Source organism: Aethalodelphis obliquidens, unplaced genomic scaffold, assembly GCF_003676395.1.
Source record: "Aethalodelphis obliquidens isolate GAN/ISIS:26980383/991018 unplaced genomic scaffold, ASM367639v1 scaffold67, whole genome shotgun sequence".
Classification (NCBI taxonomy): Eukaryota; Metazoa; Chordata; class Mammalia; order Artiodactyla; family Delphinidae; genus Aethalodelphis; species Aethalodelphis obliquidens.
Window position 1 is genome coordinate 10,329,999 of NW_020838011.1, and position 72,089 is coordinate 10,402,087.

A 72,089-nucleotide genomic window follows, 5' to 3' on the forward strand; every position below is an offset into this window, starting at 1 on the left:
CAGCCAATGCTTTTTCCCATATTGAATGATGGATCTGAAATATGCAGTCATTCGTTTTGGATATATTCTAGCTGAAACCATGTAAGTAATACCCTCAAGAAAGAGAGCAATAGAAAAGTTGGATAAAGAGTACAATAAAGGGACCAAAAAATGTTCAGAAAATAAGAACTAGAAGAGATATCAGGAATTCCCTAGTGGTCCAGTGATTAGGACTCTGCGTTCCCATTGTGGTGGGCATGGGTTTGATCCCTGGTCAGGAAACTAAGATCCTGCAAGCTGTGTGGCATCGCCAAAAAAAAAAAAACTTAAGAGATATCATCCATTTGATGTCTTAAATACATTTTAGAGAAGAGGAAAATGAGGACCTGGGAATTTGTATTATTTTTTCAGGATACTATAGCTATTTAGAGATAGAGCTGTTAACTAAAAACTTCAGTTTCCTAAAAAATATTTGAGGTACTGTTTAATAACTTCTAAAACATGGGGGCAGGGAGAAGGAAAATAAATAGGATTTATATAATAATTTAGACTTAGGAACAACAGAACACAGAATTACTTAATTCTGACAAATTATTAGGTAGGGATATATAGTTTAGCTTAGCATTATTTATATAGTTGGAGTATTTTAATTCTTTCCATTTGATTATCCAAATATAATAAAATAACATCTTGTCTATGTGAAATATAGCTATTAAGATTAATTTATAAAGCTAATCAAGAATCAGGGAATAAGAAATATGTTCTGTGAGCAAGCAGACACCATGAAAGCATAAAACCCAGAACCCTGATTCATAGGACACGCTCTTAATCCTAATTACTCTCCCTTTACATATGAATCACCACTCAAGTTCAAGATACATTTATTGAGCACATACTAGACCAGTATTTTTCAACCTTCATGCTATTGATATTTTGGGCAGGAGAATTCTTTGTTGTGGGGGTTATCCTGTGTGTTGTAGGATGTTTAGCAACTTCCCTGGCCTCTACCCATAAGAAGCCAGTAGCACCAACCACACAGCTATTAGAACCCAAAATGTCTCAAGAAATTTCCAAATGTCTCCCGGGGCAGGACAGTGAAAAATCATCTCACATTTAGAAGCACTGTACTGGATGACTTGAAAAGTCACACAAAGAAAAAAGACAAAGATGGTGTGGTTCCATCCTGTCAGTGTTTCAGTGCCTTTGAATTCCTTATGTCTATATGCCCCTCTTTTCCCACTTTGAATTTCAAGGGAATTGCTATTATCACACTTGTATACAGATATTCAAATCCCCTACTTGTCTCTGATTTTACTATACTGTCTTACCTAAATCATATCCCAGGTTAATCCGAATTCTACCTTCTGCCCCTGTGAATGTAGCTGACAAAACATATTCAACCATGGCAATTGTTCTCACTATAAAATGAAGTGCAGCAGTCACATATTCTCCCCAACTTTCTTAGACTATTTAACATTCAAAGCAACAACACCTCTACATACTGCCTTTAATTGGTTTCCTGACACTCCCAGATTAAAATCCAAAAGTCATTACAATGACCTAAAATACCTTACATCATCAGGCCCCCCTGTTGCCTCTTTGACCTCATGTTCTGTATATTCTCGGTCTAGTTCCTGCTCTGTCCTGCTGGCCTCTTTGCTATTCCTTGAGCACAGTAGGTGAGCTGCCACCTGATAGCTTTCCATTAGTCTTTTCCTCAGTCCGGAATTCTTTCCCCAGGTAAATGCATGGACCACTCCCCACTCTTCTCTTATGTCTCTACTTAATTTTTCTGTGAGGCTTTTCCTGGCCATCTTCCCCAGTACTCCTCCTGACATTTCCTACCCCACTTCCTTTACCTATTTTTCTTCTTTTCATATAATATAATGTAAATACTATACATTTTACTTTTTATCGTGATTTTTTTTTTGCTACTTGTCTTCAATTGTTTGTGTTTCTGTAGCTCTGTACACTTATAAATCTGTTTCCCTTAAAAGAATGTAAGTTTCATGAGGGCTATATCCCAGGAGCCTAGAATAATACATCTAGTTACTTGTAAATAAGTCTAAGTAGCTTATGTAATAAAATTAAATTCATTTATTTACATAGTTTAAATAACTGTTGACTGAGTAAGTGAATTAATTAACATGTGACTAACTAAAATACAGCATCAGTGTAAATACTCTCTTAAAGAACACACCAAATAAGCAAGCACTAGACCTACCCGAGGCTTGGAGGATATTGTCACAGAAATGTTCAAATTTCAACTTTGTCTTGGAAAATACATAGGAGTTTGTAAGTCAGAGAATGTGAAGAGAGAGCATTCTCTGTCAGAAGGAAAGACATGAAGACATGAAATTATGGAATGGAAAAATTGTATATGAGACATAAGGAGAGGCAAGAAGTAAGGCCAGAAATATCTCCCCAGAAAGCTGTGAAATGGTCTTGAATGCTGTGTTAAGACCTTGGATATTATTCCATATATAATATGAAACAATTAAAATAGTTTTTGCAGTAAAATGGCTTCTCACAACAGTTTTTGCAAAATAATTCTGAGAATAATGTGGATAATGACCTAGAAAACTGTTAGGTTAGAAGTGGAAAGACCAATTAGGAAACAAATTACAATTACCTAAGAAAGAACAAAAGATGTGAATGAGGTGAAAGTTGAATGTACAAGTTATGGAGCAAAATCTACAAATGTAAATCTTTTCGGTTGCTCATCTAAGTATTTGATGGTAACTGGTAGGAGAAAACTGGTGATGTAGTTGAAGAAACAGGAAATTATGAGACAGTATTTGTAGAATATAGAATGGGGCAAAACTGATGGTTTGTCTAGGCTAAAGAAAGACCACTGGAAATGAAGCAAAGATGTAAGAGAGAAAAGGGATAAAATAGAATGGTGATGATCATGTAGGAGGTATTAAGAGCCGATCTACCCAAGACAAATGACTGATTCAGAGCTTCTCTGGAGAGTTAGAGAAATGAACAAGCATGGTTGTGAAGCCCCCAAACTAATGGATAGAGATGCAAAAATGATTAAAACAGATCAGATATCTTGCCCTCAGGAAACAAAGCTTTTTAAAATAGATCCATACAAAACATTATGACTGATAAGCAGTCATAAAAATGCATAAGCAAAACAATATGGTTAATAGGAGACATAAAAATCAGAAACAGGAAAAAAAGCAATTTCAGGAAAATAATTTTATGGTGCTGAACTACTTTAAATTTGTCAATGACTGTAAATAACATATATATATATATATATAAATTCATTATATTTAGTGTTTCAGAATGTAGTAAGGTGTGGTAAATTTTAAAAATTCTTCTACATAAAATAATTAGGAAATTAAAAAATATCATTAGGCTTAAAAGTTAATTTTTAAGTTGATTCCACTTAGCTTGCCAGAATGATTCATTCTCCAGTAACACAGAATCACATTTGTGATCTTTTTATTTTAGCAAACCCAGCCCTTCAATGTGTTTTTTTGGCAAAGAATATATTTTAAGGCATGTTTTAAATTTGTTGATAGCCTGTAAATATCAGAAGAATTCACACTTTAAAAACTCCAGACTTCTGATTTATCTCCTAAAATAATTTGCAGAATCTGGTAATACAGAGTAATAATTTTTCCGTGTCAAAAACTGGCTGGAGCTGAATATTAACTGCTTCCTTCGACCCAGGCTCGAACTTTCTAGGAGGCCATAATCCATATTTTATCTTACCTTCTTTTTTTTTTTTTTTTGCACTACGCGGGCCTCTCACTGTTGTGGCCTCTCTCATTGCGGAGCACAGGCTCCAGACGCGCAGGCCCAGCGACCATGGCTCATGGGCCTAGCCGCTCTGCCGCATGTGGGATCTTCTGGACCGGGGCACGAACCCGTGTCCCCTGCACGGACCCCCCCACCACTGTGCCACCAGGGAAGCCCTATCTTACCTTTTTTATGTCTAGTGCTGTTTTATTCATTTAAATCACTTGGTTGGTCTCTATGGTTATTTGAATTTGTAAATATTTTCTGATTTAGCATCTTCCACCTAAAAAATAATATTTTCTATTACATACACTATTGCTAAACTTTGCAATAATACACACACACACATATATTTAATTGACACCATCTTACAGATGAAAAACCTGAAGACAAAACTTATCTACTCAGTTTATAGTGCTAATAAGTAGTGGATACAAGTCATTACATTGTGTGGCTTGTCATTTAGGTAGACCAAGTTTTTATATCTGATAGATGGCTACCAAGCTTCAGTTCTTCATTCATTCAAATAATGAAGCACATTTATTTTTATAATAATGAAATTTTATTACATATCCAAATGTTTTTCAGATACGTGTTCAAAGAAAATAGAAAACAGATCTGCGAAATTCTTTTTGCCTGTAGCCAACTAAATTTATGCAAATGAGAAAATGAGACTAGGAAAGACTTATGAACTTCCTTGAACCAAAAAACTAGACCATGGCAGAGGTGAGGCTACATAAAAACAGAATGTTAATAATCAATGAACGTAATAACGTCTTCATTTCCTCTAATCATGTTCTAAATCATCCTGTATGAAATACTCCTTAGAATATGTGGGTACAAAAATTGGTCAGAAAAACAACATGTGATCATAGTGAGTTCTTCTTAGAATTCAAGTAGGTTACTTGTATTTTAAACCACAGAATTACCACATGATGGAGAAACAAGGTTTAAATAGTTTTAAGATGAACTATCTTAGCACATTCACTGTCTGGACTTCTTTTCTTTGTTTTACAAAACAAGGTAATATTTTCATATATCCTTTCTCTCATACTTCTTACCTATGAAGAATATCTGTACAACAAATACTATTATTTAGAAAAAAATACAAACAGTATTTTAAAAGATAATAAAATGTTTTAAAGAAGGTTTCTTCTGATTAGCCCAAGACTCTTATTTATCATTCTTTACCAGGTTTTTCTTGATGAAACTGACATTTAGACACTAGAAACAGTTTATTGTATTTTTTTTTATTATTATGTGCTCAGACCTTGCTTTTGATGCAGGTAATTCAAAATAAAGATTACAGAAACTCAGGAATATCTTCATCTGTAAAATAGAAAACAAATTATTCACCTTACATTACTCTGGTGCAGAAAATACACATAACATGACTAGCAGAGTGAAAATAGCAGATGCTGAGTGATTAGTAGATCTTTTGTTTTATTTTTTAAACCTACATTTTAAGAAAATTTGTTTCTCATTTAATTTTTTATGATACAATTTATTTCATTAATCTAAAGAAAATTCCTAACTATAACATATTGGGAACAGCTGTGGTGAATAAGCTTATTTCACATCATTAAATGTCACATAATATTAAAGATGTTCTAATGAAAATGTCCTTTGTTATATGAAATTTAACTTTAATGTGCAATGTTAAGGAAAATACAATTTTAATCTGTCTACTTAAATATAAGTAAATTTATTTATTTATATCAAAACTATGCAACAAATATACTATATGAAAAAGAGAAATTATGCAGCTTACTACTTGGAAATTATTTATTAATGCAAATCTTAAGATAGAAAATTGAGGGAAGGAGCTTCAAGATGGCTGAAGAGTAAGACACGGAGATCACCTTCCTCCACACAAGTACATCAGAAATACATCTACGTGTGGAACAACTCCTACAGAACACCTACTGAACGCTGGCAGAAGATCTCAGACCTCCCTAAAGGCAAGAAACTCCCCACGTACCTGGGTAGGGCAAAAGAAAAAAGAAAAGACAAAAGAATAGGCACAGGACCTTGCTCCAGTGGGAGGGAGCTGTGAAGGAGGAAAGGTTTCCACACACTAGAAGCCCCTTCGTGGGGCGGAGACTGTGGGGGGGCGGAGGGGGAAGCTTCAGAGCTATGGAGGAGAGCGCAGCGACAGGGGTGCAGAGGGCAAAGTGGAGAGATTCTCACACAGAACATCGCTGCTGACCAGGACTCACCAGCCCGAGAGGCTTGTCTGCTCACCCGCTGGGACAGGTGGGGGCTGGGAGCTGAGGCACGGCCTTCAGAGGTCGGATCCCAGGGAGAGGACTGGGGTTGGCTGTGTGAACACAGCCTGAAGGGGGCTGGTGCACCACAGCTAGCCGGGAGGGCGTCCAGGAAAAGGTCTGGAGCTGCTGAAGAGGCAAGAGACTTTTTCTTGCCTCTTTGTTTCCTGGTGTGAGAGGAGAGGGGATTCAGAACACCGCTTAAAGGAGCTCCAGAGATGGGTGCGAGCTGCGGCTATCAGCGCGGATCTCAGAGACGAGCATGAGCCGCTAAGGTTGCTGCTGCTGCAGCCACCAAGAACCCTGTGTGCGAGCACAGGTCACTATCCACACCGTCCCTCCCGGGAGCCTGTGCAGCCTGCCACTGCCAGGGTCCTGTGATTCAGGCAGAGGTGAGGCTTACCCAGGAGAACAAACAGCAGGTCTCAGGCTGCTGCAACATCACGCCGGCCTCTGCCACCGCAGGCTCACCCTGAACTCTGTACACCTCCCTCCCCCCAGCCTGAGGGAGCCAGAGCCCACGAACCAGCTACTCCTTTAACCCCATCCTGTCTGAGTGAAAAACAGATGCCCTCAGGCGACCTACATGCAGAGGCGGGTCCAAATCCAAAGCTGAACCCCGGGAGCTGTGAGAAAAAGAAGAGAAAAGGAAATTTCTCCCAGCAGCCTCAGGAGGAGCAGATTAAATCTCCACAGTCAACTCGATGTACCCTGCATCTGTGGAATACCTGAAGAGACAACGAATCATCCAAAATTGAGGAGGTGGACTTTGGGAGCAACGATATACTTTTTTTTTTCTCTCTCTCTCTTTTTCTCTTTTTGTGAGTGTGTACTTGTATGCTTCTGTGTGTGATTTTGTCTGTATAGCTTTGCTTTTACCATTTGTCCCAGGGTTCTTCTGTCCGTTTTTTGTTTTGTTTTGTTTTTTAGTACAGTTCTTAGTACTTGTAATCATTGGTGGATTTGTTTTTTGGTTTGGTTACACTCTTCTTTTGTTCTTTCTTTTTTGTTACTTCTTAAATTTTTTTAATAATTATTTTTTGTTTTAATTATTTTATTTTACTTTATGTCATTTTACATTATTTTATTTTATCTTCTTCTTTCTTTCCTTATTTCCTCCCTTTTATTCTGAGCTGTGGGGATGACAGGTTCCTGGTGCTCCAGCCAGGCATCAGGGCTGTGCCTCTGAGGTGGGAAAGCCAAGTTCAGGACACTGGACCACAAGAGACCTCCCAGCTCCATGTAATATCAAATGGTGAAAACTTCCCAGAGATCTCCATCTCAACGCCAAGACCCAGCTCCACTCAATGACCAGCAAGCTACAGTGCTGGACACCCTATGCCAAACAAGTAGCAAGACAGGAAAAAAACACCATCCATTGGCAGAGAGGCTGACTAAAATCATAATAAGGCCACAGACACCACAAAACACACCACCAGACATGGACCTGCCCATGAGAAAGAAAAGATCTGGCCTCATCCACCAGAACACAGGCACTAGTACCCTCCACCAGGAAGCTTACACAACACACTGAACCAACCTTAGCCACTGCGGACATACAGCCTGCGAAAAGGAGACCCCAAACAGAGTAAGTGAAGCAAAATGAGAAGACAGAGAAACACACCGCAGATGAAGGAGCAAGGCAAAAACTCACCAGACCTGAAAAATGAAGAGGAAATAAACAGTCTACCTGAAAAATAATTCAGAATAATGATAGTAAAGATGATCCAAAATCTTGGAAATAAAATGGAGAACATACATGAAAAGCTTAACAGGAACCTAGAAGAACTAAAGAGCAAACAAACAGTGATGAACAACACAATAAATGAAATTAAAAATTCTCTAGAAGGGATCAATAGCAGAATAACTGAGGCAGAAGAACGGATAAGTGACCTGGAAGATAAAATAGTGGAAATAACTACTGCAGAGCAGAATAAAGAAAAAGGAATGAAAAGAATTGAAGACAGTCTCAGAGACTTCAGAGACAACATTAAACACACCAACAGTCGAATTATATGGGTCCCAGAAGAATAAGAGAAAAAGAAAGGGACTGAGAAAATATTTGAAGATATTATAGTTGAAAACTTCCCTAATATGGGAAAGGAAATAATTAATCAAGTCCAGGAAGCACAGAGAGTCCCATACAGGATAAATCCAAGGAGAAACACACCAAGACACATATTATTCAAGCTATCAAAAATTAAATACAAAGAAAAACTATTAAAAACAACAAGGGAAAAACAACAAGTAACACATAAGGGAATCTCCATAAGATTAACAGCTGATCTTTCAGCAGAAACTCTGCAAGCCAGAAGGGCGTGCCAGGACATATTTAAAGGGATGAAGGAGAAAAACCTACAACCAAGATTACTCTACCCAGCAAGGACCTCATTCAGACTTGATGAAGAAATTTAAAGCTTTACAGACAAGCAAAACATAAGAGAATTCAGCACCACTACACCAGCTTTACAAGTGCAAAGGAACTTCTCTAGGCAGAAAACACAAAAGAAGGAAAAGACTTACAATAATAAACCCAAAACAATTAAGAAAATGGTAATAGGAACACACATATCGATAATTACCTTAAATGTAAATGGATTAAATGTTCCAACCAAAAGACATAGACTGGCTGAATGGATACAAAAATAAGACCTGTGTATATGCTGTCTACAAGAGACCCACTTCAGACCTAGGGACACATACAGACTGAAAGTGAGGGGATGGAAAAAGATATTGCATGCAAAGGGAAATCAAAAGAAAGCTAGAGGGCTTCCCTGGTGGTGCAGTGGTTGAGAGTCTGCCTGCCAATGCAGGGGACACGGGTTCGTGCCCCGGTCCGGGAAGATCCCACATGCCGTGGAGCGGCTGGGCCCGTGAGCCATGGCCGCTGAGCCTGCGCATCTGGAGCCTGTGCTCCACAACGGGAGAGGGCACAACAATGAGGGGCCCGCATACCACCCCCCCAAAATAAAAAGCTATAGTAGCAATTCTCATAACAGACAAAATAGACTTTAAAACAAAGACTATTACAAGAGACAAAGAAGGACACTACATAATGATCAAGGGATCAATCCAAGAAGAAGATATAACAATTGTAAATATTCATGCACCAAACATAGCAGCACCTCAATACATAAGGCAAATACTAACAAGCATAAAACGGGAAATCAACAGTAACACAATCATAGTAGGGGACTTTAACACCACACTTTCACCAATGCACAGATCAACCAAAATGAAAATAAATAAGGAAACACAAGCTTTAAATGATACATTATACAGGATGGAATTCATTGATATTTATAGGACATTCCTTCCAAAAACAATAGAATACACATTCTTCTCAAGTGCTTATGGAACATTCTTCAGGATAGATCATATCTTGGGTCACAAATCAAGCTTTGGTAAATTTAAGAAAATTGAAATCATATCACGTATCTTTTCCAACCACAATGCTATGCAACTAGATATCAATTACAGGAAAAAATTTGTAAGCATTACAAACACATGGAGGCTAAACAACACACTACTTAATAACCAAGAGATCACTGAAGAAATCAAAGAGGAAATCAAAAAATTCTTAGAAAAAAATGACAATGAAAACACAATGACCCAAAACCTATGAGATGCAGCAAAAGCAGTTCTAAGAGGGACTTTTGTAGCAATACAATCCTACCTCAAGAAAGAAGAAACATCTCAAATAAACAACCTAAAGCAAGTAGAGAAAGAAAAACAAAAAAAAAAAACAAGAGTTAGCAGAAGGAAAGAAATCATATAGATCAGATCAGAAATAAATGAAAAAGAAATGAATGAAATGATAGCAAAGATCAATAAAACTGAAAGCTGGTTCTTTGAGAAGATAAACTCAATTGATAAGCCATTAGCCAGACTGATCAAGAAAAAAAGGGAGGGCTTCCCTGGTGATGCAGTGGTTGGGAATCTTCCTGCCAATGCAGGGGACACGGGGTCGAACCCTGGTCTGGGAAGATCCCACATGCCGCGAAGCAACTAGGCCCGTGAGCCACAACTGCTGAGCCTGCGTGTCTGGAGCCTGTGCCCTGCAACAAGAGAGGCTGCGACAGTGAAAGGCCCGTGCACCGTGATGAAGAGTGGCCCCCACTTGCCACAACTAGAAAAAGCCCTCACACAGAAATGAAGACCCAACACAGCCAAAAATAAAAATAAATAAATACAAATTAAAAGAAAAATGTATAGCATTGTCTAGAGTCTGTGCCTGTACTTTATTTCTAAAAAAAGAAAAAAAGGGAGAAGATTAAAATCAGCAGAATTAGAAATGAAAAAGGAAAAGTACCAAATGACACTGCAGAAATACAAAGAATCATGAGAGATTACTATAAGTGACTATATGCCAATAAAATGGACAACCTGGACTAAATGGACAAATTCTTAGAAATGCACAACCTTCAGAGACTTAACCAGGAAGAAATAGAAAATATGAACAGACCAATGACAAGCACTGAAATTGAGATTAAAAATCTTCCAACAAACAAAAGACCAGGACCAGATGGCTTCACAGGGGAATTCTATCAAACATTTAGAGAAGAGATAACACCTATCCTTCTCAAACTCTTCCAAAATATAGCAGAGATAGGAACACTCCCAAACTCATTCTACGAGACCACCATCACCCTGATTCCAAAACCAGACAAAGATGTCACAAAGAAAGAAAACTACAGGCCAATATCACTGATGAACATAGATGCAAAAATACTCAACAAAATACTTGCAAAAAGAATCCAACAGAACATTAAAAGGATCATACACCATGAATAAGTGGGGTTTATCCCAGGAATGCCAGGATTCTTCAATACATGCAAATCAATCAATGTGATACACCATATTAACAAATTGAAGGAGAAAAAACATATGATTATCTCAATAGATGCAGAGAAAACTTTTGACAAAATTCAACACCGATTTATGACAAAAACCCTCCAGAAAGTAGGCATAGAGGGAAATTTCCTCAACATAATAAAGGCTATATATGACAAACCCACAGCCAACATCGTCCTCAATGGTGAAAAAATGAAACAATTTCCACTAAGATCAGGAACAAGACAAGGTTGCCCACTCTCACCACTATTATTCAACATAGTTTTGGAAGCTGTAGCCACAGTAATCAGAGAGGAAAAGAAATAAAAGGAATCCAAATCAGAAAAGAAGAAGTAAAGCTGTCACTGTTTGCAGGTGACTTGATTCTATACATAGAGAATCCTAAAGATGCCACCAGAAAACTACTAGAGCTAATCAATGAATTTAGTAAAGTAACAGGATACAAAATTAATGTACAGATTTCTTGCATTCCTATACATTAATGATGAAAAATCTGAAGGTGAAATAAAGAAAACACTCCCATTTACCATTGCAACAAAAGGAATAAAATATCTAGGAATAAACGTACCTAAGGAGACAAAAGACTATGCAGAAAATTACAAGACACTGATGAAAGAAATTAAAGATGATACAAAGAGATGGAGAGATATACTATGTTCTTGGATTGGAAGAATCAACACACTGAAAATTACTATACTACCCAAAGCAATCAGTAGATTCAATGAAATCCCTATCAAACTACCACTGGCATTTTTCACAGAACCAGAACAAAAATTTTCACAATTTGTATGGAAACATAAAAGACCCTGAAGAGCAAAAGCAATATTGAGAAATTAACACAGAGCTGGAGGAATCAGGCTCCCTGACTTCAGACTATACTACAAAGCTACAGTAATCAAGACAGTATGGTACTGGCACAAAAAAAAAGAAATATAGATCAATGGAACAGGATAGAAAGCCCAGAGATAAACCAACACACCTATGGTCACCTTATATTTGCAAAAGTAGGCAAGAATATACAGTGGAGAAAAGACAGCCTCTTCAATAAGTGGTGCTGGGAAAACTGGACAACATGTAAAAGAATGAAATTAGAACACTCTCTAACACCATACACAAAAATAAACTCAAAATAGATTAAAGACTTAAATGTAAGGCCAGACACCATGAAACTGTTAGAGGAAAACATAGGCAGAACACTCTATGACATAAATCACAGCAAGATCCTTTTTGACCCACCTCCTAGAGAAATGGAAATAAAAACAAAACTAAACAAATGGGACCTAATGAAACAAATGCTTTTGCAAAGCAAAGGAAACCATAAACAAGACCAAAAGACAACCCTCAGAATGGGAGAAAATATTTGCAAATGAAGCAACTGACAAATGATTAATCTCCAAAATTTACAAGTAGATCATGCAGCTCAATATCAAAAAAAAAACAACCCAATCCAAAAATGGGCAGAAGACCTAAATAGACATTTCTCCAAAGAAGATATACAGATTGCCAACAAACACATGAAAGAATGCTCAACATCATTAATCATTAGTGAAATCCAAATCAAAACTACAATGAGATATCATCTCACACCAGTCAGAATGGCCATTATCAAAAAATCTAGAAACAATAAATGCTGGAGAGGGTGTGGAGAAAAGGGAACACTCTTGCACTTTTGGTGGGAATGTAAATTGATACAGCCACTATGGAGAACAGTATGAAAGTTCCTTAAAAAACTAAAAATAGAACTGCCTTACGACCCGGCAATCCCACTACTGGGCATACACACTGAGAAAACCATAATTCAAAAAGAGTCATGTACGAAAATATTCATTGCAGCTCTATTTACAATAGCCAGGACATGGAAACAACCAAAGTGTCCATCAACAGTTGAATGGATAAAGAAGAAGTGGCACATATATACAATGGAATATTACTCAGCCATAAAAAGAAATGAAATTGAGTTATTTGTAGTGAGGTGGATGGACCTAGAGTCTGTCGTACAGAGTGAAGCAAGTCAGAAAGAGATAAACAAATACCATATGCTAACACGTATATATGGAATCTAAAAACAAAAAAAAAAGGTCATGAAGAACCTACGGGCAACACGGGAATAAAGACCCAGACCTACTAGAGAAAGGACTTGAGGATACAGGGAGGGGTAAGAGTAAGCTGGGACAAAGTGAGTGGCATGGACATATATACACTACCAAACGTAAAATAGATAGCTAGTGGGAAGCAGCCGCATAGCACAGGGAGATCAGCTCGGTGCTTTTTGACCACCAGAGGGGTGGGATAGGGAGGGTGGGAGGGAAGGAGACACAAGAGGGAAGAGATTTGGGAACATATGTATATGTATAACTGATTCACTTTGTTATAAAGCAGAAACTAACACACCATTGTAAAGCAATTATAGTCCAATAGAGATGTTAAAATAAATAAATAAATAAAATAAAGATACAGTTTTGTTAAAAAAAAAAAAAGAAAAAGATTGCTCAGTAAAGAAGTGGGGTGACAGAATACTCTTGAATATAAAAATCATTGGAATAAAAGTCAGTGTTTCCTTGCATGAGTCCAACTGTGTCTTTATACTCATCAGAAGACTTCCCTGGACCTCACTTCCACTTCTGGTAAAATTAGAGAACCTTCTACCTCAGGTATTCCTTGTATCTAATTACTGGGAACATCATACACAATTAGTGGCAATACTCCAAATACTAACACATGCTGTATTCTGAGTTTAAAATTACAAATGAGTTATGAAACTATCACTTACTACCACCTCATATGGCATGGAAAAGAAAGGGGGGGAAAACAGAAAAGAAGAAAAATAAGCAGCTTAATGAGCCTATCAGTAAAGCAAATATTTGAATTTAAGAAATTCTTGTTTTTTGAAACTGGGAAACATCTTTATTTTAATATGTCATCACTAGTTATATAATGTCTTTAAATAGAATTTGTTTAATATACAAATTTTCGAATGATCTGTATCAATTCTATGTTTAATCATGATAGTGGCACTGTGGTCATTTTAATTTTACCTTAGGAAATTATTTGACAGTCTATGTAAATATTCAATGTGCATATACCATATGACACAGCCATACCATTCCTCTGCCTTATCAGAGATTAAAAAAAAAGTCTTCAAAAATCCTTGTACAAATAATATTATAATATCTTTATTCATGATAGTCCCAAACTAGAAATAGCCATGGTGTCCTTCTAGAGGAGAGACATAAACAAAGTGCATACATTCTTACAATAGACAACTCAGCAATAATTACCCTGGATAAATCTCAAAAACATTATGTCATGAGACAAAAGCTAGATACCACAAAGTGTATGCTTTATGATTACATACAAAAGATGCTCTAAAACAGAAAAAATGAATTATTGATCAATTCAGATGAGTGATGGTTTCTGAGAGGGGTGATCAAGTGGGAAAGGGTAGGAGGAAACTTCATGGGGTAATAGGAAAGTAACATACTTCGACCATGGTAACTGATCCACCTATACACTTAAAATATGTGCGTTTCATCACTCATAAATAATACTTTATTAAAAGACTAGTTAATGAAAAGAAAATAAATTTTGTCACTACAACTGAAGCTTCATTGTCCCCACTCAATTCCATTCCCATCCCTAGCTCCTCAGAGGTAATCAGGATTTTGAAATTAGTATGTATGTTTCCCAGGCATTATATTATGCCTTTACTACACATGCATATAGCTCTTCCAATAGATAGCAGACATTTCATTTAAAAGGGTTTTTTTCTGTGTAATAAAGTAACATTTTGACATTAAAAATAGAAATAACTGGGCTTCCCTGGTGGCGCGCAGTGGTTGAGAGTCCGCCTGCTGATGCAGAGGACACGGGTTCGTGCCCCGGTCCGGGAAGATCCCACATGCCATGGAGCAGCTTGGCCCGTGAGCCATGGCCACTGAACCTGCGCTCTGGAGCCTGTGTTCCGCAACGGGAGAGGCCACAACAGTGAGAGGCCCGCATAACGCAAAAAAAAAAAAAAAAAAAAAAAGAAAGAACTGTGTATGTTTTAAGTTTTCATAAGACTACATTCATGGATTTCTCAAAGTGTATAAAATATATTGAATTAAACTTCTTTTTAGAAAAAATGGTTAGATACATTTCCCATAAGTCATTCTTCACAGCTTACATAGCTAATGTATTTTTCTGCCAGAGACCATTTCATTTTAGACTTAGAAACTAATGAAAGTTTCCACGTTTTCAATGAACCAATATTCACTAATCAAGTAGTAACATTTTTTAATGATAATTAACATTTATTGAATTATTTCTAGCTCTTATGAACCTGTGTTCAAGTTTCATTTCCATCCTCAGAGGTCTGTTGGCCTTTTTGTTTGCTTATGACCTAACTCTCAATTCCCTCAACTTTGCACAAACTCCCTCCATTCATTATTTTCTTTCTGGACTACCTGATTCTTATACTTACGGACAGTTCTGTATATAAGTAAGTGTCTTGATGAACTATCGATATAGTCATTGTAATGTATTAAACATATGACAAGAGATATATACCCATTGAAATAATATGGGACTTCCTATATTTTAGGATTTCCTTTCTTTCTTTATTTACTTATATCCTACAGAACTTCTCTACTCCAGGCCTTTTATTTCTAACTGGTGGTAAGATTTTCCTTTTCTTTATGTTCTCATATTAGTTGTACATCAGTAGCATCAGAAAAGGCTGAAATCATGATGGTTGGTAACACTGATAAGAGCTTTGCCTGTAGTCTGTTCTTTAATAATTTTCATCAATCCCGTTAGGTAGTTAAGTATTGTTGTACACTGTTTACTCTGTATTCCAACCTAAATTTCTAACTGGAACTTCAAATTTAACTTTTATAAAACTAAGCTCCTAAAAGAATAGATATATGTGTATATATAACTGAATCACTTTGCTGTACACCTGAAATAACACAACATTGTAACTCCCATGTAAAATAAATATTTAAAAATTTAAAATTAAATACATAAATAAGATAAGGGGGGAAAATATCTAAGCTCCTAATAGTTTTCCCCTAAACTAGCTCCTCTCTCAATATTTGTCATATCAGTAGGTAGTAACTACATTATTCCAGGTGATCAGAACAAAAACCTGGAGTAATTGTTGACCTTTTCCTTTCTCTCACACCTCACCTTTAATCTATTAAATTCTATCTTCTTTAAGTTTCAAAGTATATCTAGAATATTACAATTTCTCACCGTCCCCTCTGCTGGCATAAACACATCTAGATTATTACAATAGGCTCCAAATTGATCATATTTCTTCCTTTGACCCTTTCAGTCTACTTTTTAGTAGGTAATCCCAAGTTATCTTCTACTTGACATCACTTTCCAGTCAGTGTAACTGTTTCCTAAAGTCTTTTCAATACCTAAGAACCTTGCCTTATTGGTCCCATTTGCCCCTTTGACTTTGTTTCCACCAAATTCACTATTTTTCAACCATGCTGGTTTATCCAAAATTTTTCAAACTTGCCAAGAATACTCATAAATCAGGGCCTTTGCAGATGAGTTCTTCCCGAACTATCTACAGTACAAGGTTTATTTCCTTTAAGTTTTTACTCTTTTGCTCATGGAGACATTTCCTGGCCACACTATCTAACAGTGACCACCCCATCCCTGCTAATACTTCCTATCCTCTTTCTCCAGTTTTCTCCTTAGCATGCATCATAATCAAACCAAGAATGTCTTACTTATCATGGGTCTATCTCTTTCAGCCAGTTGAAGTATAAGCCCCATGAAAGCAGAGATTTCTCTTTTGTTTATGGCTTTCTCCTAGATGCTTAGAATAATTCCTGGCACATACTCAAGAATTATTCACTGATTATATCTTAACTACATTTCCAACTTCAACAACTGTCCAAATATTTCATTCATAGCATATATTAACAAGTTCAAGTACATCGAAGATTTGGGAAATCTTTTCACAGATGGCTCAAATTTCAGCTGTATCTTCAGGAACACTTGGGCATTTGCAAGGCAGGTAATGTGATAGAAGCGCATTCCCGGTCAGAAGGATCATGGGACATTTCATGGTGCCCTGGAAAGATTGTGAATGAGGAATACAACATGTCAAGAAATGAGGCCAGAAAAATCTCCTGGGAAGATTCTGAATGACCTTGAATTCTATGTTAAATATCTTGAACATTACCCTCCACAGTATAAAAAAAAACATAGAAATGTTTTGATTCAGTAAAATTACTTGTTACATTGATTATAGAAAGAAAATATTTGTGGAATTTATGGAAAATGCATTTTGGAGATAACAGATGAGAGGTTACAAGATCTATTAGAAACTGTAGTTATCTAAACAGTGGAAGATAAATTGGCACAGAAACAATAGATTGAAGAGGTTAGGAGGAATAAGTCACAAGTATGAAGACTTCCAAGAAGTTTGGTGGTGAGTGAAAGGAAAAAAATGGGTGCGGTGTCCAGTTAGTGACAGAATGATGAAATGGTATCTGTAGAATGGAGGCGAATTCAGGATATTGTAAGCTAAGCAAAGGAGCAAGTACAAATGAAGCAAATAAAACTGTAAGAGGAAAAGGGGATAAACGTATAGGTAAGTGCTTAGAGGATGAGAGAGAAGCAGGTGGACCCACATCTCATAGAGAAGCTACTCATAAAACAGTTACTGGAGAGCCACAGAAATGAACAAGCATGGTTGTCTGATTTTCACACTGTCAAAAGTTAAAAGCAATGGAAAACTGTGGCTTCTAAAGGCAAGTAGTCCTGATTGTAAAGGGAAATTAAAGTGTTTACTAAGTATCCACCAAGTGTCAGGCCAACTTAAACAGCAAATATGTAAAGATGAAAAGCCAGATTTCTTCTGCTCCAGAGGACAAAGTGATTTAAATAATTCCATAAAAACAAGATGATTGCTAAGCAGAAGCAAAGGAGACATAGAAATCAGAAACAGATTTCAAAAGGGCAGTTTCATGAAACATAATCCTATGGGGGAAACAGCTTTAAGCTCTTAAATACCATGTGTAATAATTGGTTTTCTTTAGTTTTAAGAATGCAGTCACACTGTAGCAAATTTCACAAAGATTTCTATGGAAACTTAGGAATTTTAATAACTTGATGCCTAAACATTAATGCTTTGGTTAACCAGAATATGTGGTTTTCCAAAATGATTCATTTTTCAATAATTACATGCATCTAGAAACTAACATTCTCTCCAAAGATCTCAAATTGGCAGCACTTGGGCAAAATCTAACTGCGCATGGGTTCTGTCTTCAGACACAATATTTTAAAATAGTTTTAACGTATTGACAATCAATATACAAAAATGTTCTGAATAAATAATAAGACACTTAGACTAGCCTAAAAAGTGGAAGATTTGGCAACAATGGGGCATATATATTACATGTCAAAATTGACTGGAGCTGAGTATTTCCAGGCTTGCACTTTCAGGAAGACCACATTACAGTCCCTGTGATACATTCTTTTTCTTAAACCTAGGCCTACTTCAGGAAATTACGTTACCTGCCTGGTTATTATAGCCATTTCCATTCTGTGATTTCTGAAAAAGTAGGTGCCATGTAGATACCAATTCACTTTACATAAATTATTTCTAATCATTACAATTTTATAAATTGGATTCAATATGAATATTATTATTTTAAAGATTCAGAAAATACTGAGAAAAGTTAAAAAAGTAAATGCTTATGAAAGTTACTGCTAACTAGTTGGAGCGCTGAGTTTTCCAGTATATCACATAGACTTGCATATGGCTAACCATATTTTTAGTGTTGGCAAATGATAAGCAATGAATATGAAAAATGTATTTTTTCACATATTAATGAAATTTTAGTTGAAATATCCAAAATTTCATGTGAGACATTTATTTAAAATGTTTTAGATTAGAAGAGGCACTGAGGTACTTCTAGGAAAACGAACAAACAAAAAGTTTATCCTGAACGACCCAACTAGTACATGGAAGAGGTGAGCTACACAAACATGAAATATAGATAATCACTATACATTATAAACTCCTCCTTACCTGTTATCATGTTCTAAATCAACCTGAGCGGAAGCACCCCTTGGACTATATGGTACAAAAATTGGATGGAAAAACAATTCTAATCTTCATGACTTCTTAGAATTTGAATTCTGTTTAGGAATTTCAAACCACAGAATTACCATGTTATGGAGGAACAAGGTTTATATAGCACTGTGATAACCCGTCATAGATCTCCCACTCTCTGGACTACTTGTCTTCCTTTTAGGAAACAAGGTAATATTTTCATTTATCTTTTCATTATTCTATATAACTTGTAATATTGTAAAACCTAATAACATTGTTCTAAAAAGTATTTTTAAAGAAACCAATGTCAGTGTACCTTAAGATTCTTTGAGAAATTGGTAACTAACTTAGCTACTGATTTATCTCCTTTTCAGTGCTTCTGAATACAACCAACATATAGACACTGGAAACTATTATAGTGTTCTATCTTATGATGAAATGCCACAATCTTATTTTAAGGATGAGCTCATCATAATGAGGTTTTTGGAAATCCACGGTACTGTGTATTTGATGTATGACCTCCTGAATCATTTTCTTCATCTGTTAATCAGACTCATGTACCTAACAAAATTGTTCCAGAGACTAGAGAAAGAATTTACAACATACCTAGCACAATGTCTGGCAATAGCAGTTGCTTAGTAACTACAACTATTTCTATGGTTCTCATTTATCAACATGCTAAAAGCATTTCTTTAACTTTTAGTTAACGTTTGCCCATGTTCCAATTTCTTTCATCCATGGAAAATAAAATCTTAAGTAAAATTGAGGTAAATGGCTATATATAATAAATTTATTTCAGAATTTATATTATAAAATTTAATATATATCTAATCTTATTTTAAAACGTACTCATTATGAAATGCTTCTAAAGTGAGTGTCATATGCCTCACCCTGTAAGAGTAAACAAACATATCTGAGATTCTTTAGTAGGAATGAGAAATTAATAACAAAATCAGGCAATGCAAATCTTAAGATAGAGAATAATTCCCGTGCATACACATTCTCTAGATGTGCATAGGTAGAGATCACCAGTAAATTTAACAGTTTGAGTCAAATAAAATCTTGCCCTTTAAGAATAATTAATTTCATATTTGTAGATCTACAGAGTAAAACACTGTTATATGTCAAAAAGGCATTAGAATAACTTTACTTCACTTTTCAGTTCTCTGTTTATCCACTGGAAAAGTTGAACTGATATGTGGTCAGCAAACCTGGGGGACTTATATGTAGTCACAGTATTAGAGATGGAGCTGGAGGGGGTCTTATTAATCAAATATTTTTAGTTAAACCTCTCTTTGGCTAGATATTCAAAGTGAGGTTCAGTGATGTTCAGTGACTTGCTCAAGGTTCAGCAGCCTGTCCCAGGCTGATCTGGGATCAGCAGGCCTCCTTGTACCCATCACAGTGTTATTTCTACCTGCTAATTCTTCCCCTTATGAGGGAGCCAGGCTCTTTTTGCCTCACCTGAAATCTGATTTCAAAATGATTTTGCATTTCTGATAGTGATTCTCTACAAGATTAAAGAAGAATTGTAAATAATGTGGCCTTATTAGTATAAGCATAACTTATTATTTTCACCACTGTATCTTCATGTCTAGAATGGTACCTGACACAGGGTAGCAAGTATTCATTGAATAAGTGAGTAAATTAATAAATAAATTAACCATTTATACATAGGGTCAATTATTCTACTAACTTGCTAAGCCCCAAAGGAACTTCCACAATTTAGAAACTAAGATTTTTCATTATGTTGTGTTAATTTCTCCTTATAAAAAACTCATCATATTCATATCCATGTGTTTCTCGGTGAATCTGCTTTTATCAGTCTTCATTTCCCTTTCCTAATTAACTGGTACAAAGATAAATAACACATAATTAACAAGGAAATATGTGATTTTAAGGAGAGTAAAACTATTATTGATTAGCTCCCTATCTATTTCACAGGACCAAGTAAACATGAAGTTCTTCCTTTTTACCTGCCTTTTGGCTGTTGCTCTTGCAAAGCATGTAAGTATAATAAGATATTTATGAGTATCTATTACCTGAATATAAGAATAGTGAATCTTTTATGCAGACAACGGCAGGGGTAGGCAGCAAGGAAGTGTGACGTTTAAAACCTATAATCAAAGATGACGTTGGCCTCACCTTACACAAGATATCAAGGTGGACAAAAATACTTTTTATAAAATGTTCTCCTTGTAGGGTTGGAAAGATTTTAGTCTTAGGTTAAAAGGCATACACTTTCTTCCATATCTGTTTGAATTTACTGGGAAACTATTTTCACTCCAAGAACCACTTCCTAAAAGTTAGAAACATATTAAACCATAACACGGACATCGTTCAAAGTTCGGGAGAGCGACAGGTAAAATGTAGATTCCCAAACCATCTCTCAAGCACATGTCAGAATTCCGTCATTCTTGACTACAGTACCTCAGCAGATATGATTCTTAGACAGGAAACAAGCATGTGTTGAAGAGTGCTAACTTTGAAAATTACTTGCCAAATAACCTAACACAAAGTCATCCCTTAACTTCTCAAAGCATCTTATTCTTCTAGTGAGAATGTAATAATAATATTCATATCACATGATGATAAAGAAGGACTAGATTCTTCATGTGAAGTGCTTCGAAGACACAGGCACACAATCTATTAACTTCCTCAGGAGTAACTCAGTTTTTCCCTTACCCTGCAGCCTGTGCTGCCAATCCCTCTCCCATACCCAGTGTCTCACTCCCTACAAATGCACTATATCATCAGGGTAACCAGAGTTCTTTGCCTCCTTTGCATTTCCATATCTCACATATCAATCTTGAAAGGTTTTTGTTATTAAGTTTACAGCCAATCCAAGAGCATAGCCAGAGTAAGAATTCTAGTTAGGCAAACAGAAAAATATAGTAATAATGCTTCAGTGATCAATCTTACACCAAGCTTCATTGTTTCTTTCTTCTGTTTATAATCTCCTAGTCTTAACTACTCTTCTCCCTTTCTCTCTAAATCAGTAATTGTCAGTATTTTCCTTAAGATTAATTAAATCTATCAATTAACATAAATGAAATAAAACAAAATGTGATGGTATTATAATATTTTAAGATTCTGTAGCACATCTGCACATACATCATATTATATTTTAAAATGTGACATGATTAATATCAAATACTGAAAAACCAAGAACCCAACACTTCCTAAAAGCAATAAATACATTAAGCTATAAAAAGGATTCATTTGAAGCACAGAATGATTTGCTTATTAATATTAGAGCATAGAATATTACAATAATAATAAAAAAATCAACTAACCACTACACATTTCCAGAAACAAATTTCTAAAAGTCTCTTGCCATCAAAACAAGAACAATAAAAACAAAACAAAATAAAAATAGTGAGATAGCTTGGCATTTAAAATCTACCATAAAACTGAAACTTGTATTTGTTTTTGTTTCTTTTATAGGAGATGGAACATGTCTCCTCCAGTGAGGTAAGACACTTTGGTGTCAACATAAAATCCTTTCACTTAGTAAAAACATAATATGCCCTAAACTCTTGTCGTTAAAATATTTTTTCACAAGTGAGTCTAGAACTACAGTCAGAGACAATTAGAAGTGAAGCCATAAAAAAAAAGTAGATATGGAGGAGTAAAGACCAAGAAATCTACACATTCAAATCACCAAGATTAGATTTGTGCATCTTTTCTGAAGACCTCTCAATATTAATGATGTTTGTTCACAAGTCGTGATGAACATTTTGTGAGTACAATGACAGGAATCCATTCTATGTTTCTGCAATGAGGACTCAAGCTTTTCTGGAACTATGTTAAATGCTGCTTTCCAAATGACTTCCTGGCCATAACAGATGCCGACAGACAACTTCAAGGTCACCTAAGCATTTTCTTGTTTTCTTGTGATGTATTTAATCTCTTTTAAAAAGACAAAACATGATAACAATAAAAAAAAAAAGAACATTGGAAATTGTACAGAGGAAATATTTTCTTTCTTCCCTGTGGCTGATATTTGGGAGAGATTTTGATTCAGTTATTCATAAACCAAAGCACAATGTGAAATTAGTTAGTTATCTGAAATATAATAATTATGTAGAGGGAGTGAAACTTTGGCTAACTTTGTTGTGTAATTCAGGTAAAAACTAATATGTTATCTACCCAATGGATAATGGTTGTAGATTGATATTGTATTAAGCTAGAATGAATTTAATTTAGGTAAATAAGTAATATTGTCTTTCTCTTTCTAAGGAATCTATCAACATATCCCAGGAAGTAAGTCCTAAATTCTTAAATTAAATATATTTTAACTTTCTTTTTTTAATCAAAGTTATAAAATAAATTTATTTAGTTCGTAGAAATATAAGCAGGGAAAGAATGTGGTCCTTCATCCCAGCAAGGTACATCCTGATTACTTTAGTCTGTTAATCTTCGATTGATGAGACTGCTTTTTCTATCAAACATGGGTCACTTTCTCATTCAGCCAAAAAGATTATTATTTTTAATTATGATTGTGAAAATGGTGATGTTTTCATTGTTTCGCCAAAATGCTATGGACTAATATGAAAAGAATTCCAGGAAAAGACTTGTGAGCCATTTTTGAGCCACAATTTTAAAGCAGAATATCTTAGAAAGAATTTCTTGTTAAAAGTTCATCACCTTTACTTTTCTTCCTTAATTCTGTACCCTTTTGTTCAAAAAATTATATTTTCTTTGCTATCACTTTATGCTCAAGAATATTACCCTGGATTTCAGTAAATGTTATATCCTTTTGGTTTTGTTTTCTTTTAGGAGAACATTTGTTTCACAACCTGTGAGGTATATATTGATTTCACATCAGTAGTACAATGTGAAGTAAAATATAGTATTAGAACCACATTGAAATTAACCTGGATTTGGAAAATATATTTCAAGTCAATCAAATTTGAAAACCAAGATTATCTTTAAAGAATGAGACCAAAAGTATACCATCTTCTCTTAATTCTATGACTAATTCAAATGAAGAAAATATATCTTCCCATGAATCAACTAATACATTTCATTCCCAGATTCTGTGAGGAATGAAGAACTTGTCTTTTAATGGTTTTCATTCTTGAAGTCTCAAACTTATTTTCTTCTTTTTAAAATTATTTTTCTATTGCAATATTTTCTTAAAATTGACTCAATCAATTTGTGTATCACAGAAACAATATATATTTACTTCCAAAGGCATGTTAGTTGGGTTAATGATTTATTTTTCCTAATACATAATAAAATAAGTAAGGACTATTACAATGAGAAAGAAAAGCTTATCCATGCCTTGCCTAAAATTATCTTGTGCATCCATTCATTCCCTTGACAAAGCATTTATTCAACAAGAACTATGTCCCCAACACTACCTTAGCCTCTAGGAGTACAATAATAAATATGATAGTCTCTGGAGATACAACAATAAATGCAATAAACAATGATAAATACCACTGGTTGTATGTTTATCACCAAATAGAAAATTCTACTATAATTCACACAAAACTCTTACAATGTATATTGGTGCTCTTTGACAGACATATCAGGTATCTGACTCCAGAGGAAAGTACATTTTAAATCAAGCCAGTGTCAAATCAAGAACCTATCATTCACCTTCAGTGTAGTTTTAGCCTGAAAAACCTCTCAATATTGCTTAGGGCAGTGTTTCTCAAAGCGCTACCTTTCAACTAGCAGCATCAGCATCACCTGGGCATGCTCATGCACTTTAAAATTTGAGAACCTCTTGTTTAAGCGGGGGTGAAAGAGGGAATGGTCACTAGTATAATAAAGGCATGCTGTGGTAGAAATATCCAAGCAATGAGCACAGTGGGAAAAAGTGTCTGGAAAGGAAGAAGCATAGCCATGGCCCGGAGCTTTGTGTCCTGAGGCATAGCCTGAAGACTTCCTACTTAGTGTCTAGGAAGTCTGCTTTACGGTTTCTCTAAGCTTCAGGTCTGTCTCAAATGGAGAGCCAATGGCGGCCTCTCATAAATAACAATTGTGTCCTGTAGAAAGGGTTTGCAGGATTTAGTTTGTCACACACCTCACTAGTCCTACTTTGTAATATTTTTGTCACCTGTCTACACTCCCTAGGCATCTGATATTGTATGAATAACATAGAATTGATGAAAACTTTAAAATGAAACATACTTTCAGTCATATGTTATTAATTTGACATAGAGTGAGGGCTCTCAGTAATTTATTTAATCTGTAATAAATAACATAATTTCTCAGTAATAGTAGCTTGGGCCATAAATATATTTAAGTAACTGCCCCTTCTACTCTAGTACAACTTTAAGGCTAAATCATGCAAGTTAAGTTAATTCTTCTTTTCTCCCCCTAAGGAACCTGCTGAAGTTCCCAGGGAGGTAAGTAATTTTCATTCAAATAAAATGGAATTCATATCACCCAGCCCTGTTTTCTTTTTGTGTATTTTTATAGCAAGTGCTTTTATTTTCTTAACAGAAAGTTAAGGTTACTGTGGAAGATAAGCAATACCTGAAACAACTGGTAAATTTCTCGTACAAATTATAATTTCAAGTAAACCATGATAGTATTGCTGTTTCTTCTCCCAAATGTTCACACAACTCATTCCATCCCAATGAGTTATTTACCCCCAATTTATAGTAAGTAATATATTTTTTGTTACTTTAATTTCCAGCTATTATCTTATCAAACTTGTGGATTTATAGTTTAAGAAAAATGAGTGTTGAGCAATTATCCAACTGATTTTGAAGGAATTACGAACTTTAGAAAATGTGTTTCAAGTTTAAATGGTGTGAGTGAGATACCAGTGTAGTTGAGGTGTCACATTTTTGTCCACTCAACTTTTCTTTGACAACAGTGTCATAGAAAGACATCGCAAGTGTAAAGGTTTCCAAGCCATATATAGGAGGTCGTGTAACCCATCCTCTGCGGATTAGAGAAGCTTGCTGTGTGCACAAGGAAAGAGCACCTGCTTTGGAGTTAGCAACTTGTATTCCAACCACAACTTCACAAATCATTACTTAACCTCTCCAAGCTACAGTTTCCTCAACTAAAAATGAAGATAGCTATATTGACCCTGAGGAATTACATTAGATGATATGTATTTCAATTATGCAAAAAATTGCTTGGAGCACAGTAGTTAGGTGCATCTAAAAAGAAGGTAACAATTATTGTTATCATATCCCTACACAGAGCAGACATACCTGCTAAAACCTTTAGAACAGAAGCAGTCTTTCTTGGAATACTTAAAAATTGGGACTCCCCAGATAAGACCTCTCTTTTTAGGAAATTCTGACTGCTAGAAAGGCCATTCTTAACTTTATCAAAATGCTTCTAGTAACATTTTCCTTTTGTACCACTCTTTTAAGGTAATTCTGAATTCATCCAATAATTATTCCCAGGCAATTCTAAAGACCAGTTGACATTCTACATGCCCATTTATTTTTAAATCTCTATGAAATTAAAATTCTCCTGAGTGAAGATGCCACTGTGGCTTTATATTTAGTCTCTAAAAAAATCATCAGAGTCAGATCAAAGGCTCTGGAATTTACTAGAATATTTATTGAGCCTGATAGATAGATAGATAGAAGATATATAGATAGATAGACATAGCAGGCACTATGAAAACTGCCATATATTTTAACAAATATAATCCTACATGGTAAATAATGCTCAGATAAATTAAGCAATATGAGCAGGGTCATGGATTCCAACACCCAGGATTAAGGGAATTAAAGTTCAGTTCTATCTGACTCCAAAGACCAGACTTCTTACATACATGGAAAAGAAAATGACAGACACTTACCTTCTAATTCAAGAAATGTTCCTTTCCTTTCTTATACATACCTTTGTTTTTTCCACATAGATATTGTTCTGGAGGCCTTAATAATCAGACAATTTCTTTAATTTTGCAATTTATTATAAATGTAGGAACAGTTACAATAAATGTTATGTTACTAAACTATTCTTGTTAGGTAAATTTGCCACCATTTATAAATTATCTAATTCAATAAAGTTCTAAGTAACTTGGTTCTTCCAAAATCTGCTTTTGACACAAGGAGGAAATTCAGCATTGGAGTAAATATTGATAATTTTCTTTCTCTCTAGAGCAAAATAAGTCAGTTTTATCAGAAGTTCCCCCAATATATCCAGGCTCTATATCAAGGTCCAACTCTTATGAACCCATGGGTTCAAGTTAAGAGAAGTGCTGAGCCCTTTATTCCCACTGTGGTGAGTGCTGCTTTTTTGTTTGTTGTTTGCTTGTTTGTTTTTCTTTTTGTTTTTGGTGAGGGATGAGATCAGGATAAATATATGTAAAATAGCTAGAGACAAAATGTCCCAATGAGTTGTAACTGAGAAAGCAGAACAAATGCAAATAAAATCTTGTAGTTCAGAAATTAAATAGCAAACAAAAAATAGCCCAAATGTAGTAACAAATAACAATAGTAACCATAGTGACAAATAAGAAATTTAATTTGAATTGTTCTAAGTGTATGTTCCTACATCATTTTGCTTGGCTCCTCAAACAAGTCTCTAATATATGAGGGGATAGTAATCATTAATTTCATGTAACAAAAATATTGTATTGTTAAGAAAATATGAGAAAGTGAAGTAACTTGCCCAAGGTCCAAGTACTGTCTACCATTTTGTTTCATAAAACAGTCTGTCTTAAGGAACTTTATCTCATATGAGGAATAAATAACAAAAGTTTTCCTGACCCTTTTTTTGGTTACAAAGCAGACAGCAGCTCTCTACCAGTGAGGTAAGGCATTTTCCTACAAAGTCAATACCCTGGTAACTAGCAAGATATTATACACTAGGGCTTCCCTGGTGGCGCAGCGGTTGAGAGTCCGCCTGCCGATGCAGGGGACGCGGGTCCGTGCCCCGGTCCGGGAAGATCCCACATGCCGTGGAGCAGCTGGGCCCGTGAGCCATGGCCGCTGAGCCTGTGTGTCCGGAGCCTGTGCTCCGCAACGGGAGAGGCCACAACAGTGAGAGGCCCGCATACCAAAAAAAAAAAAAAAGATATTATACACTTATTATACACTGTACTAGACAGTCTTTGGTGTAGTTTTTAAGCAATAAATCTAGATTTACATAATATAGGAAAATCGGATCTTCAGATCTCAAAGAAAAATCTGGGGAAGGCAGAACAAAAGTGTACACATCCAAGGATACAAAGATTAGATCTGTGCTAGTAGACCTTGCCAAAAATGTTAACACTACTTCTTTTTTAAAGGTCACCATTAATATTGCTATCACACCAGAAGACATGGTGTAGATATTACATTTTATAAACAGAGTGGGAGGAATCCAATGTATCATTCTGAAATAAGAACTCTAATTCATCCAGATCCATACAAAGTGCTGTTATCCAAACGTCTTCCAGCATATCACACATGATTAAATACATTTTCACGTTACACAAGAAATTGCCTAGTTTTTTTTTTTTTTCTTTTTTTTTGTGGTACACGGGCCTCTCACTGTTGTGGCCTCTCCCGTTGCGGAGCACAGGCTCCGGACGCGCAGGCTCAGCGGCCATGGCTCACGAGCCCAGCCGCTCCGCGGCATGTGGGATCTCCCCGGACTGGGGCACTAACCCGTGTCCCCTGCATCGGCAGGCGGACTCTCAACCTCTGCGCCTCCAGGGAAGTCCAAGAAATTGCCTAGTTTTATTCCTACTTAATAATGAATGAAAAAGTTCAGAAAAGAGAAATAATTTTACGAGTAAGATTAAATGCATCATTTCAATTTTTTTTAAGGAATCTGTCAGCTCCTCTCAGGAAATAAGTCAAAACCACTTATATTAAATATAGTTAAGAAATTACTTTTTAGTTTGTTATGGTTATAAAGTAAGTATTACTTATTTTGCATAAATATAAGCGGGAAACAATGTGGCTATGCATTCAGTCAGATAAAATATATTTATATATTTATTGGTTCATTGATGAGATATGTCATTCATCACTCACTTAAGAAATATGTATTTAGCAAGTATTATGTCCTTACATGATCTTAGATCTTTGGGATACAACAGCGATTGAAAACACAATAAAAATAAAATTAATTATTCTTCTTTATAAAAGAGGGGTTTTCTGCATATATTCAAGATGAAATTATGTATAACCAATACAGTGAGAATAAAATGTTTAATTCTTTTTAAAAATTTTTTTAAGGAAAATTCAAAGAAGACTGTTGATATGGTAAGGTATTATTTCTATATGAAACTATTTAATTCATATTTTCAAAAACTAATATGAATAGTTAGGTCTATCTGAAATGTTCTGCTTTTAATAAAATAGAGTTATATTTGTAAGTTACTTAAAAATATAATTTCTCTCCACTTTTTAATGTGTTTCTCTCAATTGCCCTGAATTCTTTCAATTAATCCTTCCATGTAAGCCAGACTTTCCACATAAGTTTTATATGGTTCCACTGCCTCTTTCTTTTTTTTAATCAAACTTTTACTATTTTTTGAACTAGAAATTTTACTTTTTCTTTTTTACCTTTCATACTAATATCCTTTTTGTAATATGAGAAATATCTTTAACTCCACAAATATCAAAAATATACTGCTAAGGATTCAATCATCCTGGTCCCCAGATTTTGATTACATTTCTATTTCTCAAGGAATCTTCTAGTAGCTCATATAGTGAGGAGAATGGTACTTTTAATATAAAACAATTAGTTTATTAAGAAATACTGTACTTTTCTGCTGTTAATTATTTTAAGTAAATTAGGTATTGATAATTTTTTAACAGAGCCACATCAAAATAGCCAGTAGACATAAAGAAAAACATGTGTAAGAAATATACACAGAGTCATTTTAGAGGTCTGAAATGACGAAGATACATAGCCAAGAGTAGCTGTTTTACCCCATGCTTTTGATAATGTTCAACTGGACTCTGGTTAATTGGTAATAGTAATTTTTAAAATAAGCCAAAGCCAAATCAACATCCTGTCAATTGCCTTCACCATAGTTCTACCCTGAGTCTCTCTCACTGTTTAAAGGGTTGAATACTGGATTGGGTTATGAGTTGTGTAAATCACAGGTTCAAGAACACTTGCTGTGTTACAATGAGCCAAATGTGTAAGCACAATGGGAAAACTTCCTGGGAGAGGAAGTTTTGGAGAGCATGGATTGTGGCCCACAGTCTTGTGGCCTGAGGCACAACCCAACATCTTCATCTTCACTGAAGGAGGAAGCATTCTTTACCCTTTCTCTCAAATTGGGGGTACCCAGGCACTAAAAAAAAGAAAACAATGATCTTCCCAGAAAGGGCATGCAGGCTCTGCCACATACCTCAACAGCCTGATTAGTTTTAGTTTTTCTCCTTTCTCTCTCTCTCTCTCTCTCCCCACCTTTGCATCTGCATATACTCCATGAGAATTTGACATTATATGAACAATATAGGTAAATGGAAAATTCAAAACATATTTTCAGTCAAATATCATATGGACACAGAGAATGCTCTGATAATGAATATTTAAACTCATTAAATCCATAATACATTCCTATAAAGTAGTACTTTGTTTTTTGGTAACAGTGGTTTTGCCTTGAATTATTAAAATAATTAGCTCTAGTTTTCTACTATAATGTTATAGACAAAATTACTCGTGAGCTATCTAAGTAAAGCTGATCCTCATTTTCTTTCCCTAAGGAATCAACTGAAGTACTCACTAAGGTAAGTAATTTCCATTCAAACAAAACTAATTACATATTATCCCATATTTTCTTTTGTATTTATCGCAGTTTATTTTTATTATTAACAGAAAACTACATTGACTGAAGAAGGAAAGAATTGCCTAAAATTTCTGGTAAATTTTCCATGCAAGCCTTTGTAGCACAACCAGTCTCAGCTTGGACACTGAACTGCGATCCTCTCAAAAACTAAAAAATAAAAACAAAAAAACAGTCTAATTTCTATAAAAGTCTTCCCTATACTTTGTCAAAACTATTACAAAAACATTCTCCCATTGTACTAATTGGATCATTGCCATGTATCCACCCAACCATTATTCCCCAGTTATTCTAAAAACCCATTGATATTTCATTTTGTAAAAACAGGAAATTATCCTGAAGGCAGATGTCACTGTGTTTAATTCCAATTTTAATCTCTATAATAATCTATAGTTGGACCTATATAGATGGTTCAAACTACAACACAGAGGAGAGGGATATTTATTAATAGGTGACAGGCACTATACCAAGTGCTCTCTCTATATTAATTCATTTACTTCTACAAGGTAAGTGACACTCAGAGATTAACAATTGACTCAGTGTCACAGATTCTTCTAAGATAAATCACACATTCTATATGACTCTCAGGACAAGGGTGTTTCCACGAGACATGGAAAAGAAGCCACAATCTGAGACACTTATTTAGTAAATTAAGAAATTATCCCCTTGCCTTCTTACACACACCTTTTTTTTCTTTTCTCTTTTTTTTCTGCTTAAGCATTTTGGCATTGGGGTCTGAAATAACCAAAGAATATTCTTAATCCTACAGTTTATTTTATGAATGTAAGCATAGAGTTAATTTTATATGAATAACCTCTCCTTTGCTTAAGTCTGTTTGGTATCATTTAGAATGTATCCAAATAAATAAAGCTTTAGTTTATTTGGTTATGTCCAAGAGTGCTCTGACGCATTGGATAACGGAAAAATTATATTTTTTTCTAGGACAAAATCAACCAATATTATCAGAAATTAACCTGGCCCCAGTATCTCAAGACTATTTCTCAGTATCAGAAAACTATGAAGCCGTGGAATCACGTTAAGACAAATGTTATCCCCTATCTGGTGAGTTCTCCCTTTTATTTTTAATTTTAAAAACCGAGTTATCTTTTATAGTAAAAATAAGATAGGGAAATTAAATTCCAACAAGCTCTCAAGTAGAAGCTGAAACAAAATTAAGTAAAAATTCTAGGCTGGAAATTAAATTAAATTAATCATATAGTACCAATATAGTTACAATAAGCAGAAATAATTATAATGATAAATTGTGTTTACATTGGATTTAAATTTCTTAAGTGTTTGCTTATAATATTTCAGTTTATTCCTACAGCAATTTTTCAAGGTGGGTCAGCATAGAGAATATGACTTCCATTTCACAAAAGTATCTGAAATTCCAAAAAGTAGCCTGACAAAGCTCTAATTAACATTTCTCCTTTATTTCATTTTTTTAAAAATGTGACTTAGGAAACTTTTTAAGCATTAGGAATAAGTGGGAGAGCAGGAAATTGCACCCAGAGAACTGACAGTTTAACATAAAAATATAGGATTGGAATCAGAAGCCCTGACATAAATAAGCTTTTGACTTTGGTCAAGTCACTTCATTTTTTCAGGATTTTTAAAATATGATTTAATTTATTAGATATACATGTAGCATTTAAAGATATCTGTCCCATGATTAGAGGAAATAAGAATTTAGCATCTGTAGTTTGAATATGAGATGCCAAAATGATGCTCTAAATATTTCCATGGGGTGGTAAATTTTTTTTTTGTTTTTTATTATAAGCACATAGCTAAAATATATTATTCCTTTCTCTTTTAAAGAGATACCTTTAAGATTCTTGAATTAACTGCTTCCACTTGATTATGGTAAGTATCTTTAGGCTTATAATTTAAACAATAAAGAGGATTTTTGTGTGAAGAATGCATAATGTTAATAGAGTTTCAACTTTAATTAAGTCATACTTAGTTTATGAAATATTTTAAATTTTGCTTACACCTTTTTGATTCACAAATGTAAGTGATCTGTGTATTTGCATGCATTTTATAAATATTTTGAAAATAAATTATAGGAAAGTTTCTCTATAGCTGATAACACATTCAGCCAGAAGCAACAGCTCTGGGTGGAAATTGTCACAAGCTTAATGGTCACAGGGATGTTAACTTATCACCTTTGAGTTCAGACTCAGAATTTCAGTTTGGTGGAAGAGAGTTTTCCTACACAAGCTAGTTTAAAACAAATTCTCTGCATTATTTTCTCTGGAAAAATCACCACTGTTTTAAATACACAAAATCTACTTTTCTTAGTGTCTCTTTTTGACATTTTAACCATTGCTTTAAAGCCATGATGAAGGGCCAAGGAAACGAATAAACATCAGTGTTGCTTTTTTGTGCAGTCACCTTTTCTTTTTCTTACGTTGTCCTTGCAGTATATAGGTCATCTCCAATCTTGGAATTCTGTCTCACTCAAGTTATCTTCTTGTTCCTTTTATATGTCCTGCAATGAGACAAAGTAGGTTTCAGAGAAATTAGTAATAACAGTGGTAGTAATTTATTGAGGCCTTACAATGCTAGTCACAATTCTAAGCCCTTTGCCTATATTAAAAAATTTCATATTCACAAAAAACCAAGGAGGTGGTTAATATTATCAGCCAATTTAAGATAAGGAAACTGAGGCCCATGGAAGTTAAAAAAACTTGTTCATAATCACCCTGCAAAAGTGGAAGAGCCAAGACTCTAACACAGATTTCCAGCTCTAGGACTCCAACACACAACTACTGATGCCAAACTACACCTAAAGTCCACCTAGGGGATTTTTTGGCTTTAAGTACATTGTCACAAACATGATTTGCTTTGTCATGTCATTTTGGCTCTCCAAATGATGAAAAGGGATCAGACAACTTCAAAAAATGATTTTATGTGAGAAAAATAATAACTATTGTGAATAAGAGCTGAAATCACAGCTGTATTTTATAAATAGCAATATTTCCATTGCTATAGTTATTTATACATTTATTTTACACTTTTAAAAAGCTGATCACGTATTCTATACTGTGAGAGACATGAGGGAGACAGAAATAAGGTACCAAACTTATCCTCATTAAGCTCTATTCTAGACAAAGATACAGGAATGGCAATATGAGGTGCCAGATGCTAAATTAGAGGCATGAGAAGTAGCTGGTAGTACAAAAAGGTCGTGATGCATCAGACTTAAGTCATAAACTAAGTCTTTCAGATAATTAGAACTAGACTAGGCAAAGCAATGGCAGAGAAAAAACAAAGTCAAAAGGTATTGAATTGGCAGAAAAATTACAAAAGAAATAGAGAAACAAAAAAATGCACATAGATTTTAAAGATTTTAATAATTTTAAGCAATTTCTTAAAGTATCAACCCAAGGTCATTTTGCATAATGATTTTTTTCCCTAAAACCTAGATTTCAATTAGATAAAAGGGTTTTAAATGTAGAAAGCATTTTATGTCTAATAAACTATTTAGAAAATAAGAATAAATTTTCCTTCAAAATTGGCTAAAAATGTAAATATTTACCACTTAATGAATAAATATAAATATTACTTTTATATGCAGGATTGAAGAACCTGGCTATCAATTTTCACTCATTCATTAAATTGCTCCACAAATAGTTATTAAAACCTTACTATGGGGCTTCCCTGGTGGCTCAGTGGTTGACAGTCCACCTGCCGATGCAGGGGACACGGGTTCGTGCCCTGGTCCGGGAAGATCCCACATGTCGCGAAGTGGCTGGGCCCATGAGCCATGGCCGCTGAGCCTGCGCGTCCGGAGCCTGTGCTCCGCAACGGGAGAGGCCACAACAGTGAAAGGCCCGCGTACCGCAAAAACAAACAAACAAACAAACAAACAAAAACCTACTATGTGCTAGGTATCATGTTGGACACTAAAATATATTAACTAATAATCATTATAAATAACAACATTCTGCTAGAATAGGATGGATGGGTGTGTGTTCTGTATACAAGCATACATTGTTTCTTGAATATAAATCTAATAGATAATATAGTATTATCTTTTTCTTTTTAGGCTTGCCTGGAAAATCTATCTTCTACATTTTCTTATCTACCACTTCACTTCATACTACCAACATGTTTGGAGAGGCCCACTAATAAGACAGAAATGTTGAGGGAAAGGATGACTGTGCAGAATATTTCCTGAATTATTTATATTCTTCCTTTAGTTCATGTTGAATATACTGGGTTTGTATGGTGGTTTCATAAAACTTAGCTGATGATTATTTAAAATCCTTTCCCTACTCTTTCTGAGTTGCAGAACTACATTTCTTTTCCTCTGAAAATAAAATTTCAAGTGCATTCTTTGGTGTGTAATCATCATTTCCATTGTTCATACTGGCCCACTAGGCTATGGATGATAATATAAACAGTCCTTTAACAATCACTTTAAACCAGCTTGATTACCACCAAAATAACTGTACACTTTCTGGGTAATGCAATTTTACTTCTCATAATGGATAACCTTGAACACTACAAATTATATTCTCCAAACACAGCTAGGTTTACAGTACTATTCAACCATTGTTTTACCAATTTTTGATTTATTTGTGCTCATAATCTGCCACAGCATTAATCCCAAATCTTCACCAGATCCCTCAATCCTCCTCTCCTGGGTCACATTGTCACACTAAAGTAGGGAGTCAGGCATTGAGAACATAAACCTTCCAAGGCCCCCCATTAATGGTATCAACAAATGGAGAAACAGGAAAAGCAAATAAGTGGATTCATGCATGGAATGTAAGGGAAAACTCTAAGGGGGTGACACGTCCAAGAAGACAAAAGGATAGGGAAAGATAAAAGAAAGTGGATTTAGGAGGAAGGGATAAAGATGAAAATTATTTGAGCTTAGAAATTTGTGTTAAGCATCTGCTTATGATGGGAAGACATTGGAGGAGTTTTCACAGGGGAGTGAAAGTTTTCACAGGGGAGTGAAGGTACATGATATGTACCTTTGGTGAAAAGATTTGAAAATTGGAGACTTTTTCTTAGACACGGTAGAATACTCCAATCCTTTAACCCTCTCATTGTATTCCATTCTGTCCAAGCCCTCTTAGGCTCGCTTCTTATTCAAGCTGAACACTGAAGTGTTTTTCAGAAGGAGGTAACATATGCCATATATTTTGAAAGGGTAAGAGGTAGAAGCTAAGATAATTTTTCTTTGCCTTCGTAGAACACTCCATCCCTTTTATCTTTGTCTTCGTAGAACACTCCATCCCTTAACACTCTTATTACATTCCATTTTCTCTATTTCTTATTCGCCTCACTTCCTTTCTTGCACAGCTCAGAATTCACCCTTGATTTTTTAAAATATCATCTTGATAACTCATGTAACTCTTTGCACCTCTGTACTTAATCCTACTGGAAAACACCCAACCAGGAACTAAATTTCTATTGCCACTCCATGCAAGGAGCTGAGCACTAAAGTAAGTTTGTTTTTTAACACTGTTGGTCACCAAAGACTACTTATCAAACTTTTTCTTGTTGGCATTAGAGTTAGCAGCCTTCTTCAACACTCCCTGGAAAAAATCTCACTGGAAAAATATTTGCCTTTCTACTTTATTGACAAGTATTTTGTCCATCAAGCCTAAACACTATCCACCTCCCTAGTATGACACTTCAATAACTTGATCTAACTCTGAACGTAACTTTAACTGTCTCCTTCAAGTCTCAAAGGATGTGGTGATCTTCCTCTAGTTCAAAGCTAACAGCTCTTTTGGTGCTTTTTAAAATTTACTCTGTGGGCTTTCCTGGTGGCGCAGTGGTTGAGAGTCCACCTGCCGACGCAGGGGACACGGGATCGTGCCCCGGTCCTGGAGGATACCACATGCCACGGAGCGGCTGGGCCCGTGAGCCATGGCCGGTGAGCCTGTGCGTCTAGAGCCTGCGCGTCCAGAGCCTGTGCTCCGAAATGGGAGAGACCACAACAGCGAGAGGCCTGCGTACCACAAAAAAAAAAAAATTTCCTCTGTAATCTATCCTTTTCAATGATGTTCAGTGGGGCAAAGTAATAATGATGATTATCATATCTAAAACCATTTGAACAGCTATGTGCAGGGTAATTTATATATTTGTCTCAATTATCCTTACAATTATTAATATTATTCATATTTCTTTTTTTTTAGAATAGATTAATGTTTATTACATCTGCCATATTAATTTAATATAGGCCACATTTATGATCCAGTAAAGGTTTTTTATGTGTTATGTGCGGCCTTTAGTGTACATATAAGGGTCATTAAAATTATTGTGCTCAATACATTTAAACATATATATATATTTTAACATCTTTATTGGGGTATAATTGCTTTACAATGGTGTGTTAGTTTCTGCTTTATAACAAAGTGAATCAGTTATACATGTACATATGTTCCCATATCTCTTCCCTCTTGCATCTCCCTCCCTCCCACCCTCCCTATCCCACTCCTCCAGGCGGTCACAAAGCACCGAGCTGATCTCCCTGTGCTATGCGGCTGCTTCCCACTAGCTATCTACCTTACCTTTGGTAGTGTATATATGTCCTTTCCTCTCGCTTTGTCGCAGCTCACCCTTCCCCCTCCCCATATACTCAAGTCCGTTCTCTAGTAGGTCTGTGTCTTTATTCCTGTCTTACCCCTAGGTTCTTCATGACATTTTTTTTTCTTAAATTCCATATATATGTGTTAGCATACGGTACTTGTCTTTCTCTTTCTGACTTACTTCACTCTGTATGACAGACTCTAGGTCTATCCACCTCATTACAAATAGCTCAATTTCGTTTCTTTTTATTGCTGAGTAATATTCCATTGTATATATGTGCCACATCTTCTTTATCCATTCATCTGATGATGGGCACTTAGGTTGTTTCCATCTCCGGGTTATTGTAAATAGAGCTGCAATGAACATTTTGGTATATGACTCTTTTTGAATTATGGTTTTCTCAGGGTATATGCCCAGTAGTGAGATTGCTGGGTTATATGGTAGTTCTATTTGTAGTTTTTTAAGGAACCTCCATACTGTTCTCCCACCAGCAGTGTAAGAGGGTTCCCTTTTCTCCACACCCTCTCCAGCATTTATTGTTTCTAGATTTTTTGATGATGGCCATTCTGACTGGTGTGAGATGATATCTCATTGTAGTTTTGATTTGCATTTCTCTGATGATTAATGATGTTGAGCATTCTTTCATATGTTTGTTGGCAGTCTGTATATCTTCTTTGGAGAAATGTCTATTTAGGTCTTCTGCCCATTTTTGGATTGGGTTGTTTGTTTTTTTGTTATTGAGCTACATGAGCTGCTTGTAAATTTTGGAAATTAATCCTTTGTCAGTTGCTTCATTTGCAAATATTTTCTCCCATTCTGAGGGTTGTCTTTTGGTCTTGTTTATGGTTTCCTTTTCTGTGCAAAAGCCTTTAAGTTTCATTAGGTCCCATTTGTTTATTTTTGTTTTTATTTCCATTACTCTAGGAGGTGGGTCAGAAAGGATCTTGCTGTGATTTATGTCATGGAGTGTTCTGCCTATGTTTTCCTCTAAGAGTTTGATAGTTTCTGGCCTTACATCTAGGTCTTTAATCCATTTTTGTGTATGGTGTTAGGGAGTGATCTAATCTCATACTTTTACATGTACCTTTTACATATACATGTCCAGTTTTCCCAGAACCACTTATTGAAGAGCTGTCCTTTTTCCACTGTACATTCCTGCCTCCTTTATCAAAGATAAGGTGACAATATGTGCATGGGTTTATCTCTGGGCTTTCTATCCTGACTTCAGACTATACTACAAAGCTACAGTAATCAAGACAGTATGGTACTGGTACTCTTATATTTCTAATAGCTATTAATATTATAACTTGCAGATGAGGAAATTTTAGTAGAAGAAGAATAAGTTGTCCCTAGGGGCATCATTCTATTTGGACCTGTTGATATTTACTTCCTGGTAATTTTTCCATTGTGGAGCACAGGCTCTGGACACGCAGGCTCAGCGGTCATGGCTCACGGGCCCAGACGCTCTGCGACATGTGGGATCTTCCCAGACGGGGGCACGAACCCGGTGCATCGGCAGGCGGCAGGCATCGGCATTCTCTGCATCGGCAGGCAGACTCTCAACCGCCACCAGGGAAGCCCCCTGGTAATTCTTATAACGGTCTTTATCTAGCTACTTTTTATAGGTATTTTGCAGGACTTCTTTTCTTTCTCCTGCACAAACATTGATGTTCTCTAGGGCTCTGACCTCAGCCACTTCTTTTCAAATTCAACATATTTTTTCCAAAATATGTTATCCACGTTAAACGTTTTAATTGCCACATAACAATCAGCTGATAAAATCAACTCCTAATTATCTAGATAACTTCAGCTCTAAATTTCTGTCCCCCAATATTAGACAGACATACTCAATTGACTTCTGAAACTCTCTCTATATGGTCAGCTTCCTAAGTTAAAATGTAAGCAATATTAGGGGTAACGTGTAAGCAGAGCTTCACTTGAGTCCCCAGTGTTAAAACATTATCTGGTATTTGGATGAATTCCATATATTCCATATATTTCAGACCTAATATTTTATTACAATAGATTAAGCTGGAGCATAGCATTTATCATAGCTCCTAAATTTTTATGTCATAGCACATGGTGAAAACACCTTTAGGACCTGAAATGTTTCCCAGTAGGTGATACCAATCTCCCAGTGAATCTATAAAAAGAAAATCTCAATAAAGCACCCATAGAATGGCTACTTTTAAGCAATTTTATTTCCTGGTAAGCCCTCCAAGACAAATTAATTGCAAAGTGTATCCCTAGGTAAGTAAATGAGGTGACTTCCACTTAAGGAAGTTTAGCCAGAAGCCAATTAGTTGTTGAAAGACATCTGCCAAAAAACATAGTTTGGGCTTTGATGTCATTTATGTTAGGTAATGCTGACAATAGTTAAATAGCAGGACCAGATTTTATGTGAAGGGTCTTCCTAGTCAGACTAATAAAGCCATACATTCTTTTGTCACTCTCTAGAAGAGAAGTACAAAATACATTGTATATTTTCTGAAACAACCAATTTATAATATTAATGTTCGTAGGGTCAATCAAAATGAAGCTCTTATTTTGGACCTGCATTGTGTGTGTCGCTTCTGCAAGGGTGAGCAAATGGACTTTTTAAATTACAGCAATAATATACCCATCAAGTAATTATAGACAGGGATTCGTGTTAATGGTATAAATTATTATAGTGTTGATAATGATGCAGCAGAGAGATATGTTAATGGACATGTGGTTTGCTGTGCCAAACTTTTCAAAAGAAATTTTTAAAAATCTGAATTTAAAAAGTTGTGTAATCTGAAAATGAATAAACAGCAAGGAGAAGAAGTGAATTCAGAAATGCAGTGGGCTGGAGAAAGATAAAATTAAAGGGAACCAGAATTCCATGAAGATGATCTTCACTGGTTATGTCTTCAAATTATAGAAAACTGGATTAGGCTTCCTCTGGCAGTGAAGTCCCACTGCTGGAGGTATTTATGTAGAGTCACAAGGAATACTTGATGGAGTTAAAGTAAATGGACATAATAACTACCAGTGTATTATAAATAGATGAGCCTCTAATGTAAGAAATAGCTGATGGAAAATTCTTAATCCTAGCCAACAAGTGAGCTAAATATCCTCTTTTGGAAAAAGAGAAAATTATGACATCTACTCCATAGGATGGCTTTGAAGATTAAATATGATAATTATGTAAAGTACTTAACAGAGCACCTATGATATAGTAGGAGCTCAAATGCTACTTGATATTATTAACTATTATTATCAGATTATTGACTGATACTACTAATTATCACCCTGTGAAAATTTCAAGATATTTTCCAATCTCCTAAAATAACCTGAATTAAACTCTAATTGTTAAAATAGTAAATGATGAGTTTCCTACACTATCTTGTCATTCTTATCTCATACTCTGTTGTATAATCTGTGAGAAATTCATAAAAGATATTGAAGCTTAACTGGAAAACAACTGGACATATGTTCCTTCTGCAACTGTTAAGAGGTGGCTATGAACCACATACATACAGACAAACACAAACACAAATGCAAACAAAACCTGAAAGGTGAAAGAGAACAGCAAAACAAGATATATGAAAAAGACTGAATGATTTTTCAAATGGTAAGATTTATGTACATGTAGAAAATTACAAACCGAAATCTATCAGCCAATATAAAATTTCCTGAGACAATGGTCTATGTTAAAAAAATATAATGATGATAACAATGATAAACAACTAATTTATACTAGCGATTTATATTTCAAGAAGAAATTAACTATATTAATAATACAGTTGTACAAATTCTTCAGTAATAAAATCTGGGTACAGATGTTTTCAAATGAATAATCATAGTCAATTAATATTTTTCCTTTTGTTTTAGAAGTGTTTCTACTTCATTGATGAGGTAAAACTTTTTTTTCATCTGTGTATAAATGTATTTGTTTTTACCTTAAAGTATATTTTACATTTTAAAACTCTCTGATTTTTTACAAGGCAATTTTGTGACAACTATTGCTGTTAAAATATTAATGCTATTAAACTCTTCTTATTTGATAGAAAAATATTTGTGGAGTATAAATATATTTGTCTTAAACATATTTACTGTAAGGTCTTTATTTCTTTTAAATGAGCAGAAGCATTAAGTAAGTGTACTCCCTTTAGAGTGTGATAAAATTTTTGCTATACCCAGGTTTCCTCCTCATGCCTCTATGAAATTTTATGACAATACTGTACTAAGTTTACTTCAGCAAACTAAGAGATTAATCTGGGAAGGCTTTGCCTGTATTAAAGATTAGAGCAGAAGAAAGCATGACCTAGGAATTACCAGCAGGAGGAGTATGTCCCAAAATGCTAAATGACTTCTGTGCAGCAAATACTCATAAATTATCATGACGCAGGACACTAAAACATTCATCACTTGACATATATTAGAATTTTTTTAGTTCTTTGTCATTTTTGCCTCAATTCTGATGACAGGAGCATGCTAAGAAAATGATACTGGTATCTATCCACAAGCATGCAGTAGATAAACATGACAATCTAGCAAGGAAAGGCCAAGAGATATGATCTGGATGTGTGCAGTTTGAACCAAATACCATTAGATATATGGAGAAGAAGTAGAAAGGTTTTGAAAATAATTTTTTAAATGAAAACAATGAGATACTACTTTGAATTTCTTATAAGAGTTAAGATTTTAATCATAAGAATCTAGGGCTCTCTGGTCACAGTATGAATCGTTGACATTTGTCTCTGTGAACACTCTGGAACATCTATCACTTGTGTATTATGCATCATACCTTCAGGTGACAATATGATCCAGGAGCAAATATTTTATCTCAGTAATTCAGGAAACCAACCTAAAATTGGAAAGAATATGATACACAATATTAAATTTTAATGAAGAAGCTTGATAGCTGGGAAACAGTAACCCAAACACAAGCAAAGAAACCTTGTCTGTTCTTTCCAATACCTAAGATCTAGCATGTGGACAGCACAGAGGAGGCACTCTTTTTCTTTTTTTAATTCTTGAAAATCTATCAAGAAAAACAAAATATCCCAAAGCTACTGAGGAAAAATCTATATTCATTGAGAAGTTATATTGCAAAGCCTTGTTTAGTCCCTAGGGATTTTGTGATAAACCTAAATGATGATCTAATGTAAATATCTGGTGTAAATAAGTCACTAGCCAAAGAATTAATCAAAACACTTGGTTCCCTGTACCTAAGTATTTGTAAACAGTTATGAACAAGAAAATTTAAAGAGAGTGTAGAAACACTGGAACCAGTAGGACATTAAAATCAGTCATTGCCAATCTACTTTGTAATAAGGTATTTAGAATAACAGGACTGGGTCTACACAGTCATAGGTAAGCAAGGTAAACAACTATATTGCTTAAGAAAGAAAATTCTACATTACTCACAGAGTTTTGGCAGTTATAGTCACTCTGAATGCCAGTAGAGATCTAAAGAAAGATTTTTTTCAGGGGTCTGAAACTTAAAACCAACTTTGTTTTCTTTGTTGTTTTAGAATTTTGTCTCATCCAGTGGAGAGGTAAAATATATCTATATTTGTTTATATTTTAAGAAATATAAATATATTTTAAGAAATATATTTTATATTATTAATTTTCTTTTTAAAATAGCATTTTCTGTCTAATAACATTAAATAATTCAGTATTATTAAGTTTTTCCATGAAAAGCTAAATAATTTCATAACATGTTATCTTTTCTTGCTGTGATGGTCTCATTTAAAAATGCATCTATAAGGATGAGCATATTTATATTCACACATATTGTAATTTTTTATTCATATTGATATCCTGCCCAATTTCACTGCCACTTCATTAGGTAAATACTTTTAAATGAAAATTATATAAATAAAGTTTTATATCATAGAAATGTATTGCTGATTAAAAAAAGGCAGTAATTTCCAACAAATATGAAAATTGGGTCTATGTTTATCAATAGTGCATGTTACTGACAGGTTAACTTGGAATACATGAAAAAAAAATAGCTCCATCAACCAGTTACCATTAAAATAAACATATGATAAGAAATATTAAATATGGCTTATTATATTTTAAATGATATTTATGTTATATAAATTTTTACTTTATTGGATTATAATTGGGCTATGCAATGAATCAAAGAATCTAGAGTCTTAATATATAAACAAATGCATACCAAATTTGCTCAGAAAACTGACAAAGTTATAATAGGAAATAAAACTTCATGTGTGTGAGACTAAGAAATGTCTTAATTTTCTATAAATTCTTACATAATGTTGTGACCTTGGAGCTCCCTGACAGTTTTACATACATGTAATAGACAAAGCTAGAGAAATTAAAGGAAAATGAGGAGGTCCTTCTACCAAAAAATAATCATGTGAAATGTAATAGTAAATGCATTAGTAATATTTAGAATTTTCTCATTTAAAACACTATCGGGAAAATTAAATATGAAAAGCCCATAGTACATATTGTGAAATGATCATCACAATTAGTTAACATCCATCACCATGTATAGTTACACTTTTTTCTCATGATGAGAACTTTTAAGATCTGCTCTCTTAGCAACTGTTAAACACACAATATGGTATTGTTAACCATAGCCAATTATATCTCAATTGGAAAAAAAAAAAAGCCAACAGTCATCATCCACATCCAGTATGCTTTCCTTCTTAATAACAATTTAAGATGCCTAGCCTTGAAGGAGTAGAAGCTTTGAGGAAGGGTGGGAGGAATTCAGAAGGACAGCTAGAAAAGGTATAACTAAGTGAATGCACCCTTGGGGGCACTTTAGAGACTCAGCGGGTCCTGAAGGCATCCAGCTAGGCGTGCTGTGCAGATAAAGAGGCTTGGAAGGACTGATCCTACACTGTGCATCTTCTTTTCTTCTATTGTTGTCCTGGCCTAGCTGGCATATTGTTTAGTTTATAACACTCCAGTTCACTGACACACAAAATATTTCCTTTTACATTGAAGTTTATTCCATTTTCTTCAGAAATGATTAGTTCTTATTTTGTAAGTGATGCAAGCACATTAGCCTTGAGAATGAGACTAAATTGGAATTCTTTAAAAAATAACCTTTACTCATTGTACATCATCACAGTCATAACATAAGTAATGTAGCGATAAGATAGAGGTAATAACTTTGACTTCTTTGCTCTCGTTTAGGATTACAGCGGCAATCCTGACAGTCCTTACCCAGTTAACCCAACTCTGAATATTCCTTATCCCATACCAGACAGTGATTTCACTCCTCCTGTCTATCCTACAAGGAATAAGTTCCCCAATTACCCTGGGAATCCTGACCGTGATGCCGGGGTACCCTCATATCCCTGGGTTCTCACTGCTCCTGGAGCCCTCCTCTACCACATTTCTAGTTTTCCCATACCTTCTTGGTTGTCCCATCATCCGCCCACTCCTTGGGCTTTCCGCCTTCTTCCTCCCTCAAAAAGACCTATGGGACCTTATTTCCCACCTGATACAGCTGCACCTACTGCAGCCGATCCATATGTACTTAAGTCTCTTGCCCCACCTACTACAAACCCACCTTCTATCCCAGAGACTGAGCCACCTGCTGTGACAGAGCCTGATGAAGCAGATATTGCAGCAGCTGCCCCAGGACCTCAGTCCTCTATTTCTCTTGACCAGGTGGGTTGCCTCAGTCTTACTTCTGTGATGCATGAGAGGTGTAGGAGCAGGAAAGAAACAGTCTCTCCACAAGCAAATATATACTGTATCAGCTGAAATATTTTGTACAGCTTTACTGAGACACAATGTCATACCAATATTGAAAGTGTATACTTTGGTAAGTTTTGACATATATATACACACCCATGAAAAAAATCACCAGGATAATGAATATATCCACCACAGCCAGAAGGTTCCTCCTGTTTTTTTTTTAATATTCCCACCCTCCCCTTTTTTCCTGTCCTTGATCTATTTTCTGTCAGTACAGATTGGTTTGCATTTTCCAGAATTTTATATAGGTAGAATCATACTGTATATACTTTTTTGTGTCTGGTTTCTTTCACTCAGCACAATTATTTTGAGATTTATCCATGTAGTTATGCATATCAATAGTTCAGTTTTTTTATGTTTTTGGAAAGTAGTATTAGATTATATGGATGTATCATAAATTTTTACCCATTTATTTGCTGATGAACATTTTAATTTCCAAACTTGATGCCATTTATTTATATCCAATTATATATTGAATACTGTACTGGCTTAAATTGCAATATTCAATAAAAAGGATTAGATGGACAGCCCTGCCTTGTTTCTGACATTAGGAGAAAGTTTTATTTTAGGATACCATTAGGTTACTGTGATTTTCACATTTAGTAAACAGGAACAGAGAAACATTTTGATCTAAGGCTAATTTTTCCCATTGCAGAGATCAAGCTATTCTGAGTGCCCTGTGAAATCTGAGCTTTTTTTACTCTGGCTTGTGTGATCAAAAACTTTTTCCTGCTCTGTGCGAGCACTAGATATTGTTCCATTTTGTCCTTTCAGGTGGTTCTTTACCTGACCTGAGGTAGTATCTTCATGTGAATAATATATACTTGGTTGAAAACCTTAGGATAACATATTTATTTATTTATTATTTAATTTATTTATATTAAAGTATAGTTGATTTACGATATATTAGTTTTAGGTATACATCATAGTGATTTGATATTTTTATAGATTATACTCCATATACACTAATATGTATAAAATAGATAACTAATAAGAAAAAAAAGTTGAAAGAAAAAAAGAGTTATTACAAAACAGTGGCTATATTTCCCTGTGCTGTACAATATATTTTTGTTGCTTTTCTATTTTATACATAGGAGTTTATATCTCCTAATCCCATACCCCTATCTTGTCCCTCCTAGCTTCCTTCTCCCCACTGATAACCACTAGTTTGTTCTCTATAATTGTAAGTCTTTTTCTGTTTTGTTATATACATTCGTTTTAATTTTTAGATCTCATATATAAGTGATAACATAGAGTATTTGTCTTTCTCTGTCTGACTTATTTCACTAAGCATAATACTCCTACATCCATTCACATTGTTGCAGATGGGAGAATTTCATTCTTGATTATGCCTGAGTAATATTCAATTGTGTGTGTGTATAGGTATATATATCACATCTTTATCCATTCATCTATTGATGGACATGTGCATTGTTTCCATATCTTGGCTATTGTAAATAATGCTGCTATGGACATAGGCTAACCTTTTTAGATCTTTGTATCTATGTCTTTGTCCCCCGTTTTCCTTCAGATTCTCTGCCCTGTGAATTTCAGCTATCTTGGTCTTCCTGGGCACCCAGGTCCATCTCCCTTCACTAAGTCCTGGAAACAATCCAGGCAGTAAGATAAGACAATCATAGGGTTCATCTCCTTTGCTTCCTGTCTCTTAGGGATTGGTGTCCTTCATAACTTGATGTTTAGATCTTGAGAAACTGTTGCTTCTCATATTTTTGTTATTTTTAAAATTTGTTTCAGGCAGTTTCTCTTACTCATATTGACCTAAAGAATAGTTCTCTGAACTTTTTTAAAACAATGATTTTTTGAAAAATATTTAGAAGCACTTTGTCCCCAAGTTTTAGTAAATGTGCCTATTTTATAAAGGGGAAAGTGGGATTCCAAAGCATTTCAAAGATACTCTGAACCCTGGGCACAGGCTGAAAACAAATGAGAGCTTAAACCCAACAGTGAATAATTTCTAAAGTATATTGTTACTAATTGAATACTCCTAGTAGTTGTTTCCTGGAAGGGGGTACCAACTTTTCTTCTTGTTCCCTTGTTCTGATAGGGATGAGAATCAAGTTAAATGGTTGCTTGGAACTGCTCCAGAGAAGTCTGAAGAGCCATCATTATTCTCCAATACTCCACACATTAACATGTTTCTTCAGTAGGTTTCTTTGACACAAAGCACTCTCCTTCTACCAGTATATACATACTTGTAGTTCTTCATGACTCACACGAAGGTAGAGAGAAATTTAAGAAAGTATGGATAAAAAGAAATTGATAAAAAAAGGCCTTGAAAACACTGCTAAATATCTTAGACTGTTTCCTGTAGCCAAAGGAATTTATAAAGGACCTTCATTGAGTAATTTGACCAGTTCTTTGTTTCCAAAAGCTAAGTCTGATGGCTTAGAGTATTCTAAATATGAGTTATGAAGAAATCACCAGGGCACAACTTCTTAAGGAATAAAGATTACCCAGAAAAGATAGGTCTAATACTAGTAAATGAAGTACATTTTATCATTTTGTTGTTTGTTTTGTTTTGTTTTTTAGGTAAAGAAATGAAATTTTCAAGAGAAAAGAGTACCATGCATTTGTTTCTGTAAGTCATACATGATCATGAGATTTTAAAATGATGAATTATATAGATGTCATCTTCTGAACCCACTTTTGAATATATTTTTACTATATGAAATTCAGAAAGTGGGGTATGGAGAGGTACTGCCAGTCTGTGCCTAAGATCTCTGAAATTAGGAACACATACCCTGTGTAAGAAACTCAGGCAACCTTTGGACAGTTCTTCCTGACATTGATCCATATGGATTATGACTTGAATATCCTAAAATAATAGAGGTCAATATAGGGAAGAAACTTCCATAGGGGGAAAGGGGTTGAGTTATGGGTGAAAGAAACCATTGTTAAAGTTCTCACAGATCATTTTCTATGTTATTTATTCAACTGCCATTCTTACCCCACACTGAGAACCACTGCTTTAGAAAACAAATAAACAAAGAGACAATTTAGATCTCAAATCTCCTGTCCCCACCTCCTCCCCTGCACCAGCCTTGCCCCCCACTTGTCATTACACACTGTCCTGGGAAGAAAGGCACTGGTCAACTAGCTCATTGGTTACACTCATTCCAAGCTCTTATTCCTTTATCCCTTTGTAAAGCTGTTCCAATTTTACTGTTATAAACATTCACTGGACAGGAAAATGGCAAGGCTTTATTTGACTGTCAGCCAAATCAGAATTTCTACTGAGGTGACATCAGTACTTAAAGTAGAATTGAAGACCAAACTTGATAGCCTTTAGTATTGTTGATGATGCCTCTTAACAGCAGCTTTGCCAAGGAAATTAAAAGGCTTAAATGTTGAGTTAAACCCTGTCTACTGCTATATTCTTTGGGTTTTTTATTTGTTTTACTCTTATATAAGATAAAAGGATATTAATTAGGGAATTAGTTCAAGATATTATGTAAATTTAACAATTTTCAATAAGTATTTGCATTTCATTCCTTATTATATTAATTACTTAATTCACAACAGATAAAGGAAAGAGTACTACTTTTCTGGAAAAGCCTCTTAAGGCAGAGAAGGAATTCTACTTCAAGTCATTCAGTATTAGGAGACTGTTGATCTGAACCCAACACTCATACACAAAAAAGTTCTGTATAATATATACATATGTGCAAATAAATCATAGCAATGAATTAACATTGCACTTTTAAATTGTTACAAGAATGCATAATATCTACAAGAAGATAGAGGAAAACAAGCTTGATTCTCTTAAATGTGCCGTTGAATTGTAGCATGAATTTGTACATGACCATTCAATATAGTCCCTTAACATTAAAATCATAAAGCAGCAAAAGAAATTCTCTATAATACAAGTCATTTGGTATGTTTTACACAAAACTAATATGTTTTTTTTTCCCTTTTCAGGAATAACTGGTGGAGAAATCAGTAAAAGCTAGAAAAATTTATTTTCCTTTCCAAAGACTACCATTCTGTTATATTAAAAATATACTTCAATAAAAAAATAAAATTTTAAAAAATCAGTCTGACCATATTGGTTGGTTTGTGATATTTTTTCATTGGACTGAATTCATAGAGAAATGAAGTTTATGGTGTATTATTTTTCCAATTCACAGTTTTAAAAGGTTACTTCCTAAATATCTACATAATAATTGTCAGAGATTTAAACATGTGATGGCAATATGCGCCTTTCTTTTGAACAAACCCCATCTAAAAAATACAACACAGAAGAGCTTCAAGATGGCGGAAGAGTTAGATACGGAGATCACCTTCCTCTCCACAAAAACATCTACACGTGGAACAACTCCTACAGAACACCTACTGAACACTGGCAGAAGATCTCAGACCTCCCCAAAGGCAAGAAACTCCTCACGTACCTGGGTAGGGCAAAAGAAAAAAAGAAAAAACACAGACAAAAGAATAGGGACAGGACCTGCACCAGTGGGAGGGAGCCATGAAGGAGGAAAGGTTTCCACACACTAGGAAGCCCCTTCATGGGCAGAGACTGTGGGTGGCGGAGGGGGAAAGCTTCGGAGCCATGGAGGAGAGCACAGCAACAAGGGTGCGGAGGGCAAAGCGGAGAGATTCCTGCACAGAGGATCGGTGCCGACCACCACTCACCAGCCCGAGAGACTTGTCAGCTCACCCGCCGGGACAGGTGGGGGCTGGGAGCTGAGGCTCAGGCTTCGGAGGTCAGATCCCAGGGAGAGGACTGGGGCTGGCTGCGTGAACACAGCCTGAAGGGGGCTAGTGTGCTACGGTTAGCCAGGAGGGAGTCCGGGGAAAAGTGTGGCGCTGCCGAAGAGGCAAGAGACTTTTTCTTGCCTCGTTGTTTCCTGGTGCGTGAGGAGAGGGGATTAAGAGCACTGCTTAAAGGAGCTCCAGAGAAGGGTGCGAGCCGCGGCTATCAGCGCGGACCCCAGAGACAGGCATGAGACGCTAAAGCTGCTGCCACAGTCACCAAGAAGCCTGTGTGTGAGCATAGGTCACTATACACACCTCCCCTCCCGGAAGCCTGTGCAGCCCGCCACTGCCAGGGTCCTGAGATCCAGGGACAACTTCCCCGGGACAATGCACGGTGCGCCTCAGGCTGGTGCAACGTCACGCCGGCCTCTGCTGCTTCAGGCTCACCCCGCATCCGTACCCCTCCCTCCCCCAGGCCAGAGTGAGCCAGAGCCCCCGAAACAGCTGCTCCTTTAACCCCATCCTGTCTGAGCGAAGAACAGACGCCCTCAGGCAACCTACACGCAGAAGCGGGTCCAGATCCAAAGCTGAACCCCAGGAGCTGTGCAAACAAAGAAGAGAAAGGGAAATCTTGCCCAGCGGCCTCAGGAGCAGCAGATTAAATCTCCACAATCAACTTGATGTACCCTGCATCTGTGGAATACCTGAATAGACAATGAATCATCCCAAATTGAGGAGGTGGGCTTTGGGAGTGACGATATATATATATTTTTCACTTTTTCTCTTTTTGTGAGTGTGTATGTATATGCTTCTGTGTGTGGTTTACTCTGTATAGCTTTGCTTTTATCATTTGTCCTAGGGTTCTGTCTGTCCGTTTTTTTTGTTTGTTTGTTTTTTAATTACTTTAAAAAAATTGTTTTCTTAATAATTATTTTTTATTTTAAAACTTTATTTTGTTTTACTTTATTTTATTTTATCATCTTTCTTTCTTTCTTTCATTCTTTCTTTCTTTCTTTTTCTCCCTTTTATTCTGAGCTGTGTGGAGGACAGGCTCTTGGTTCTCCAGCCAGGCATCAGGGCTGTGCCACTGAGATGGGAGAGCCAAGTTCAGGAAACTGGTCCACAAGAGACCTCCCAGCTCCATGTAATATCAAACGGTGAAAATCTCCCAGACATCTCCACCTCAATGCCAAGACCCTGCTCCACTCAATGACCAGCAAGCTACAATACTGGACACCCTATGCAAAACAACTAGCAAGACAGGAACACAACACCATCCATTAGCACAGAGGCTGCCTAAAATCATAATAAGGCCACAGACACCCCAAAACATACCACAAGATGTGGACTTGCCCAACAGAAAGACAAGATCCAGCCTCATCTACCAAAACACAGGCATTAGTCCCCTCTACCAGGAAGCCTACACAACCCATTGAACGAACCTTAGCCACTGGGGACAGACACCAAAAACAACAGAAACTACGAACCTGCAGCCTGTGAAAAGGAGACACCAAATACAGTAAGTGAAGCAAAATGAGAAACAGAAACACACAGCAGATGAAGGAGCAAGGCAAAAACCCACCAGACATAAAAAATAAAGAGGAAATAGGCAGTCTACCTGAAAGGGATTTCAGAATAATGATAGTAAAGATGATCCAAAATCTTGGAAATAGAATGGGGAAAATACATGAAAAGTTTAACAGGAACCTAGAAGAACTAAAGGGCAAACAAACAGTGATGAACAAAACAATAAATGAAATTAAAAATTCTCTAGAAGGGATCAATAGCAGAATAACTGAGGCAGAAGAACGGATAAGTGACCTGGAAGATAAAATAGTGGAAATAACTACTGCAGAGCAGAATAAAGAAAAAAGAATGAAAGGAATTTGAGGACAGTCTCAGAGACCTCTGGGATGACAGTCAATGCACCAACATTCGAATATAGGAGTCCCAGAAGAAGAGAAAAAGAAAGGGACTGAGAAAATATTTGAAGAGATTATAGCTGAAAACTTCCCTAATATGGGAAAGGAAATAGTTAATCAAGTCCAAGAAGCAGAGAGAGTTCCATACAGGATAGATTCAGGGAGAAACACACCAAGACACATATTAAGCAAACTATCAAAATTTAAATACAAAGAACAAATATTAAAAGCAGCAAGGAAAAAACAACAAGTAACACATAAGGGAATCCCCATAAGGTTAACAGCTGATCTTTCAGCAGAAACTCTGCAAGCCAGAATGGAGTGTCAGGACATATTTAAAGTGATGAAGGAGAAAAACCTACAACCAAGATTACTCTACCCAGCAAAGATCTCATTCAGATTTGACAGAGAGATTAAAAGCTTTACATGCAAGCAAAAGCTAAGAGAATTCAGCACCACAAAACCAGCTTTACAACAAATGCTAAAGGAAGTTCTCTAGGCAGGAAACACAAGAGAAGGAAAAGACCTACAATAATAGCCCCAAAACAATTAAGAAAATGGTAATAGGAACATATATATCGATAATTACCTTAAATGTAAATGGATTAAATGCTCCAACCAAAAGACATAGACTGGTTGAATGGATACAAAAACAAGACCCGTATATATGCTGTCTACAAGAGACCCACTTCAGACCTAGGGACACATACAGACTGAAAGTGAGGGGATGGAAAAAGATATACCATGCAAATGAAAATCAAAAGATGGCTGGAGTAGCAATTCTCTTATCAGAAAAAATACACTTTAAAACAAAGACTATTACAAGAGACAAACAAGGACACTATATAATGATCAAGGGATCAATCCAAGAAGAAGATATAACAATTGTAAATATTCATGCACCCAATATAGCAGCACCTCAATATATAAGGCAAATACTAACAGCCATAAAAGGGGAAATCAACAGTAACACAATCATAGTAGGGGACTTTAACACCACACTTTCACCAATGCACAGATCATCCAAAATGAAAATAAATAAGGAAACACAAGCTTTAATGATACATTAAACAATATGGACTTAATTGATATTTATAGAACATTCCATCCATAAACAACAGAATACACATCCTTCCAAAGTGCTCATGGAATATTCTCCAGGATAGATCATATCTTGGGTCACAAATCAAGCCTTGGTAAATTTAAGAAAATTGAAATTATATCAAGTATCCTTTCAAACACAATGCTATGAGACTAGATTTCAATTACAGGAACAAATTAGTAAGAAATACAAACACATGGAAGCTAAACAACACACTACTTAATAACCAAGAGATCACTGAAGAAATCAAAGAGGAAATCAAAAAATACCTAGAAACAAATGACAATGAAAACACAACGACCCAAAACCTATGGGATGCAGCAAAAGCAGTTCTAAGAAGGTCGTTTATAGCAATACAATCCTACCTCAAGAAACAAGAAACATCTCAAATAAACAACCTAACCTTACACCTAAAGCAAGTAGAGAAAGAAGAACAAAAATACCAAGAGTTAGCAGAAGGAAAGAAGTCATAAAACTCAGATCAGAAATAAATGAAAAATAAATGAATGAAATGATAGCAAAGATCAATAAAACCGAAAGCTGGTTCTTTGAGAAGATAAACTCAATTGATAAACCATTAGCCAGACTCATCAAGAAAAAATGGGAGAAGATTAAAATCAGCAGAATTAGAAATGAAAAAGGAAAAGTACCAAATGACACTGCAGAAATACAAAGGATCATGAGAAATTACTACAAGCAACTGTATGCCAATAAAATGGACAACCTGGAAGAAATGGACAAATTCTTAGAAAAACACATCTTCTGAGACTGAACTGGAAAGAAATAGAAAATATAAACAGACCAATCACAAGCACTGAACTTGAAACAGTGATTTAAAATCTTCCAACAAACAAATAGGTGAATTCTATCAAACATTTAGAGAAGAGCTAACACTTATCCTTCTCAAACTCTTCTCAATGGTGAAAACCTGAAACCATTTCTTCGAAGATCAGGAACAAGACAAGTTTGTCCGCTCACACCACTATTATTCAACATAGTTTTGGAAGTTTTAGCCACAGCAATCAGAGAAGAAAAAGAAATAAAAGGAATCCAAACCAGAAAAGAAGTAAATCGGTCACTGTTTGCAGATGACATGATACTATACATAGAGAATCGTAAAGATGCTACCAGAAAACTACTAGAGCTAATCAGTGAATTTGGTATAGTAGTAGGATACAAAATTAATGCACAGAAATTTCTTGTATTCTTATACACTAATGATGTAAAATATGAAAGAGGAATTAGGGAAACACTCCCATTTACCACTGCAATAATAAAGAATAAGATACCTAGGAATAAACCTACCTATGGAGACAAAAAACCTGTATGCAGAAAACTATAACACACTGATGAAAGAAATTAAAGATGATACAAACAGATGGAGAGATATACCATGTTCTTGGATTGGAAGAATCAACATTGTGAAAGTGACTATACTACTTAAAGCAATCTACAGATTCAATGGAATCCTTATCAAACTCCCAATGACATTTTTCACAGAACTAGAACAAAAAAATTCACAATTTGTTTGGAAACACAAAAGACCCCGAATAGCAGAAGCAATCCTGAGAAAGAAAAACAGAGCTGGAGGAATCAGGCTCCCTGACTTCAGACTATAATACAAAGCTACCGTAATCAAGACAGTATGGTACTGGCACAAAAATAGAAATAGAGATCGATGGAACAGCATAGAAAGCTCATAGATAAACCCACACACATATGGTCACCTTATTTTGGATAAAGGAGGCAAGAATATACAATGGAGAAAAGATAACCTCTTCAATAAGTGGTGCTGGGAAAACTCGACAGCTACATGTAAAAGAATGAAATTAGAACACTCTCTAACACCATACACAAAAATAAACTCAAAATGGATTGAAGACCTAAATGTAAGGCCAGACACCATAAAACCATTAGAGGAAAAAATAGAACACTTTATGACATAAATCACAGCAAGATCCTTTTTGATCCACCTCCTAGAGAAATGGAAATAAAAACAAAAATAAACAAATGGGACCTAATGAAACTTAAAACCTTTTGCACACGAGAGGACGAGAGGAAAGCAGAAACAAGACTAAAAGACAACCCTCAGAATGGGAGAAAGTATTTGCAAATGAAGCAACTGACAAATCTCCAAAATTTACAAGCAGCTCATGCAGCTCAACACCAAAAAAAAAAAAAAAAAAAAAAAAAAAAAAAAAACCAGAAATGGGCAGAAGTCCTAAATAGACATTTCTCCAAAGAGGACATACAGGTGGCCAAGAAGCACATGAAAATCTGCTCAACATCACTAATTATTAGAGAAATGCAAATCAAAACTACAGTGAGGTATCACCTCACACCAGTTAGAATGGGCATCATCAGAAAATCTACAAACCACAAATGCTGGAGAGGGTGTGGAGGAAAGGGAACCCTCTTGCACTGTTGGTGGGAATGTAAATTGATACAGCCACTATGGAGAACACTATGGAAGTTCCTTAAAAAACTAAAAATAGAACTACCATATGATCCAGCAATCCCACTACTGGGCATATACCCTGAGAAAACCATAATTCAAAAATAAACATGTACCAAAATGTTCATTGCAGTACTATTTACAATAGCCAAGACATGAAAGCAACCTAAGTGTCCATGGACAGATGAATGGATAAACAAGATGTGGCACATATATACAATGGAATATTACTCAGCCATGAAAAGAAATGAAATTGAGTTATTTGTAGTGAGGTGTATGTGCCTAGAGTCTGTCATCCAGAGTGAAGTAAGTCAGAAAGAGAAAAACAAATACCGTATGCTAACACATATATATGGAATCTAAAAAAATATCTATCTATCTATCTATCTATATATATATGGTTCTGAAGAACCCATGGGCAGGACAGGAATAAAGACACAGGCATAGAGAATGGACTTGAGGACACGGGGAGGGGGAAGTGTAAGCTAGGCCGAAGTGAGAGAGTGGCATGGACATATATACACTACCAAATGTAAAATAGATAGCTAGTGGGAAGCAGCCGCATAGCACAGGGAGATCAGCTCGGTGCTTTGTGACCACCTAGAGGGGTGGGATAGGGAGAGTGGGAGGGAGATACAAGAGGGAGGAGATTTGGGGATATATGTATACATATTGCTGATTCACTTTGTTATAAAGCGGAAACTAACACACCATTGTAAAGCAATTTTACTCTAATAAAGCTGTTTAAAAAAAAAAGGATACAACGATTATTAATCTTCTTGTTATATTTTAATAATTATATGTGTTTGTGTGTGCCTGTGTGTGTGTGTATTGAATGTACAATTATTTAGATATTAATCAAGAGTCACGGTATTACTTGTAATAGGCTCAGCATGCTGTGGTAATAAATAGTCCCCCAAATATTAGTGTCTTATGTAATAGAAGACTATTTCTTACATGGCATTACATTCTGATACAGGTGTGATATATGACTTTCATGTGCTACCTCTGGACCTCAAGGCATCCAAAGTCCCAGCATCAGGATAAGAGAGAGTAAGGGGACACATGAAACTTCTTGTGGTTAATTGCCATAACCAGATAATGGCACACATGATACTTCTCACTGTCCATTTGTCAGAATTAGACATGTGGCTCCATCCTACCTTCACATAAAGGAGAGAATGGAGACTTTACTCTCTCAGGAACCATAACACTATGTCTAACTGTGATATAGTAGCATTGGTATGTGTGTTTGGGGGGCAGAAAGAGAATTTGGAGAACAGTCAAATGGAATTAATACAACTTTTGGTTTAAATTTTGAGTGACTAGATTCAAATTTTATATCTTCTGGTATGAACCTCTGAAACGTCTTCCTCCTAGAACATTGATTTGTATACGTCTTCAAATGAATCAAAATTTTATTCCATGTTCTTTTACTCAAGTGTTTGGTTCTACTATGAAGGCATCTGTGGATTATATCATGTACACTAAGGAAAATGTATAGCAACAGTAATACCTTTGGAATTTGAATTTCTTTACTTTTCCTATTAAATCTCTTTTACAGGCATATAATTTATTGTTGTATTTTATTTCATTTCCTGAGGCAGTAAAGGCCATTATTTTTTGCTTGCTTTTCCTAACTTTTATGTCTCTGTTTTTACTAGTATCACATATGCTATCACACCCTTTACCACTCATCTAAACATAGCCAATTCTTTCTGTGAAAGACCCAAGAACAGCAAATCATAGACTAAGTAACATAGCTAAAGTAAAAGAACTTACCTTGCTATTGCCTGAACTCTGCTCCAAAGATATTCATTCAAAGAATAGCTTTTTAATCTCCTTTGTGCCAGGAATTGTTCGAGGTACTAGGAACATAGGTGTGAACAAAAATAAAAATAGCAAGAGACCTACTCTCATTGAAATTACATTACAGTGAAACTAGGCAGAAAATAAATAAATGAAAATTTATTTCATTTGAGGAAATTAGGGTAAAACAAGTGCTAGAAAAATAAAACATGGTTCTGTGAGAGAGAGTTTTGAGGGATTTCTAAATAATTTGACACAAAAATTAAGCAACTGCTAATAATATACTTGAGTGTAGGAACACATTTTCTGACTTCTCAATGAATCAGAGAGGAGGCTTTAATTGGATACCTCTTCAGATTTTCTTTCTTATATATGATGTATATTTTAAAAAAATATTAAAGTCATGTGGGTCATTCAGAATGCAAAATGCAGTAAATCTCAATTATTTTTATCCATTGACCAAGAAATTACCTTCACTTCATTCCTTTTATTCAATGAATATTTTTGATTATCTATTACAAGTCATGCATATAATAGAGGTGCTGGGGATAAACATCTATGACAATAAGACCAAGTTCCTCTCCTCGTGCAAATATATTTTAGGGGTGCACTCAGGCAATTAACAAATAATATGCAGTAAAATATAGATATTAAAGAAACTTATAAAGAAAAAAGCTGGCAGAATGACAGAGGGAGAGAAGATACATAATTTAGGGGGTCAAAGAAGTCTTCTTTGAGCAGGTGAGGTTGGTCAGAGAGCTGAATGGTGGGAAGGAGTAAGGCATACAAAGCTCCAGGAGAAGAATACTCCCGGAGGAGTGGCTGAAATTGCAAAAGCTGTGAAGTAGAACAGAACCTGCCAAACTCAGAGAAAAAGCCAGAACACTAGTGTGACTAGAGTGGGTGAACAAGGGAAAGAGAAGTAGAAGATGACCCGCCAAAGAGGTATGCAGGCCCTGTACATTGATAAGGACTTTTGTACTTTGACTTACAACCAGAAAACATCAGACTGTTTTCAGCAGAATACCACCCAATAGCCCATCCTGCTTGGAAATATGTGAGGTTTTCATGCTGAACTTCTTCACTTTCCAACCCAGACAAGGAAATACAATTCTACACAAACACCAAAAATAATTATTAATATTTTGTCTAAAATAAGAGGCTTAGATAAGAATATATAGTCATTTAATAACACAAAAGAGATGCAATAGAGTCTGACATCTTTTCAAAGCATATCCTTGGAAATTCTGCATTTTGTTTTCAAGGACGATTAATAAATGTCTTCATCTCAAAAAGAAAATTACCAGTTTGATATTATCTGACCCACCTGTAAACATACCAGTGTGGTATCAAGTGACTTACCCAATACCCTGAAAGTTACTGGAGATATGTTTGGGGTGTCAGAAGATTTCCCAGGAAGCTTCTCCTCTCTGTCAAAAACTTCTTCTGCACCCACAAACTTCATTAATAGTCTACTTCTAGGAAAGTTTGAGCTGGGAGTTTTATCCTGCCTGCCCGTTATGCATGACAATTGTGTAAAGGTTTCTGAGCCTAAAGCAGAGGTTTAAAAGGTAAACTTAAGCCTTCATAGCAGACAGGACTGACACCAACACTACAGAGTGAGCAAAGACAGAATATATTTGAGGACCCAGAATTAAAATCAGAAAACCATATGGAAGAATATTATTCTATTCATTAGCATAAACATTATATTTCTATTTTTCCTTAGTATTTAAGTGATCATGGACATGATCAAAATGATCATCATATTGACCACCTGACCATAGAACAGACTCTCCCTGATTCCCTGGTGATCAGTATACCTCAGTTTTGAGCACACTGTTAGCAGATGCAAGGTAACTTATGATTTACCCCTGAATGTAACAAATCAACTCTAAATTTCTTTGTTTTTAAGTTTTTAATACACTCAGATTAAATGTGTGTAATAGGTAGCATAGTAAATTGGTTTGGCAGTTACATAATATGGATGCTGGAATCAGATAAAATAGGTTCAAATCCCAGATTCAGTAATTAAAAACAATGTAGCTCAAGGCAAATTATTTAATTTCTCTAATGATGATTTTCTCAACTAGTACTGTAGCAATACTATTGCCTAATGGAGTTGCAAGTATCATGTGAGATTAGGTTGCATATCTGCAAAGTATTAAGTATCCACTAAATTGTTAATGTTGTGACATTTTACGAATCAACAGGATTTTCCCTCCAAAAATTGTCTTTGCTGTATAAATAAAATCAAACAGTTGCATATGGAAAAATATTCATTTGTGGCTTAACCCTCTGACTTGTCTACAATATAAAACAAAACATTTTCAGAAACAGTTTAACATCAAATTACTTCTGCTCTTCCAGAAGAATAGGCCTTTAAAAACAAACATTGGCTTGCCCACTGTTTCCAGGCATTATCTTTGATGTTTTCATATAAAATCTATTTTTTAATAATAAACAGAGGATAAACATTATTCCAATCATCCTTTACTCCTCTGTTTGTCACATGCCACATATGAGATCATCAGTAACTCATAATACCACTACCTTCAAAATATATCCAGAATTCAGTCACTTGTCATGATCTACACTGCAAGTACCTGGGTTACAATCACTATTATTTCTCACCTGAGTTTCACAGTAGCCCCCAACTGAACTGCTTGCTTCTCCTACCCTTTTAGAATCTATTCTCAACACAGTTGCAACAGTAATTCTTTCAGAATAGGAACTATATCTTGTTGCTAAGAGAGCACATATCAAGTTTTCTCACTACATACACACAAATGGTAAATAAATGAGAGGATAGAAATGTTAATTAGTTACATTGTGGTAATCATTTCACCATGTACATGTATATAATATTATCACATTATACACGTTAAATATATGTAATTTTTATTTGTCAATCTTACCTCAATAGAGTTAGGGGAAAAAGTTGCAGTGAAATTAAGTAAAAGTCTTTCTGCAAGTAAATGTCATGCCTGATAGTAAAGGAGGAGAAATTGTGCTTAGTTGGTTGTAATTGTGGCTAAAATCATCAAATAATTATGGAAAGGAGTAGATTCACTCTAATAAATTCAATAGAAAATCAGGACAATGCACATGAAAAGGGAATTCAACTATGATGTCTGCAAATCCTTTCATTTCCCTCCAATCATGTTATTAAATATTCATAGGTACAAATGAATTTTCACATTAAAAATATGAAATACTAGTGGGAAGCAGCCTCATAGCACAGGGAGATCAGCTCCGTGCTTTGTGACCACCTAGAGGGGAGGGATAGGGAGGGTGGGAGGGAGACACAAGAGGGAGTGGATATGGGGATATATGTATATGTATAGCTGATTCACTTTGTTATACAGCAGAAACTAACACACCATTGTAAAGCAATTATACTCAAATAAAGATGTTTAAAAAAATTTGTAATTAAAAAAAACATGAACTGTACTTCTTTGTATTGTCTAATTTCAACCCCTGCTATCTCATTGTAAGCTCTGTTTCTATCACAAATTCTTACTGAAGAAAGAAAACAAAGCCTCCAATGGTGGCTCTAGAAAAATCTCAAAAGCAAATTTCATACTTTAAGTAGGGTGTTATGGGGAAGAGGTACAACCCACCACTTTAACTTTGTGCAATATAATTTCAAATACTTACGGTAATCAGTGGTCCGATTTTACACGAACCCAAAGATCTCAGTGCTTTACCCTATATGCAAAAATCAATTTCCCAGACATTTAATTATTTCAATTGTTTCTCCGTGATGCCCTATAAATCTCCAAACACCTCAAATTACATATCTAGACACAGTAATATAAATAGTTGGCATTTATTTGCCTAATTTAGAATGAAATGATGCTTATTTCAGGATAGTTGTTCTTTAACTCCACCAACCCTAAGGGTCAAGAAAATTACAATACACAAAGGACAATTTTTAATGATGTCATGTTTGGGAATAATTATAAAATAGTCAAATGTCTTTAGTGTCCCCAGGCTCAAAAACCTATTCCCTTCTACCCTAATAAATGTTCACACTCATCCTATTCTATGCCTATCTAAACCTGGTCTTTCAAAGACACCTTAACAAATATGAGTGACCTTTTCCAACCACTTCTCTCTGGGGGCGACCTGCACTTCCATCTCTAACCTTCTGAGATTCTAGGTCCTTAGCATGTACTCATTTAGGTAAATGATTAAGCATTCTTTGTCAAAAAGCAGCATTTAAAAGAGCTCAAAACTTTGATATAAAAAGGCTGCATTTAAAGAGTTCAAAAGTTCTAAAAATGAAATCATACTCTTGGAGAAAATTCTGGCAACAGTGAGTAGCTGATAAGCTCATGGATGAAAAAAAAGAATCTGGCTCTTGAAATTGCCAAGCCACATAAACAAGTGACAAAAACCGAAGTGACAACTATGCCTTTGGGTATGTACACAGGTGACTGGTCTCTGGTCTGTCCTTTTAAGCTTTAGTGAAATCAGTATCAGCACTGTCCACAGGACACTTTGAATAAGCCGCTGAGTTTATCTGAGGTGAATTCAGCTCTCCTGACTTTTCCTCATGACTTTGTTTCCCTTGGCTTTTCACTGGTTGACAAACAGCCTGTCTCTCTTCTTGTTTGTGAATGTCGTTATTGATTCTGTGGTCACATTTATTTTCCTTGTACTAAACTAGTCCCTGGTATATGCCTTGAGTAAATTTGTCCTTTGTTGCCATAAATGACCTTAGTCTATGCCCTTCTTAGTGGAATTCTTACGGAAGTTGGATACACTTCCTAATGTTGTCACAGCCATTGAGGAATCATTTTGTAAGCTTCTGAGTTGGCATTGAATCTCCTCTAGCATTTAACATTCTAAAAGCCTGTCCCTTTAAAATATATATATATATATATATGTCTAGATTTTAACTGATTCTCACTGCAAGGGATACCACTAGGTTGCCTTATCTTTCGAATGGTCCTATATATTGGCATGACTTAATAACCAGTAAAAGTCAAACAAATGGCGCCTGTCCATCACGTATTGGATTTCAACAGATACAGAGCTCTTCTGACAGAAGCAGTCTGAATTTTTTTCTGATTTTTACACCTCCATACTTTACATACAGAAAAATACCAAATACACAGCTACATTTATGATTACCAGTGAGCTCCATAATCACAAATCCATCCAGCAAAATTTGGCCCTTAGCCTTAGCCTCCATAACCTCATATTCATCAATATATCTGGCTGGCTAAAATTAAATTTGAGTTACCTATAGTTATTTGGAATGCATTTTATATGATATGGATCTTGCATGACTCAAAAATATAGGATGTAGCATGATTAATTATATTTTCCCTTAAGAAAGAACGAATTATACAGAAGGAAAAAAATCTGTTGTGTATAGCTGATGAAGAGAGCGCCCTCAAGTGGTGACATGTGGATACTGCAGGCATTAAGACCTGACCTATAAAGACCTAACCTGCTTTATAGCTGACAGGTTTATCAAGTCATGGGTCCATCCTGTGCCCACTGCAGCCATTACTAGTTAAGTTAGCCTTAAAATCTATCTCAGTACAACTTGTTAAGTAGCTATATGCAGTCAGTTGTGACTGGCACTTAAGATATAATTTTTGTTCCTTTAATTAGCCACAGAATCATTTAGATAAAATACCCAAAGGTAATCAGATTCACCAGGAACTTACTAGTAAGACTCATGTGTTCAGGTTTCTGATTTTATATTTCATTCAGTAATTTTCTTTACATTTTAATAATTCTGTATTAATGATTTGAATGTCCGAAAACAAACAGATAGGAAGAAAAACTTAATTCTGCAACTAAACCACATCACCATCATGTGTTTTCTCTCTCCTCTCTCTCTCTCTGTATCACACACACACACACACACCATGTTTCAGCATCATTTCATTTAGGGATCTCTTAGCCTAATAACTGTAGTTTATTCTTAACAAGACAATCTAATGATTTTTATCCTGTCATCACCCATCTATATACAAATAGAGTCATACAATTTGTAGCATTGCTAGTTCTATGCATAGTTCATAGATACTGAGGACTCACATCCTAAAGTAAAATTATTGACAAAAAATATAAAAGTATACATTCGTGAATGGGAACACTTAACTAGCTGTTAGTATTTCAAGAGTGAAGTTGTAACTAGAAATCTTAGAGAACTGAGAACGTCAAGACCATCATTAGATCAGTGGAACTCAAAAATTGCTGAGACATCAATAACAGAATTATAGAACTTAAAGTTCAATGGGAGACTGTGAATGGTCACTAAATTGATTGTCTGTTACAGAAATTGAGCACCAAGAGTTGAGAGGTTGAGATGAGTGAAGTGGAAATATTAGCAACATTAATAATGGTGGTTACAGCATCTATTTAATGAGTAACCATTACATGGGTATCAGACAATGATAAAGTACTTCCTGTTGATGAAGGGCAAGGAGGACCGATGAAAGATGCAGAACACTCCAGATTGGTAGATGGCAGTTTTAATAATAGAGAGAACTTACATACAAGGCTTGTCTTGGGTGCCACAAAACCAGTAATCTCTTCACCTGCCCACCAGAATCTTAAAAGCCTATATAAAGGTCTTTAATTGGGTTCAGTCACGTATACTGTTCAGACTGTCTTGACAACACATTTCTCTCTCAAGGCTGCATCTTTGAAAACAGTTCTGGTTGTGGGGACAGTGAGCAAAAGGTACATTCCAAGGACAGGGGAGGGGACGAGAAGCCTCTGATTGCCTGGGCCCAGCTTGCTGGTCAGTCATCACATCCTTTTGATGACTTCCTCCAACACAATAGCTCCACAAGGCAAATATTATTAGCCTTATTTTACAGATCATAAAACTAAGATCTGGAAAGATTACATAGTTCACTTGAAGTCACTTAGGTAACATATCACAGAGATAGGATGGTCTATGGACAATGGAGTTCACCTGGCAATGAAATAATAAAGACAAGCTAACTTATGCTGCAGTAACAAACAACCCCCAAAACTCGGTGGCTTGAAACTCAAGATTTATTGCTCTCTTACACTACATATTTACTGTGGATCAGTTTAAGTTCTGCTACATATTGTTCTCACTGGGGGAGTCAGGTTGAAGAAACACATATTGACGGAAAAGTTACCATCTATGACATTGCCAGTAGCCACAGCAGAAAAAGAGAGTGCTGAATTATCTAAAAGCTTCCAGCCAGAAGTGACACATGCTATTTCTTGCTCATATTTAATTGGCCAAAGCAAGTCACTAAATTTAAGGGCTGGAAAGTAGAAGTTTACATATGACCAGGAGGAGGAACGGAAATATTTGGTAGACACTACTAATGTCTAACACATGTACACTTTGCTTAATGGATGCCAGATGCCAGATGCCAACAGGATGAAATCCAAGCATGTTTATTTGTCTTAGAAAACCCAGTATGATGTGGCCTCTGATTATCTGCCATACATCATCCCATCAATTTCCCACAGGAATCGTATATTCCAGTGATCTCAAACCAGTAATTATGCCTCCAAACTATCAAGCTATGTCATGCCCCATGCATTTGTACATAAGGTACATTTTGGGATTTTCATTCCACTTATATCTGCCTGATGAATTTCTCTTCTTTCAGGACCCAGCTCAGGGTTTTCTTGTGCTATGAAGGTTTATCAGCACACTCCACCCCTGACCCACATGTGCCAGGGCTGTACCTCTATTCTATCCTCATCAAACAGTATCACACTCATTTGTTTACATGTTATTCTCATCTATTAGACTATAAGTGTTCTGAGTGCTATATCTCTGGATCATTGCTAGTACTCAATAAATAATGTCTGGATGAAGGAATAAAGTCATCTGTATTTTAATAGGGGATACCAAGATTTAGCAAAAAAAGTATATCATAAGTATTAAACTGTCATTAATAAACCAGGGAAGGTTTGAAAAAAATATAGGATGGTAGGAGATAGGCATATCAGCAGTAGCTTTTTATCCTTTACTGTTAAAACTAACAATTTTTTCTAAGTAACCATTTTTTTTAATGCAACCTGGTGATTTCATACTGGAGTGGAAGGTCACATATATATGAGTAGTTTGTGAGGCTTTTTCAAATGATTGTTATCTATTAGAGACTTCTCCCTAGAAAATCAGATGTTTCAAGTTTCCCCTATAATGATTTATTGAGAATTATTACCTTGGTGAGCAATGAATTTTCTCATCTAGTAACATTTATTTTCTGTAGATATGCTGGAGATAAGTATATAATTTGTCCCATTTTACAGAAAAGGGAACAGGTTCAGAGAAGTTAGTTAACTTGCCCAAATTACACGGCTGGTAAATGGCTGAAATGGGGTTCAAACTCAAGATTTTTGATGATGAAGCCATGTTATTAATAATTCCATTTGTATAATAAATGCAGTAGATGTAGTAAATAAATTTATCATACTCATGCATTTATGATGTTCTAATAAATCACCTTATGCTATGTTTTATCAGAGCGTTTTGCTTTCACAGTGTTTTTATCCAAAGAGCATTGATAAGGTATAAACTTCAGGTTTTATCACTTATATAGGTGATAGTTTGGAACTTACAAATTTTTCTGGAATTGTAACAGCTGTGATTTTTGCCAAATTCTAGGGCCTTTTTTGGGTCTGGTGCTGCATGGTGGTTACACATCTAGAAATCTTATGACCATCCTACCTACCCCAGCTGTCACATGTCGTTGGGTAGACTATGCCCTTGAAATCTTTGGTACTTTTGACATTTAAAGGAAAAAAGCAATGCATTTGTTTTCCAAGAACTTCTCCTACCAAGAATTTCCTAATAGCACAATGTGACTGCCAAGGTTTGTAAAACACATTCTCCTAAATGCACACAATTAGCCCCAGGCCAGATTTCCACAGTTATTCATTCATTTGGACTCGAATTGTATCCATCTGTGAACAAAAAAATTTCTATCTGAAGGCACATCTAACCTTTGAATCTAAATCTAAATCTATGAAATATAGAACTAGGAACTTTTTTCTACTATCCAACATAAAGAAATTCTATATTCCTTTACAGAAAAGTTTTTCAAAATTCTACTCAGAGATTACACTTGTTCATTCTAGCTTTCAGTGATTTCCTAGGCTTAGAATTTGCTTGAAGGCCCCGAGCAAATGCAAGTTGCTTATTTCAACAAGTCGTCTTCACTGGGGCAAATAATTAACATGACTGCTCAGTGAATTTTACCTTACAGAGAAATCAGGATGAGCAATTACTGAATGAGCAATTACTGAAGAAGGAGTGTCCAATTCCTGCTGTCTTTGCAACCAACAGACCATGCTGCCTCAAAATTATTTCCCACAAGTCGTTTCATTCACATTGGTTTTTAGGAGAGTCATTTCAACCCAACCTAACACTTATTCAAAGCCCAGGCTTAGACAGCATGAATGTTTCTTGGTAATACTTTTTCATCCATTCATACCTTCAGGGTTAGAACTTATTTTGCAGCATTTTTATTGTAATTACGTGCCTTAAAGACATTATTTTTTAACCTTTGCCTGGTAAGCGACAGCCTAAGAAAATGATACTTTCCACAGTAATGTAAAATAGGCATCACAACAGAAAAGAACACATTAATAATAAATTATCAATGAAGGTTAAATTTCTTCAACTCTTATGTATGCATGGATGTTACAATAGGATACAAAATAAGACAAATACTTTGTGGAAATGTAGGTTCATAATCATCAGACCCATGACAAAACATTATTCAATTCACTGAGATTTTTTTAAATGTGTACATATATGAAACTGTAAACATTAAGGTTATGGAATAAGTCTTTAATAAATTTCCTGCCTTAGTGTAGTATGGTTGTTAACAAGAGTATTTTGGAGTTGCATAGGTCTTAGTTCAGATCTTGACCCTGGAACTCATCAGTCATGTACCCTTGGGAAGATTTCAGAATCTCAGTGATCAATATTTTATCCAACTTTAAATGAGAGTATCAATATCTACAGCTAAAGATTGTGGGATGATTAATACAATTTTGATGTATGTAAATAAAACACTTAGTATAACACCTTGCACAATATATATGTTAGTAAGCAATATTTTTGTTCTAATTAACATCATCATTCAGAAATAGGGGCTGGATGCAATGCTTTACAGGAGTTTGCAAGTAAATGTCTGCATGTATGGTATACATATTTATATATGGCAAAAGAGAGAATACAAGAGGAAGAATATGCTCTGGAAGGTTATAGCACATATGTTCAGAAATTTGATGAGGTATCCAACATAGTAATAAATTTAATTTCAGAAAGAAAGAAGAACTCTATGTAAATAATATTACTAAAACATCCAGTTAAGCAGATACCTTATGAAAATACAATATTTGTGTTTCCACAGAGTTTCTATATTTCTGAAAGCCGTCCTGATGAGGAAAGTTGTCTGTGGCACTGGTTTATTAGTTCTTGGCTTATGCTGCCTTAAATAATTGTTTTTGCAGGTGGAAAATCTTCTTGGAAAAAGAATAGGGAAAATCAAACTTCCTGCACTGAAATGTGACCAGAACAATAAGCAATGTTATTAGGTGACCTTCCCAGTTTGTAATCTCAGCTGAGAGCACTTAAGCTGTATACTGGAACAATAATCTTGGATATATTTCCTCATGTCAGAATGAGTCTCTTAAGACTATTAAGGAAGCAGAAATAAGTTGTCTGACTTAGTATCTCTTTCTTAGAAAACTCCCAAATGATCTAAGGCAAGCCTCTGAAAATTCAGAAATCAAGACATATTAATTATAACAGGATATATGTCAGGGATTATATTATTCAAGACATCTGGGGCATCTTCAACAAATAATGAGAAGGAAATTTTAATCAAGAAAACCGTGATATTTATTGAATGTATCTCAAAAGTACATGGGAAAAAAACTATCCAATGTCTTCATCCTGGACAAACACATAAAGAATGGTATAGAAATAAGTATTTATTTTAGAAAGAGACCTGGGTTCAAATTTAACTCTATCACTAACAAGCTATTCCACCTTGGGCAAATTACTTAATATCTCTGAGTCTCAGTTTCCTTGTAAGTATAATGATGATAATGATACTTTGTAGATTCTTATGAGGGTCAGTTGAAAAAATGTACTCAGAAAACACCGCTGAGAACCTGATGCATGGTACCAAACAAATGTTAGTTTCACATATCTCTAAATACCTGTGTCCTCAGCATAAATTGACAGTTATGTGGGATACATCACGTAAAATACTACTACCAGTGCAACGAAGCTAGATTATTTGGGCGATTCAAGCACTATTCATTATGTGAAGGCATTATTTTGCTGCAGCTGACTCTTACTGCCTCTTGAGATTCAATCTTTAATATTTAGGTATTTTAACAGCCAGCTGTTAAACAGTTGGTAACTTGAAATGGGCCTGGTGGGAGTGTTACACTGTGGAAATTGGGAGATACTAAAAATGAGGGTTTTGTTTTGTTTTGTTTCGTTTTGTTGTCAGAGATTTGGTTAACTGAATTTTAGCACACCACTGTCTAAAAGAAAGGTTAGAATTTGAGAGAAAGAGGAATTGGTAGAACCAAGTGAATTTTTCTTAATAAAATGTTGAAATCAATATTTTGAAATTTTTTCAAAAATATTTTTAATTAACAGACTAATTGATCAATAATATATATCCTTAGTTTTGGTTCAGTGACTTCCCTCTATCCAAGTGCTCTGTGGATCTTCTATTTCTAACATCACACTGGCTATTTGCTGTTCACTTTTGTTCTCCTGCACCAAGTTCCATTCAATTTACCAAGCTGGTGTTTGTAATAAAATATATTTCTGTGTATTATGCTTCATTCTTTCGTTCATTCAACAAAAATTCTGTGTCAGTTTTGTGCCAGGCTCTGGGGATATTCAAGGTCCCTATTGTCTAATGAAGAATCTAACATTGGGTGCTTTTTATATGAATAGAGCATTAATTATCTCAACAACCCTATGATGTCATCCCCATTTTACAGAAAGGTAAACCAACCATAATTCAAAGGCTTGTAGCTGACAGAGTTAGAGCCAGGCAAAATAACTCGAGTCCATGTTCTTAATCTCAATCCTTATATAGCCCCTCTTTGAGATGGAGACAAGTTAAAAATTGGTAACAAATGAATGCAATAAACTGGGAGGTTTTGTAAGGGATTTTGGAAATTAAATTTCTATAGCCCTGGATTATTCTGATACTTCACAATGCTAACCTTTCTGGTGTATGCTCAGCAAAACTGCCAGGTGCTTTTTATCCTAGTGAGATCTCTGTTCCCTCTCTCTCTCTGAAACTTGGTCAGAAATGCATTGCAATGATGTAGTGGGCGGCAAGTTTTATCAACCATTCTATGAAAAGAATAACCAGCAATAATTTTCCAGCGTGGACTCTATATGTAGGGCCTTAGGGTTTTCTTGTTTAGTCATTTTATGACCCATTATATCAGATAATATTGGTTCTTATTCAATATACATCTAATTGCTAACATATATAATAGTAGCAAGTCTAATGAGAAGTTTAGTTCTGGGTATTAGACTATGGCCTAAGGCATAGGAAGAACATTCACAATTCAACACATGATAAATGAGACTAGTGTGTTAGAGGTTATTGCTCAGAAGTAATCTATTCTCTGTAGTGATTCAGAGCTGGCTAACTAATGAGAAATAACACTTGATGAACAGGCAAAGGGAGAAGTCAAGCTGCTGTACAGTCAACAAAGGCTTCAGTCAATCCCATAAAGGATTCTGGAGCTAGGATGGCGAGAGGTCTGGCCACTAGTGGGTTAGTTAGATGGTGTTTGTTGGCCAGGGAAGGGAGAATACCATTGAGGGAGGGAGGTGAGGCAAACCCTGAAGAGGCTGTTGTCTGGCAGCACTGCCAGAAGCTGGGATAAAAAGTCCTTCATTTTAATTGTTATATTAAACAATATAATGTCTTATCATCCCAAGTGGGACTCTGGTTGGGGCATTGAAGCATCCCTAACAGAGACTAATACAGAATTCTGAAAAAGAAGAGTTTGAAACTAAAGATGACTTTTTTTCCATCACTAACGCCAGAGGACAGGCTAATGTGAATATGGGTGACCAAATGACCGACACTAGTAATTTGGACACAGTTATTCCCAAGGTGAAGCAGGAGATAAACTAGAGTCTGTAGCACTTTTACTCATATTTGGCTCCATAATCTAAGCTTGTAATATTGCGTGACCTCCAGAATACAGTTCCCATTCACAGCATTGTTTTTCATAAATTCATACTGATTATTTTTCCTATTTCTGATTATTCTGTCTGCAAATTTATCTCCCATTTCTGACCTTGACTCCATAATCAGATTTGACAGTCAGCCTTATTTTCCAAGCAACAAATATGAGTTCCCCTTTCATTGTTCAAATAGCAAGCAGAAAAAAATAGATATTTCTAAGATTGCTAAGGTGTGGATTAAGATATTACAAATAGAGAAACACATAATTGCAAATGACTACTCCTTTCTACTAAATTCTTCATATATATATACGTCAGTTCACCAGAAATGAGGTAACAGATTCTATCGTACAGAAGTATTTAAACCAAGCTAGATGTATACTTTTTGTTTGGACTATAAAAGGCATTGCATTAACAACTTTGTTGTATCATAATACTCTTATACTACAGAATGAGTTTCTAGAAAGTTTGTTATATTAAACAATATAATATCTTATCACCAAACATGTAAATGACTTTTTTTTAACATCTTTATTGGAGTATAATTGTTTTACAATGGTGTGTTAGTTTCTGCTTTATAACAAAGTGAATCAGTTATACATATACATACGTCCCTATATCTCTTCCCTCTTTCAATGACTTATAATATTTGTTAGTGCTCTAAGAAGCATTAAATCTCTTTATGTTCAAGTGTGTCTTTGGAATTTCTTCAGACCAATCATCATGCAATTGTTCAACAAATATTTGAATATCTGATATGGGCCAAGCACCATTCTAGGCACTGAGGATAAAGAAGTGAACAAAACAAAGATTCTGCTCTAATGAAGTTATACTCTAGTGATGGAAGGTAAAAAATAAAAACAAATGTTTATGAGTAACACTAAAAAGAATGAATAATCAAATAAGTAAATAAATATATCAGTTATGAGACACTGGCATATGCTTTGCAGGGAATTTAAGTAGGGTGATATGACAGAGGTAACTTCTCTAGATTGGGTAAGAGTCTGGGAACATCCTTTTGTGGGGTGATTCCTAAGTTGAATGCCAAGAAGGCATCAGCCTCTCAGTGGTCAGAGAAAGGGCATCCCAGGCTTAAAGAACAAATACAAAGTCCTCAAGGCAGGAATAAATTTAATGTGTTCAATATTCAGAAAGAAAGCTGGCATGGTTGGAGCTTAGCGAACAAGGACCCGAGTGAGAAGCAACAAAGTAAGAGAATAAAACAAGGGTCAGATAATTAAGGGCTTTATAAACCAGGTTAGGTGGAAGAAGAAAAAAGAAATAGAGTAAGAGATAAAAGAAGAAAAAGAGTAAATAGATGGAAGAAGGCAAGGGGAAAAGAGAAGAAAAAAGGAAGACAGGCTAGCAAATATTTTGAGCAATAAAATATTGCTGCTGTCAGAAGACATAAAATCTTGTTGCAGTAAACTTTTAATGTAACAAAATGAAAAACAAGACAATCCACAGAATTTTGAGGGAGACTAAAGCATACTGGCCTAGGCTACTAGGCTCCCTTGACAGGACGTTCATAGGAGAGTGAATGACCACAGCATGGGCTCGGCTCGATGTCTGAAAAGGAGAAAGCAAGAAATCAGCCAAAAACACTAATCTTAAATCAAGTTACTAGAACTACAAGATTTTGATTAAAATGGATGTATTTGTTTCTGGGAGGTTATAGTACAGAAAAGAGGTTGGGGTCAAACTCTGATGACAGGTCCGAAAAGAAGAAACTGATACAGGGTTCTGTATTCATAAAGAGCAAGGGACACAAATAAATAATCTAGAGGTCCAGTAGAAAAAGAAACCAGTTCAGGTCAGGGGACAAAAGAAGTGATTTTCTGAGAAGGCAGATGATGATTATTCCCAGGCTGTATTGGAGGGGTGTGCTTCCACTGCACACTCCACAGGCTGTAATGCATGGCATCACAGGCAGTTGCCATCCTATA

At 35.5% G+C, this 72,089-nt stretch overlaps 1 protein-coding gene across 1 annotated transcript; it reads left to right on the forward strand.

The window, feature by feature from the left end:
- Positions 1-20,874: 20,874 nt before the first annotated feature.
- On the forward strand, positions 20,875-48,865 carry PRR27 (proline rich 27). The gene is made up of 15 exons (XM_027089652.1): positions 20,875-20,925; positions 22,366-22,392; positions 23,161-23,184; positions 23,268-23,309; positions 23,701-23,727; positions 25,260-25,283; positions 25,381-25,425; positions 27,010-27,141; positions 27,647-27,664; positions 29,079-29,105; positions 30,564-30,587; positions 30,676-30,720; positions 31,586-31,705; positions 44,351-44,830; positions 48,860-48,865. The coding sequence occupies exons 1-15, from the start codon at positions 20,875-20,877 to the stop codon at positions 48,863-48,865; spliced, it is 1,092 nt and encodes a 363-aa protein (XP_026945453.1).
- Positions 48,866-72,089: the final 23,224 nt, after the last annotated feature.

Bases quoted from the DNA above. Each gene is read 5' to 3' on its own strand.
- PRR27 (XM_027089652.1), top strand. From the start codon at position 20,875: ATGAAGTTCTTCCTTTTTACCTGCCTTTTGGCTGTTGCTCTTGCAAAG. The intron at 30,588-30,675 runs GTAAGTAATTTC...TATTATTAACAG, and splicing joins CAACTGAAGTACTCACTAAG to AAAACTACATTGACTGAAGA. The intron at 30,721-31,585 runs GTAAATTTTCCA...ATTTTTTTCTAG, and splicing joins AGAATTGCCTAAAATTTCTG to GACAAAATCAACCAATATTA.